Raw genomic sequence first — 66,703 nt, 5'->3', positions numbered from 1 at the left:
AGGTGGGAGGATTGCTTAAGCCTGGGAGTTCAAGACCAGCTTGGGCAACATAGGAAGACCTTGTCTACACACACAGACACAAACACACACACACGAATTTTTTAATTAGCTAGGTGTGGTAGTGTGCACCTTTAGTCCCAACTATGCTGGAGGAGAATTGCTTGAGCCAGCCTGGGCAACAGAGCAAAAGACAAAGAGAAAGAGAGTGTCCCTAAAAAGAGAAAGAGAGTGGGGGAGAGAGAGAGAGAGGGAGAGAGAGAGAGCACAAACAGTATAGGAGGCTTTGCAATAATTCAGGAGAGACATGATGTTGGCAATAATCCAGGAAAGAGAAGCAGTGAAGATAGTGAGAAGTGGTCTAGATATATTTTGAAGTCAGAATCTACAAGATTTTTTTAATGATTGGATATAAAGTATGAGAGAAAAATAGTAGTCGAAGCCAGGCATGGTGGTGCACACCTACAGCCTCAAGTGCTTGGGAGGCTGAGGTGAGAGAACCCCTTGAGCCCAAGAATTTGAGGCCAGCCTGGGCAAGGCAGCAAGACACCATCTCTTAAAAAAAACAGAGGCGTCAAAGACTGGTCTGAGTATCTGTAAAGATGGAGATGACATTAACTGAAACAGAGAAAACTGGGGCATGAGCAGTATTTGAACATCTCCCATTTAGCATTTTAAATCCTCCTAGCCTCACTCCTTATTCTAGGTGTTGCTGCAGTGATGAATGCTGTGCAGGCATTAACTGCCCTCTGTCAAAGGCCATGTAACAGCACCTTGCCTCTCTCACCCCCATCCATGACATAGGATACTGCATCTCATGCCATAGTATGGAATACCTGCAGAAGTCAACCCTACATGTATATATGCAACTAGAAGAAGTATGTGGTGAAAACTTTGACCAATGACAGACAGGAGCCAATGGATAAATGTTTTCCTCTTTCTTCACTGCAGTGCAGAGTTCTGAGACACATTTCATAAGGCACACATTTCAGTAGGCACTACAGGATTTATCAACTAATTGCCCTTGGTGGGAGTCAATTCAATAATGTACCCTTGACTTGGCTTTTCCTTCTTTTCTGTTTTATTTCCTCTGAATTCCAATCCTAGTCAATGAATTCATATTCTCAAGCAAACTACCAGCACATTAGCCTGTGTCTTAGGCTCTGCTTTCAGGTGAATCCAGGCACCAAAATCTGCAGTGTGGAATTTTGGAATCTGACCCTACAAAACTGATCACAAGACAATAAGGAACCCTGCTGGTGGTAAGTGGTGAGTGGTAAACTGTAAGTGATGGCAACCTCTGGCATGCAATAGAGTCACAATTACTCAGACACTCAACAGTAGTAGAATGGAATGAGATACAAGCAGAAGATGAGGCATTCGATTATATGGTGGATATGGTACTTGACCATTATGGAAGCAAATATAACTATAAAGCAAGCTGACTTCTGTTGACCGCTTTGGAGATCTTAACAAAAGAAAATGACAGGCTCAGTCCACCCAACTATCTAATCAGGAAACACCATGAAAGCCTTGAAGGCAATGTAGCCACTGAGCAGATTATACTGAAAATCATCTCCAGGATCTAATCATAAGGGTTATGCTTATACTCCATTCCAACCATAGCTGCAAATGCACAGCCTGTAAACATCATTCATGCTAAATCAGGTCCCTAATAGAAAAATAATAGACCTTTGAGATCTGGCATGGGGGCATTTGTGTGGGCCTTTAATCTTAAATTCCCAGATTTTCTTTTTTCCACTATACCAAGTCTTCTTAGAAAAAAACAAAACAAAACAAAACAACAACAACAACAAAAAATCAGCTTGCCTTCTCTGGAAATGCTGCAATATGGCCTTATTTTCCACAATACCCCTTTTACCACCCCCTTGCCACATACACAGATTGTCTCAAGCCTATAACTGGTGTCAGATTTCAATACAACCTATGTGGGGAATTGCAATCTCTGATCAGGGAGAGCTAGAAAAGGGTTTCCAAACCCTGGTACTAGAGACATTTGGGCCAAATAACCCTTTGTGGTGGAAGGATGTCTTATGTATTACAGATTGTTTTGAAGTATCTCTGGCATCTACCCACTAGATAATAGTAGAACTCTCTCAGTAATGACAACCAAGAATGTCTCCATACATTGCCAAACACCCCCTGGGGGTAAAAAATCATCCCCATTTGAAATTTGCTGAATTAGGTGAACTCAAAAGGAACTTCAAAATGGGCTAGCATATATTAGTAGGAACAAGGGGGACATGAGTGAGAATTAATATTTAGAGTGTTAGAGCACAAGAATCAGATTGTAAGGCTGGACAGGGGACATTTTAGATGTGGCGCCATGCACCTATGATTATGGATTTAGTGTTTTAGTCCTAGCAGATAACTTTGGGGTCTCCTTAAATATTGGGCATAATGATGGCCTGTGCTAAATGAGGTTGAGATGCTAGAACAATCTTGAATGAGTATTGAGAAGGAATTCAGAAGACTCAAAGAATCAGGAATGTTAGAATGCATTTATTATGTATGAGTGAAGAATCACCACTATACAGTTTCCCAGGAGTAAAAATATTAGAATAAACTTAACTGTGAAACTAAAATACCCACCACTTGGATATATTGCCCAGAAGGGTTGAGCTGCAAAGTTGTCCTAATGTTCAGGCCATTTGTTGCAGCAGATCTGATGGTGCTAGAAGGACCTGTTATGAATAAGAGTACTTTACGAAATTCCTGGAAAGCTCTAGCAAGAGCATTGCAGCACAGTTCCCTAGAGGTCTACAGGACCATGCCTTCCAAGGCAGAGAACTATTCTCCATTGGGAAAACTAGGGCTGGATGTTAACAGTCAAACCAAATCATAAGTACAGAAACAGTCTACTGAAGTATGGAAATCATATAGATTCTAGTCTAAGTAGGTCCAGAAGACACAAGTAAATTACATGAATGTGTGACTCAGAATCCCCTGGCACGTACTTTTATAGCATTGACATCTCTTCCTCAATTCATGCCTATGGCCTCTCAGGAGTTCTTTATGAAAACCTCACACAGAATTAAACATTTGAGCCTGGTTCACAGACGGGTTGGCACATTATCTTGGTGGGTAGGTAAAAGTGAACTGCTACACTTTAGACCTACTCAGGAATGACTCTAAGAATGGTAGCCTGTGGCTATGTGCAGTGGCTCAAGCCTGTAATCCCAGCACTTCGGGAGGCCAAAGTGGGTGGATCAGGAGGTCAGGAGATTGAGACCATCCTGGCTAACATGGTGAAACCCTGACTCTACTAAAAATACAAAAAATTAGCCGGGCGTGATGGTGGGTGCCTGTAGTCCCAGCTACACCAGAGGCTGAGGCAGGAGAATGGTGTGAACCCAGGAGGTGAAGCTTGCAGTGAGCTGAGATGGCGCCACTGCATTCCAGCCTGGGCGACAGAGCAAGACGCCATCTCAAAAAAAAAAAAAAGAAGAAAAAAAGGAATGGTAGCCTGTAGGAATACTTTTCCAGTTGGCAAAGCTTAGAGCAGCACACTTTGTTGTTCACTTTACATAGAAGGATAAGTGGCCTGAAGCAAAAATATTTACAGACTTCTAGATTTTCCTTTCTTGCCTACAGTGATTCTGCCAACATCTATAATCACCAGAGCTACTTCATTCTTCATCAACATTACCTCAACCAAGGAATCCACTTTATAGTCCCCCAAAAGTAACAATGTACACATTGAATATACCATAGAATCCACGGATATTCACGTATCTTGCCATATCCCTCATCACTCAGACTCAGCTAGCTTTATGAAATGGTGGAATGGCCTGTTACAGGCTCAGCTAATATGTCTTCTTGGGATTGGGGTGTTGTCCTACAGGAGGTGGTAAATGCACTGAATTGACTAATAAAGTGTGCCCCTAACAGGTAAAGACATGGCTCCAGAAACCCAGGAATGGGAGAAGGATTAGTCCTTATTATCATTCCCAGTGACCCACTTACAGAATTTGTGTTTCTTGCCTCTCAAATTTAGGATTTGGGCTGGGCAAGGTGGCTCACGTCTGTAATCCCAGCACTTTGAGAGGCCAAGGAAGTGGGCGAATCACCTGATGTCGGGAGTTCGAGACCAACCTGGCCAACATGATGAAACCACATCTCTACTAAAAAAATACAAAAGTTAGCTGGGTGTGGTGGCACACGCCTGTAATTCTAGCTACTTGGGAGACTGAGGCACGAGAATTGCTTAAACCCAGGAGGTAGGAGGTTGCAGTGAGCTGAGACCATTTAAGTGTACTCCAGCCTGGGTGACAGAGCGAGACTCTGTCTCAAAAAAAAAAAAAAAAAAAAAAAAAAAAAATTAGAGTTTGCTGGATTGCAATAATTGATTCTTCAGGAGTTGAGTGGGGAATGCTGCCACCAGGATAAACACTATGGAATTCATTGCACTTAAAACTTTTACTTGATTACTTTGTGCTTCTTATGGAAGTGGACAAGCTGACAAAGAAAGGAATTACTATGCTTGTGGGAGTAATCAACTGTGATTAGCAAAAGGATCTGGGATTGTTGCTCCACGATAGCACTAGGGAGGAATTTGGAATCCAAAGAATTCGCTGGGGCTTATTTGGTGTTTCTGTACCCAGGGATAATTTGAACAGGCAATTACAGCAATCATGGCTTAACCAGAGAAAGGAAAATAAAGGCTGAAGTGGGGGTCATCTCACCAGAAAAACAACCTAGACCAGCTGATGTGCTGGCCAATGGTGAGGGAAAATTAGAATGGGTAGTGGAAGAGGGAGTTAATATAAGTATGGTCCTGACATCGGTGCAGCAGTAAAAACTGAAGCTTATTCTATTAACTCTCTTATATTAAGGCTTTGCTGAGATTGTGGCTGGCCATCACCTTGAAGAGACCTCTGTGAACATAACAGAGGGCACAAGCAGATCAGAGCGCTGCAAGGTATGGACACCTTCTACATCCTTCTGTGCAACTTAGGCCACGACTTCAAATCCCTTCAGCCTATTATTCTAACCACTACTGCAGCAACCTGCTCGGAGCAGGTTTGATGAGCTTTGAACAAATGCGAAATAACAGCACCTTTCCTCTCACTTCCTGCCCCAGCGTGTCTCTGATGTGGGAGTCAGCTTGGCATTCACAGCTGTGCGATTTGGAAGTGTGGAGTAGTTAATGCCCAAGGGCATTAACCTTCGATCAAAGAGGACAGGAGCCGACACAAAAATGCTTCCTCCATTCTTTCCTTTAATGAACAGTTCCGAGACTCATTTCATAAAGCTTCTTAGAAGGTCCTAAGGGACTGAGAAAACATTCAAATATGGTGATGACCAATTCAGTAACACATTCTTATACTGCATCTCCCTCTTCTGTTTTGTCTTCTTCCTCTTCCCTCATTTTGCTCCCTGGGATCAAATTTCCAAATAAACTATTGCACATAAGTGTCACTTTGCAGGGAATCCAAGAGGAGAGAGGATAATTTAATTTTTGGACACACAAGTTTGAGGTGTCTATAAGACATCCAAGTGGAAATGTCAGGCGATGGGCAGTATATACACAAATCTTGAGGTTCAAGAAAGACATCTAGGCTTCTGAAAGGCTATAAACATACAGGTAAATAAAAGAAAGATAATAGGACCAAAAAACACATGCAATTGTCATAGAAAGAGTGTCCACAGTAAGCATTCTGGTGCCAAGCAGGAAAGGGTCTTTGTAAAGATGTAACCAGATCCTGCTCATAGAAGGGAAGTCATGTGATGAAAGTGAAAAGTATTCTAACTACTGTTTGCTCCTTTACATTTCTAGCACACTTATCTTATCTGCGCCTTTCTTTGGTCACTTATTTTGTGTCCTATTTTATATACATTTGTATTTACACCTTGTCTAGTCCTACCACACTGTGAACTCCTTTAGGGTAAGATTCATGCCTGAATCACCTCTGTAGCTGGATCAAAGTGCCTAGCATTAAAAAAAGGTGCCAGGATTATGGAATAAATAAAACACCTACCTCACAAAAAGCAACACTGGCATCATTTATTGATGTTTGGCATGGCCAAACTTAAACATGCATAAGCATCATCTTGCTAAGATGCAGATTCAGTAGATCTGAAGTGAGCCAGAGAGACTGCATTTCCTAAACAGCCCCCAGAAGATGCCCAAGCAGCTGATTCACGGACCACACTTTTGAGTATCAAGGTCATGAGGACAATGGTTCTTGACGTTAGCTGCATATGAGAATCATCTGGGAAGATATTAAAAGTACTGATGTCTGGGTCCCACCCGCAGAGATTCTGATTTAACTCATTTAAGCTCTCCAAAGTTTAAGTAGCTAGAGTTAATAGAGCTTTACATATGAAAAAAGAAAACATTTAATCAAATTTCTTCTTAAATGAATTGCTGCAAACATCTGAATAAATAACTATTTTGGAGAAAGTAAATACCACACAGCATCTAACCCCCAACTCGCAAATCAGCATCTGTGCCACAGAAGCCCCGCCCCTTCCCTTCCCTGACACGCCCCTCCAGTGAGGCCTAGCTCCGCCCGATCACGCCCGTCGGCTGGCGCCCAGTCCCCCGTGTCTATTGGCCACGCCCTTTTTTCCTCATAGCTTCTTCTTCCTTTTCTACAGGGTCAACTTCCGGCGCGGAGTTTATCACGTGCCCGGATATAGGAAGTGTTGGGGGAACGGCGCTTCCCGTTCAACGCTTTATTGAGGTGCGCATCCAAGTGACCCCATCCGGTCTCCGTTTTGGAAGACCCGCCTCGGCACAGCCGGGCCCAGTCCTTGCGGTAAGCCATCGGCCGCGGCTGCCTGGTAATCCCGGCGGGGGCGGACAGAAGAGCTGACAGACAGGCACCAGGGTCTAAGGCGGTTCCTCAGTCCGGCTGCTGTCTCCACGCCTGGGGTCGGGCACCGCTCCCTCTGACCTTCCTTTCCCCGTTTGTCCTGGTAAGACGCAAAGGCTGGTCAGAACATTCTCCAACCCCTCGTCCTCGGATCTAGGAGAATGCGGAGCTGGGAGGGCAGTCCCCACGCGCCCCGTTACGGTTCCGCCCATCAGAACCAGATTTTATTTGTGCAAAATGACCCTGATCGTAAGCTCTTTGGCGTGGACCAAGAGAGGAGAGCGTGACAGTGCCTTCCTTCTTCTCCAAGTTCACATCCCGGCCCCCCACCCCCCGCCAAATCTCTTAAGTGTTTTTCTCTATTTCCGTGCACAGTTTTATCTTCTGGATGACAATGCTTCATGCACTAATATGTCTCAGCAGCATACAGGGCCCATCGCACACGGGCACTCACACTGACCAGCTATTTGTCACACAGTGTAGTGGTCCAACTGAGCTTAAGGAAATTCAACCAGTACAGAGTAAGCAGTGGCTGGCAGCCTTTGGTCAGACATGGGTTCTCAGACCTGGAAAATAATTTTAGAGGACCTCTAGGGATTTATTTACTGACTTTCAGAAAAGTACCGTAAAGACTGAAGAGTTAATCACTCGACTCTCAGGGTGTAAATGCCATAGAAGCACGCGGCTTCAGGTCTTCATAAACATATCTGTCATGTTGACTGCTATAACCTAGAATAGCGTCTGGCACCTAATAAGCATCAGTATTTGCTGAATGAGTGAAGAGTCACATAGTGCTTTTCATTATGCCTAACTCCTTTATGATGTATGCCCAATCCTGTCTTGTTTGCCAACAACACTCAGTTGTTGCTTGTAGCCAGAGAGGGAGTATGTGGTTAACGTTGGTCCCTATTATTCATTTGACCAGTGTTTACTATTCAGTTCTAATTACCTTAAGAGATATTTAAGTATCCACTAAACACAAAACTATGATGAACATCCCTCCCTTCTTTCTCTTTAAGAGAATTCTTGAGATACAGAAGCTTATGATTTAATGAGCCCATTAGACGGCAAATGCTTGATTTGTTTAGCTAATGCGGTAAGAGCTGTAGAAATTTAGAGGAGAGATCACTTTGGATTAAGATCTTCATTGAATCAACTTCATGTAAATCATGAAGTGTAATTAGGGTTTGGATAGGGCGGAGATGATCTTCCTTACATGGAAAGTACCAAAGTAAAGATTTGACGTCAAAAATGAACAAGAGTGCTTGGAGTGCAATGTTTTGAGACCATTAGGAAAACGTTGAGTAAGAGTGTGATGTGATACAAACTGTCTTTTAAAATTGTCTTGTTGTTCAGGGTTGTGGGACCTTGCGAAGAGATAACCAGATTTTGTAGGGTTAAGTAAAGTTGATATGAACCTGGGTTAGTATATTTGCAGTGGGAAAAGAAAGGAATAAATTACATGTGGATGGGGGGAAAATCGCAGAATGTGGTAGCAGATTTTGTGTTGACAAGGGAATAGGGAAGCAAATATGGTGGATTTTGAACCTGGACATTTGCTTATAGATATGAAAATTAGAAAAGGGGAATCTTGGAGGAGCTATACTGTCATGTTAGTTAATTTAGACATTTATTAAATGCCTAGTTTGCCAAGTTCTAGAAATACAAAGATGATTAAGACATGGTCCTACTTTTAATAGGAGATAAAATACAGGTAGCTAGAAAATACAGTTCATAAATGCCATATTATCAGATTAGAAGGGAAATATTAGAGAGGCAGAAATTACTCTTTGCGTGGGGTGGCGGCAGGGAGGGGGCTGCTTTACAGAAGACATGACATTTTAGCACAATCTTGAGGGATGAATTATAATTTCCTAGGGAGAAGAGAATTCTAGGAAAAGAAAATTGCTTAAACAAAAGCCCAGAGATGGAACAGTAAACTGGCCAGTACCAATGTGGCTTGGGTTTAGGAAGAAATATAACGTAGTGTCTGGGCCCTACAACATATTAAGGGATTAGCAGCATGGGCACTCTATAATAGGCAAAAAGGAGGATAGTTTGAGTGAAGGTGTGGAGAGATGGAGAAGCGAGCAATTGGGGAAAATTGCATTTCACGGCTTTTATATTCTCTGCAAGGTAGGTTGTTAAGTCATTTGCAGAAAGGGAGGAGGCTAACCTCTAGAGCTGGGAACTGAAGGAGAGTAATAAGGATTTGCAACAATAGTCATGGGGAATGGGAAAAGGAATCATCAAATGAGGGATTAATTGCTGAGCAGCATTGAAAGTCTAGCTTTCACTGGTTGTAGATATTTGTAATGCATGCAATGAGCATGGATATGTGGCTTTTGAAAGCGGCATCTGGTAGTCCAAGAGAAGTGAAGAAAAGAATACAGTTTATGGAGATTGATAAAAACAAGATCAACTGGTCTACAAACAGGGTGAAATAATTGTAGGGGATAGTTTAGGTATAGGGAAATGAGCACTGTCTCCAGGCTAGGTTGGAAAAGAAGTAAACTTGGAGAGGCCAGATTAAGAGAACAGAAAGGAGGGCAGTATCAGAAGACTAGAGGCTGAGATGAAGTGGAAGTGGGAAGATGTGAATTTTATGAGAAAAGCAATTTTTGAAATTGGAGCAGAGATAGAAGTTTTACAGATTGTGTAAAATATTGGAAAGACCTGGTTTACAAAGTAGTCATTGTGCTATAAAAATGCACTGTAAATCATTTATTTAAAAATCATAATTTCTTCATATTCCAATAGAAAGAAATAGTGTTTTAGAAGTTAGTGTCCTAGGCAAGCTCACATGTATGAAATACTACACATTTGCATTGAAAAAATAGTAATATATATCTACACAAATATGTATATGAAAAATAAAATAGAGATTAAAAATTATTTTAACTTAAGTTGATGTTTGAAAAGATGCTGAGTTAGGTAAGAAAAAGGAGATAAGTGGAAACCTATTTTTATTTATTTATTTATTTATTTATTTAAATTTATTTATTATTATTGTACTTTAAGTTGTAGGGTACATGTGCATAACGTGCAGGTTTGTTACATATGTATACTTGTGCCATGTTGGTGTGCTGCACCCATCAACTCGTCATTTACATCAGGTTTAACTCCCAATGCAATCCCTCCCCCGTCCCCCCTCCCCATGATAGGCCCCGGTGTGTGATGTTCCCCTTCCCAAGTCCAAGTGATCTCATTGTTCAGTTCCCACCTGTGAGTGAGAACATGCGGTGTTTGGTTTTCTGTTCTTGTGATAGTTTGCTAAGAATGATGGTTTCCAGCTGCATCCATGTCCCTACAAAGGACACAAACTCATCCTTTTTTATGGCTGCATAGTATTCCATGGTGTATATGTGCCACATTTTCTTAATCCAATCTGTCACTGATGGACATTTGGGTTGATTCCAAGTCTTTGCTATTGTGAATAGTGCTGCAATAAACATACGTGTGCATGTGTCTTTATAGCAGCATAATTTATAATCCTTTGGGTATATACCCAGTAATGGGATGGCTGGGTCATATGGTACATCTAGTTCTAGATCCTTGAGGAATCGCCATACTGTTTTCCATAATGGTTGAACTAGTTTACAATCCCACCAACAGTGTAAAAGTGTTCCTATTTCTCCAGGAAACCTATTTTTATAACAATTTTATTGAGATTACATATGATAAAATTCACCCTTTTCAATTATATAATGTAGCGATTTTTGGCATATTCATAAGGTTGTACAACCATCATTACTATCTAGTTGAAAAGCATTGTCATCACCCCAAAAAAGAAACTCCATACCCATTAGCAGTCAATCCTCCTTTCCACCTTCCTCTCGAGCTCCTGAAAACCACTTATATTTCTGTATCTATGGATTTTCCTATTCTGGATATTTCATATAAATGGAATCATACAATACGTGGTCTTTTGTGTCTGGCTCCTTTCGCTTAGCATAATCTTATCAAGATTCATCAATACTGTAGCATGTTTCATTACTTCATTTCCTTTTTTTTTTTTTTTTTTGTAGCCGAATAATCCATTGTGTGGCTTTTCCACATTTTACTTATATATCATTTGATGGACATTTCTGTTATTTCCATTTTTTGGCCATTGCAAATAGTGCTACCATGAATATTCATGTACAAATTTTTGTGTGGACTTATGTTTTCAGTTCTCCTGGGAGTGGAATTGTTGGATTGTAGGGTAGCCCATGTTTAACTTTATGAGGAGCCACTAAGCTGTTTTCCAAAGTGGCTGCACCATTTTACAATCCCGCCAGCAACGTACAAGAGTTCTGTTTCCTCTCATCTTCACCAACACTTGTTATTTTCTATGATTTTTATTTTAACCACCCTTGTGGGTATAAAGTGGTTGATACCTCATTGTGGTTTTGATTTGCATTTCCTAGTGGCCAGTGATGTTAAGCATGTTTTCATGTGCTTATTGTCCATTTGTATATCTTTGGAAAAATGTCTATTCAGGTATTTTATTCAATTTTTAATTGGGTTATTTGTCTTTTTATTGTTGAGCTGTAAGGGTTCTTTACGTAGAAAACTGTATTTAAAGATTGAGCAGGGAGTTGAAGATTTTTTTTCTTAAATCGTGTGTGTGTGGGTGTGTGTGTGTATACTCGGTGAGCATTTCCAAACATTTTAGAGTTTGATAACACTGGTTCTCTAATTTTATTTCCAAACTTCCAGCTTTATATTTTTGTGATACAGGTGTATTCATACAGTAAATCGTTTTTCCTAGGCTTGTTAACCAAAAATCATTTTCAAATCGTAAATTCAGAAGTATAAGGTGGAATGATGTTGAGAGTGAGCTTAATATGTATACTCCAAATTTTTCAGCTGAGAAAAGATGACAGCGATCAAGCATGCGTTACAAAGAGACATTTTTACACCAAATGATGAACGCCTGCTGAGCATTGTGAATGTCTGCAAAGCAGGAAAAAAGAAAAAGAACTGTTTTTTATGTGCCACAGGTGGGTATTTAGTAAGAAAGAGTACTTGTTTTGTATCCTTTTGTTATTCCTTTTGTTTTGAATATCCCAGTTGTCTCTATAATTGAACAAACTGTTGGGTCAACAAATTCCCGCTTGGCTTTGACAGGCTGTTAATTGTTGCCAATCTGGTGGCAGTGAAATAGTATCTCATTGTGGTTTTAAATTGTATTTCCCTGTAATGATGAGATTGAGCATATTTTCATGAATTTCTTAGTCATTTCATTATCTTGTCTATGAAGTTTACCTGTTTAAGCCTTTTACTCTTCTATTGTGTTGCTTGTCCTTTTACTGGTTTGTACAAGTTCTTTCTATTATCTTTCTACAGTCTTTTGTTGGTTGTATGCATCCCAGGTAGTGGCTTGTCTTTTCACTTTTTATGATGCCTTTTAATGAAATTTATAATTTAAACTAAATGAAATTAATTAATCCTTTATGGCTTTCCCTTTTGGTGTCTTAAAGATCCTTCCCGGATATCTTTTGTACAGTCATAAAAATATTTTCCTAAATTCTAAAAGTTTTATAATTTTGCCTTTTACATTTTAGTCTTAGTTCACCTGTGTCGACATCTGTCGTGGTGTGTGTGAGCATTTCTGGTTATCATCTTATATCTTATTTTTATTTTGTTTTTGTTCTTTATTCCACCTAAATTTTAGAAACAACTTGTCAAGTTTCAGACTTTGTTGGGATTTTGATTGGAATTGTTTTGAACCTATAGTTCAATTTGGAGAGAACTTACATTTTTATTATATTGAATCTTTTGTGTTGATGAACATGGTACAGTTCTCTGTTTAGGTGTTTTATAACTTTTATGAGTTTCATCATTTTCTCTAAAGGTTTGGCATGTATATTGTTGGATTTATTCCTGGGTATTGATTTATTCTTAGATTTTATTTGATAGTCATGAAAGCTCTTTTTAACATTAATACATTTTAAAATCATATATTAGAATTCTACAATGAATTGTTGGTGTTTTATATGGATATCTATCAATCTTGCCAAACTTTCTTATTAATTCCAATTATTTATAGACTCTTTGAAGGTAGTGATATTTTTCTTCCTTCCTTTATAGTTTTTATATCTTTTATTTATTTTTGTTGGTTTAGTTTCCTAGTTAGGACTGTCCATCCAGGCTCCATCTCAAAGAGAATAACTTCATTTTTAAGCATGATATTTGGTAGAGGGTTTTTATAGCTATCCTTTACAGTGTTAAGTAAGTTCCCTTCTATTCCTGATTTCTTCCAGTTTTTTTAAAAAATCATGAATGGGTGTTGAATTTTATCAACTGCTTTTTATATCATTGATAGTATCATAAAATTTTCTCCTTTGTTAGTGTAGTGTATAATTGTACTTGGTTTTTCAAATGATAAATTGACTTTTTAGAATGACCTCACTCACTCATAATGTATCTGTATTAGGCCATTCTTGCATTGCTATAAAGAAATTATTAGGCCAGGAGTAGTGGCTCATTCCTATAATTCCAGCACTTAGGGAAGCTGAGGTGGGCAGATGGCTGGAGCCCAGGAGTTTAAGACCAGCCTGGGCAACATAGTAAGACCTTTATATATAAATATATTGTTGCTCTTTGAAATGCTATTTTGCTTTTTCAAGCCTTGCAGACTTTACATATGTCAATCATTCTTTAGATTTTTACCTCATACTTTTCTTTAAAACTGGTCTGAATTAATGTGTTATTAATATATCATTCCTTTATTTCTCAAGGAGTCTACTCTAATCCTCTAGTCTGACTGAGATGCTTCTATTAGGATTCTGTGCTTTCCTCAGTCAAAGCCCTTGTTGCAAAGTATTACACCTCTTTTAGTATCAGCTACTAGGCACCTGAAAGCTATACTTGCAAGGAGCAAATGAAGAATGAGCGACAGGAGTAATATTTCTAATAAAAGTGTGTGTTTTACTCAACAGTGACCACTGAACGCCCTGTGCAGGTTAAGGTGGTCAAAGTCAAGAAATCCGATAAGGGAGATTTCTACAAAAGGCAGATTGCATGGGCCCTTCGAGACCTTGCTGTGGTAGATGCCAAAGATGCTATCAAAGTAGGTTTTTCTCAGTTCTTTGACCTGTGTTCAGAAAGCATCTTTCATTTTATAACATGGTATTACGTATTCTAAGATGATCTAAAAACAAATTAATGTATATGTTTGTTTTCTTATTTTTTTCTTTTTTTAAGCTATAATTATGTTTTTGCACAAGCTACATAAACTAGAGCAAAATAACCTTGACTGTATACATTTCTGTGTTTAGATTAAGTATAATTTGTATAAAATTTATACATAGTATGGATTTTAAAGTGGTGTGTCATGAGTCTTTTTGCTTGTTTGTTTTTTTAGTCAAAATCATGTAACCAAAGTAATCTTTCCTTAGTCTTCATGAGTAAACATAGAATCACCAGCTGGGGCAGCTAGACTAGCCTTTCGAGGCCACCATGGCTTTGATGTTTGTGGATCAGCAGAAAAACAGAAGTGATAGTGGGTTACATGCCTTATTTTAAGGAATGTAAATAATAAGTTCTATAAAGATATAAATCTTACACTTTATACATAAACCACACTCAAACTCCAAGAAAGTTGAATAATCTGATAATCACATTAAAGGACCACCTATATTCCTGACAGTTCAAGGCTTTTCACAGCAATACCCTTTTTTCAAAGCAGTCAAGTAGGCCTCCCTTGATTAAATTAGGTGCTTCCTCCCCCCTCACCCTCTCTCACTCTGCCCTTCATCTTTCTCTGCAGCCCTAACACACCTACAGAGCACTAGGGAATACTTTGTACCACAACTACTTGTACTGTCGGTGGGACTAATATAATAGCAAGGCTTACACTAGTGAAACTACAGGCACTCTTTAGCTCTACAAATCTCATACATTTACTAAAAAGGCATAAAGTAAAAACAACAAAAACAAAAAAATTGCCTGTGTAAAGCAATCTGGTAAAATAAAATTCTGATTTTACCCTTACTTTGGTACAGACCTCCAAGGATCAAAACTCTGGACAAAATGACAGGTAGTTGAGTTGGGTGCAGAAAAATGAAGTAAGAACAATTTGAGGAGAGCCCTCTATATCTGTATAATTCAGATTTCTTCCAAATGTAAATCATGCCTTTTCTTTAAGTATTCTAGGCTTACTGGCCCCTTTGCTTTATCCCTAAGGAGCACTCAATGCTTAGAAAAATGTGAAATGTATAAACAGGATTTGACAGAAATTTAGAAAGATGGAGATTGGAAAGAAAATTATAATGGGATGTTTAAAAAACAATTTAGTCCAGGCGTGGTGGCTCACGCCCGTAATCCTAACACTTTGGGAGGCTGAGACTGGTGGATTGCCTGAGCTCAGGAGTTCAGGACCAGCCTGGGTAACACGGTGAAACCCTGTCTCTACTAAAATACAAAAAATTAGCCGGGCGTGGCAGCATGCGCCTGTAGTCCCAGCTACTTGGGAGGCTGAGGCAGGAGAATTGCTTGGACCTGGGAGGCAGAGGTTGCAGTGAGCCGAGATCATGCCGCTGCACTCCAGCCTGGGCAACAGAGCGAGACTCCGTCTCCACAAAAAAAAAAAAAAAAAAAAAAAAGAGCACACTTTAATAAGTATTTTTTATTACCATGGGGAGGGATCAAGAGTGGAAACTTTTCTGGTTGGTTTCTGTTTAAGACAAAACACCTTAAGGGCTTTTAAAAACTGCACCTTTATTAAGAACCATTTTTCCCTTCAGTAGTTTTGCACTTCATAACCCTGTTGACTTGCATAATTCAGTAACATTGCTGAATGCTTGTTTGAATGCATTCTCACAGCTGACGCCTCTTGCCAACTTGCTTAATGGAATTTTTTTTTTTCATTTTATGTACGCACCTTGGTGTGTGTACGCTATATATGGATATAAAACATAAAATTTTTATACATAACTTAACATTAGCCATTTTGTATCACACATTGATTTGTGTGAGTGTTGCCACTAGCGCACTCAGCTGCTTTTATGGTATTATGGGAAATATTCCCAGGGAAGAGATTATTTCCCATCAAGTTTCATATTAGTTGCCAATATTCCTATTGTATTTTTTTAAGTAATAATGCAATTACCTTTTCATTGTAAATGCAGGTTTTAAATTTTTGACGCTTTAATTCTGTTTATTAAACTATACATTGAACTAATTAATAGTTCCATGCTGCTGTAATATGATTGTTGTACCAAAGGTCAAATCCTGATTCCTAAGATATTCCAATTCTTCACGGTAAAAGTCTGATTTAACTTCCTTTATTTTAATGTATTTGTATTTCCCCCAAATAACACTTTAAATGAATCAAATATATTATTATTCTTTTATCCTGTGGAACATTAAGAATATTTTAGCCTTTTTTTAATTCCTTGGATGTGAAGTATACATCCATAAGTTTGTTTGTTTGTTTGCTTGTTTGTTTTGAGACAGGGTCTCACTCTGACACCCAGGCTGGAGTGCGGTGGCACAATCTTGGCTCACTGCAGCCTCTACCTTCCAGGCTCAAGCCATCCTCCCACCTCAGCCTCCCAAGTAGCTGGGACTACAGGTACATGCCACTACACCTGGCTAATTTTTGTGTTTTTTGTAGAGAAGGGCTTTGCCATGTTGCCCAGGCTGGTCTCAAATTCCTGGGTTCAAGCAGTCTACCCACTTCGGCCTCCCGAAGTGCTAGGATTACAGGTGTGAGCCACCAAGCCCAACCTGGTTTTTTATGTAATAGTCAAGTAGTTCTGTTCATTCAAGGGAGAAATATTAGCCTGGTGTGGATTATTGCTGTAACGTGGCTTAAGAGACTTGTAGAAAGTATAGTGTAATTCTCTCAGATTGGTTGAGCTTCTTTGTCACATGAAAGAACTTTCAGCCAGGAACAGGGCTCATGCCTGTAATGCCAGCACTTTGGGAGGCCGAAGCAGGAGGATCAACTGGGTAACATGGGGAGATCTTGTCTCTACACAAAAATTTTGAAAATTAGGCATGCTGGTATGTGTCTATGGGCCCAGCTACTCAGGTGGCTGAGGCAGGAGGTTTGCCTGAGCCCAGGAGGTCGAGGCTGCAGTGAACTATGACTGCACCACTGCATTGTAGCCTTGGCAACAAAGTGAGACCCTGTCTCAAAAAAATAAACTTTAAGACCAGCAGCACTTTTAGCTTTTGAGATATCTTTGATCATTCCTTATTTTCTAAATAGTAAATAATTAGGAGCAATCTCTGCTTTTCACCTCACTTGTTCTTAGAAAGTACACCAGGATATACACTGCATTTTTCTCAAGTTTTATGCTTAGAAAATATAGTCCTTATTAGGGAGTTAATGTCCAATTACGGTTTTGAATGGTAGTACATTATTAAAGAAAATTTATAACTAAAACTCGGTAGGCAATTTAAAAAGAAAAATTAGATCCATGTCAAAGCTAAAGGCCATTGTCGTCTTACTGATGAGGAAGCTAAGCCGCAAAGCCATTAATACATCCTATACTTCTACTCATAGACCTAAAGGGCATAGGAAGAAAATGACCACAACCGTATGTTGTTTTTTCATCCAGCTTCTATGGGGTAGTAAACTTTTTGCTGTAAATTGAATTCTGCAAACCCTTTTCTTCCAGTTGCGTAGCTGATTTTTAATACCCTTTATTTTCCAAAAACAGCAGAAATTCCTTTTTTTAATGTAGATTTTACATTAACAATGTAAAAGGATGTGATCAAAAATAATATCTTTTGTGTATTTTTATTTTAGGAAAATCCTGAATTTGATTTACACTTCGAAAAAATATATAAATGGGTTGCCAGCAGCACTGCTGAAAAGAATGCATTTATTTCATGCATTTGGAAATTGAATCAGCGATATCTCCGGAAGAAAATTGATTTTGTCAATGTTAGCTCACAGCTTTTGGAAGGTAAAGTTAAATAAAAATGTATATGTAAAAATCACTTATATCTTTAAGTGAATATATAATTTGACATCATTCAAGTTAATTAAAATACTGAATTATCTTATTGTAAAAGAACTTTAAAATAATTTCTCTTATTGCAGAAATTACGCTTTATTGTAGAATATTAATACATTATGATAAATAAATAAAAACCACTTATTCTTCAGCGATAACTACTATTAGCACTTTGTTAGATATTCGTCTAGTCTTTTTCCTGTGCGTAAACACCTTTTTAAGATAAAGAAATTTACATTACATTTTTTAACGTCTTTTCCATGTATGCATCATGAACATTTTTCATGTTACTGAATACTTACCCCAACATTATTTTCAGTAGCACCACAGTATTTCATTATATGGATATACCATGTTATTTAACTAATCATTTATTTTTAATTTTCCAATCGTTGCTTCTTTTAAACAGCTCTGGGACAAATATCCTTGTAGCAGTATTTTTGTACAGAGGGTAGATGTAGAGGTTAAGAACATAGCTCTGGAGTCAGACTTCTTGGGTTCAAATCCTGGCTTTGCCATTTACTAGCTATATGACTTTGCATTGATACTTACTCTCTATGTTTCGGTTTCCCTTATCTCAGAACTAGAGATAATAATAGTATCTACCTCATAGGCTTGTTATGAGGATTAAATTACTTAATATATGAACAGAGTAAGAACAGTGCCAGGTACATAGTAAGTGCTCAGTAAATATTAGCTATTATTATGTTACCAGTATAAAATCCTTAGACATGAAGTTTATTAGAATATTTTTGATCAGTATATCTTCAGGAATGTTACTGTGCATCGTTTTGTGTTACAAGACAAAAACTCTGCCGTTAATTAGTGAAAATATACAATGAGATTTTCTCTACTTTTAAACTTTCTTTCCTAAAGATATAAACATTGTAAGATAGCACTTAGTAATTAGTGAGCCTGCTGCTGATTTTAGGCTTGATGTTTGGCACTGGCAGAGACAAGTCACATCTGTCAGGCACCAGTAGTGCTGGTCTTATGTAGGAATCCCCAGGGTTGCCATCTCACCTGCACTAGTCCCCAACATCTTGGTAATTGAGTGTGTTGAGGGAATGACCTTCAAGAAATTTATGGTAACTTTTCATGCCTTGAATTGTGGTTTAATTTGCTTTGAATGGCTTTTATTTTTTTTACCATTTCAGGGTTGAACATTCTCATGAGTCAGTGATTCAGTGATTCACAAGCTTGCTGTTCTGTCTTCAAATATTATTCATTTCCAGATGTTATTTATTGTGTAAGATGTTTTGAAACCAGTATATTTTAGGACAATCATATAGAAAAATACATAACCTACCTGGATCTGTCTCATTAAGAAATATTACCAAAATCAGTGAGAAGAGTAGTACTGTTTTTGAAAATGAAGTGTCTAACATAAAAAAAAAAAAAAGGTATTTAATTTTTTAGGCCATAAAACAAGAGTATAGACGTGTTCGTGTTTGCAAACATTAACCGTAATTGAGATTGATTTTAAGAATACTGAGAAGATCCTTAAGGATCTCATTTTGAAAATCACTTGCTATACATCAATAACTCTTACTTTGGTTTAGTGGAGTTCAGGGAGTAGCTTTATTAATGTCTATAAACTTGTTTTATGGGCCTTGAAATCACAGCCTTTAATTCCCATTAAAAAAAAGAAAATGTCTCTAAGTTTTGGGTAATGTTAGAAAAGAAATAAAAAATTATTACCACCCCCATTTAAGAGCTCAATAGTTAAGTAAGACTGTTTTGATTATAAATGCTAGCAGTGGCAACTTGGTAGTTTTTATTGTTGACAATTGAATATGTAAGTTAAATAATGGGGCTCCTCAGCAGAATAAGGTTTGTAAAAGAGGACTTTTCAGCAGTTGAAGTAGAGTGAAGCTTTTATTTGGCCGCCTTTTTCATTCTTTTACTTGCAACCAGCTTTAAAAAAAAAAAAAAAAAAAAAGAAATCTTTGACTTGAATCCTTAAATGCCAGCTTGAACTGTTACTTTGTGTGATTTTTTACTTGCCTCAATCTTGTCCTTTCTTACTGTGTTTTGTGACTAATCCTTTGTGAGGGAGTGTCTGGGTGAAGGTTTCAGGCCTTGAGTAATATAACTAGACTAAATGCATGAGTCACAACTGACCTAAATATAATCCCCAAGAAATGATTAGTTTCCCAGGCTTCTCCTCTAAGGATTAGTTAGTACTGTTTCTTAAAAGACTAAGAGAAAATAGAAAGATAAATATATTTGTAGTCACTATCAGAAAGTGAGTAAGAAGAATGAACACTGCAAATTTAGCTTCTTATGAATCTTTCCACTTTGTAGTTGATTTGGCTGTCTTTTGAACTTTAATTTAACATGAAGTTCAAATGAGATATGGGTAGTATTTTAAAATTTAAGCCTGTTTACTTTTCTACCCAGCTAATATTCTTTGCTTACTTTCCTCTGCTTTTTTCATACCTTTTTACTCTCCAGAACTGCCTAAAGTTACAGAAGGTGCGTAACACCTTTTCTTCTTCTATTCCATATGTTTTTATTAGTTGTCATTGTTGTATACCGTTGGTTGTATATTTTATGAAATTATGTACTGGGACAAATTTATTTTAAAAATCTACTTAGTAATAAAATTAATGATAGTGTTTATTATTGGCTTTCAAAGGACATATCATTAGAAAATACTTCTGAAGCAGTTAATTATAATCATGTAAAGTATTTGTTTAAGTCTACTTGTTTAAGGACCTGTACAGAATGATTTGGGCAGTCCCTGCCCCCTAGTGGCTAATAAGCGGTCACACGTGACAGTGGAACTTTTTCCGCAATGAACTAAATGGACTCATTGAAAGTCCAAGGAGTTCGGTAATACCTCTCTAAGAAATTTATATACTGAAATCTGTAATTGCCTGTACCAAAAGTTTTAGTCTTCTTTTTTTTATGGAATGTTATCTAAATCTGCCTAATTTATTATCATTCTTAAGAGTAAATCTTGTGTTACTTCAAATTAGCTGGTTTTTGTTCTGGGACAAATTAACGTATTTCAGGTCATGCTGAATGTAAATACTCATTTTCCTATAAAATAATGAATACTAAAAGCGTCCAGAGTTTGTAATTTAAATCATGCCCCATTAAGTCTGTGAAATTGCCAACTTTATTTAGAGTGGTAAAATAACATCTTAGGAGTTAAAAATTATTTCTTTCATTTTACCTCTCCTAACCTCAAGCTTTATATACAGGGTTCACACGCTAGTGTATTTCCGTCAAAAAAAAATGAACTGAAACATCTAGAAAGCATTTCAAATTTGACCTCTTGGTCTTTTGTTATAAAGCTTGAAGCCTGTTTAACTTTTTATAATTTCAAACAGCCATGTTGTTGTTGCTCTTACATTAGAGTTATTGAGAAAGCTTCTGTAACTTATCTTTAGAAATGTTATCAATGCCTGTGAAATTTTTTTAAGCAAAGAAATGGAAAATTCAGTTAATATTCTAGTGACCAAAATAAATTATGGATTATAGATGCATTTTTCATTTTAATTAAAAATTATTTGGCAAAAATATACATACCGAAGATGAAAGTAACAAAAGTAACAAAAGAAAAATTTCATCTGGGAATAAAAGGAAAGAAAATTGTTTTTGTGTGTACTGAATTCATAGTCATTGTTTTGTTAGAGCAACAGCCACATGAGGTACGAAAAAATGTTTAGGTTTGTTTCCACCAGTTTTTGTGTTTTGTTTTTACATTTTAACTTAATTGTATTTTGGGAAATTGTGGTGAAAGCCTGTTTTAACACTTGTAAGTTAGTGCATTACACTGCATGCTTTTTATTTATTTTTTAAGACTTTATTTCATTAACATATGAAATTTATAAAAATAAAGTTTGATTTTTTCATATGGTTTGAATCATTCTTTCCTCTTTTTCAGCTGCTAAATGTGACCTGTGTTTATAACTATACCTAGCTATATGTATTATGTTATAGTCTTTTCTACTTTTTTGACTATTTTACTTTGAATTTTTACGCTCTTTAAGAATCTGTTCCAAGTGGAGAAAATCAGAGTGTGACAGGAGGTGATGAAGAAGTAGTAGATGAATACCAAGAGTTAAATGCAAGAGAAGAACAGGATATTGAAATAATGATGGAAGGCTGTGAATATGCAATCTCGAATGCAGAAGCCTTTGCAGAAAAATTGTCCAGAGAGCTGCAGGTGCTAGATGGGGTAAGACTTTCTTGAAATCTATGAATAAGTGTTGTATAGTGGATTGAGAAGGCTAATGATGTTCATACTGTGCTACCTCAGCATTTAAGCCTTTATAGTGTGCTATTGCCATCTTTATCTATAAGCACATTACCAGCTACCATCAGTCTTTTACTGTTCTTGTTCAAAAGATGAACTATTCCTATTAAGCCAATGAAGACAGTTGGCTGAGATTATGGATTTGGGGAGATTCTTGATATGAGGTGATGAAGTAAAACGTAGGCCAGAGAACATCTTGGGAGTTGATTCACTCAGCCTCTGAAACATGTTGGAATAGTTCAGTGCCAAAGAATAGCATTTGTGTGTGTGTGTGTGGTTTGAAAAAAATAGGGATGAAGTATGAAGAGAGAAATGTGGCTGAAATATGTGAATCATTTACCAAAGAAGAGTGGAGTAAGTGTGGTGAAAACAGGAGAGCCAGAGAAAGAGATCTGTGACTTCTCTGCTAAAATGTTTTAGAATAGAGCTTTTTGTTTTATATGCAGTTTTTGAGTATAATTCAAATGCACAGCACCTGCTGGGTGCAGTGACTCACAGCTGTAATCTCAACACTTTGGGAGTCTGAGGTGAGCAGATCACCTGAGGTCAGCAATTCGAGACGAGCCTGGCCAACATGGCAAAACCCCATCTCTACTTAAAAAAAAAAAAAAAAAATTAGCCAGACATGGTGGCATGCTCCTGTGGTCCCAGCTACTCGGGAGGCTGAGGCACAAGAATCGCTTGAACCTGGAAGACAGAGGTTGCTGTGAACTGAGATCGTGCCACTGCACTCCAGCCTGGGTGACAGAGTGACACTGTCTCAAAACAAAACAAAACAGAACAAAACAAAAAAATCAAATGCACAGCATCTCTTATGCTAGAATAGTGTAAAATCATTTGGGTTTGTTCTGGTTTTAAGAAAAGGTAAGCATTTAAGAAATCCCTCAGAGGATAAGGAACATTTTAAAGACCTAAATTTTAGTGTTATATACACGAAAGGTACAGAAGTTATGGGGTCTGACTCAGGCCCAGAGAGATTATATAAATAGTCCAAGCTTACAAGTTTACAGAGCTCACTGAAGGCAAAGCCTAGAAATGATTTTAAGATGTTAAGAAAGAAATTATCCTGGGCAGATTCAAACACCAGCTCTGTTACTTAAGAGATGTCAGTGGCTTCTGAGCCCTGCTGACTCTTAAAGTTGTATTGCACTTATATTTTATTTACTGTGAATAGTGTATAAATAATGTGTGAAACCACAGCATCAGCTGTACAATGATATTCTTTAAATTTCTGGTCCAGGTTTTTCATCATACCATGTTACTTGCCTTTTTAATATGGCTTAGTGATTTATATTTTTTGTTCTAATTAATATTGTATATATGTTCCAAGTCAGCATATTGCTTTGCAGTTTAATTTTGGATTTGGCAGTTTCCTTATTTCAGGGAATTCAGAATCAATAGTTAGAATCATTTAGAAAATAGTGATAAGGGGATGATGGTTTGTTACTGCTTTGCCTGGGAAAGAAGAAAAACAGAGTTGCAAATGAAAGAGAAAAGAAAAAAGATGATAGAAGGAGCTATCTATCAGCCATATGCTCTTCTACATCCTCTTACTAGTTCCCTTTATACTACAGTTATAAATTAGTTTCATGTATCCTTCGGAGTCTGGTATACCACTGCTGCTTTCTCAACTAAGATATCACATAGGTGATTATGCTTTTATTTAGTGTTTCACATAGATGTTAAGAAAATTTCTAGCTGGTCGAATTGGAGGAAATGTTAGAGATAACATGGCCTAATGCCTCCTAAATGTATAGAAATGAGAATGTGCCATTACTGATGATACATTCTGGCACTGTACTTGTGCATTCTGGAACCTTACTTGTGCAGTCTGTGGAAATATAAAATCCTAAGGCATGTGTATCAATTTAACATTGATAAAGAGGCAAGTGTACCTGCATGAAATACTATGTAAAACATGGAAGAACGTAAAGTGATAAACTAAAGTAGATGTGTAGGTATTTATCAATTTTTGTTACTCTAAAGGAAATTTAGCAACATTTCACCTTTATTCTTTTACACACTTAAGTAACATGAAATGTTGTGTTTTTTGTTTGCTTGTTTTGGTCTTTAACTTTGTAGGCTAACATCCAGTCAATCATGGCATCTGAAAAACAAGTCAACATCTTGATGAAGTTGCTAGATGAGGCTCTAAAGGAGGTAGATCAGATTGAATTGAAACTGAGCAGTTATGAGGAAATGCTCCAAAGTGTAAAAGAACAAATGGATCAGATCTCTGAAAGCAACCACCTAATTCATCTTAGTAACACTAATAATGTAAAACTCCTATCTGAGATAGAGTTCCTTGTGGTAAGTATGATCATAAATTACCAACAATAACAACAAAAAAAACTAGTGATGATATATAAAACCCATTTGTAAACATTTTCTAATTTCCTTATGAGAACAGGATTTAAATTAATTCCAAAGACCTAATGATAGGATTGAGTAGCATCTTGCCTGTAAATTTCCCAGAATTACACATGCAAATGGTATGTTTGCATATATTCTAGAACCACATGGACTTGGCCAAAGGTCATATAAAGGCCCTTCAGGAAGGAGATCTTGCTTCTTCCAGAGGCATTGAGGCCTGCACCAATGCTGCTGATGCCCTTCTGCAGTGCATGAATGTAGCTCTTCGACCAGGTACGTTCATTAGAAATGACAAAAATGTGACCAAGAATCTGAGACTAAGCCTGTAACTTGTTATAAAGATTTTGACAAGAAATACATGAGACAAGTGGTTTGGGGTTACGTTATTAGCTATTCAAGTTTCACTGATTTCCCACTTATTTCTATTGATACTATGAACTTTTTTACTTCAGTTCCTCCTTCTAGTTGACCTCAATGACTATAGTCAACACCAGGATCTTTATTTAGTACTATCCACAGAACCCAGCCGAAAGTAGGTGCTTTGGTTAGACCAGAGAGCGTAAGGTTTTTCTAGGCAGTGATTTCAAAACTTGAGTGTCCGTCAGAATCTCTAGAGGTCTTGTTAAAAACATAGATTGCCTGGCCCCAGCCCCAGATTCAGCAGATCTGGGCTGAGGCTTTAGAATCTACATTTCTAACAGTTCCCAGGCGATGGTGAGGCAAGACCACACTTTGAGAATCACTGTGCAGTCCCATTTTTCTCCTGCTTAACTTTTATCAGGTAAATGAATACACCCATACAACTTAGGGGTTATTCAAAACTTTCGATATATTTAATGTTCCATTAAACATCAAGGAAATCTTTTTACCCATTAAACTGGTCACAAAATGTCATTCTGTATCAGGCCATGACATGCTTCTGGCAGTCAAACAGCAACAGCAGCGATTCAGTGAACTGCGAGAGCTTTTTGCCCGGAGACTGGCAAGTCACCTCAACAATGTTTTTGTTCAACAGGTAATTTTATTTTATTATTAAGACGAGCATGTTCCTATAGCTTATTTATGTATTATCTTAACCTTACATTTCCACAAAAAGGTTAATATGTTTAATTGGGGTTGCAGTCAATTCCTTCACATATTTGATTTTAATATTTTGAAATAGGTGCCTCTTTGCTCATAGATGTATTTTGGGCCTCAGCTGCCTCTTTCAGTAGACAGTCTAGTTCCCTTCAGCTGATGCCCTCTGATTCTAGAAATCAAATAACTGTGCATATTAATTGCATATACTACTTAGATATTTTTACTTATAAAAGTAAGTCCAAACTTGTTAGATGTTTACTATTGGACCTGTTTTATTTTTCAATATTTTGAGGTGAGACTTAGGACTTGATTCAGTGTCTTAAATGTTTTGTAAGTTCTATGTACTTAGAACATAGTATGCTTGTTAAGAAAATGACTATAGCTCAACCATAAATTTCAGTTGATCTAATCTTCATATAAATGCTTTGCCTATATTTTTATATGGAGAAGGATGTTATAATTAAGAGTGTGGTAATAATATTGTTATTAATAATATTAAGAGTACCTTTGGGGGATTTGAATAAAAGCCATTTTAATATCTAATGTAATAAATTAGGTTTCTTATTTTTTCGTCTCTTTTAAAAGTCCCTTTTATTTTATTAGAGTTACTGAATGAAAAAAAATTGGGGGGATATCTTGTTCATCAAGAAATACTGCCTGAAAACAGTGGATTTTTACTTTATTTTCACTTTGCAATATTCTAAAACAATTGTATTTACTATATTTTATTTCCAATTAGTTTACTCAGGCCCTCCTTCAACTCTATAACAGGTCCTACTTTCTTTCGGTTCCTGTGAGTACATCAAATTTGGCTCAAGCTTCTCTGATTCTGTTTTGTTTTGTTTTTTTTCATTAGAGTTTGCTAAACTTAACAGCAGCAGAATCTTTACAGATTATAACTTATTGATTTAAGCTACTTGTTAACCACATTCGTAGCCGGTTTTTAATGTCCCATAGTAGAGACTATTTGGGCCAAAAAGGCATTTAATCTCATTCTGCTTGCTTTTCTTTCTGTCATTTTTTCAACTCACTTCATTTATTTAGTAATAAATAGTAGTATTACTCTTCATTTAGTAATAATAGTAATATTACTCCCTCATTTATTTAGTATTGCCAGGTGGTTGAGGTACATACCAGACGTTGACTTGGGATAAATGAGAGACCAGTCCTGTCCTCGGGTAGTTCACAGTCTAGGGAAGGGAGACAAACAGATAATATACTCAAGAGGGGTAAATGTTACGGTGGTGAGACTGTGGGAGCATAAAGGAAGACCACCTAACTAAAAGCACAGTAAGGGGAAATCAGAGAAATTCCCTTAACATTCCACTTGACCTGAAAAGTGTCAAGAAAAAAGTAGGCTTAGATGTCACATAGGAACTACTAATTCGTGTTTTTCTTAGGTAATTACTACAATAACATCTATTTCTATACAGTTCCTTAGTTTGTAAAAATGACGCTGTTGACAATTATGTTATCCACATTTGTAGATAGTATTGAAAATACCAGCCAATAAACAATAGTCTTTTCTGTACCCTTAACTGTTTGTTGTAACCTGCAGTTATTTATGATTTTGCTTCTTGCCTTGTAAACTAATGGCTTCGTTTAAAATGAATGCTTCCCGTTTCTGAAAAGCTAATATGTGTTATTACATGTGAATGATGCATGTTAAAAACCAGAATGCTGTGACAACCTAGGATGTGCCAAAAAAGGTGGAAGAAGATATCCCACGCATAAGAAAGAGATTTTCTTAGTGTTGCATTCAGTGCATCAGATCACCTAGCAAAATTGTTGAGAAACATGGGTATGTCTATTCCTGGTAGAGTTGATTAAAATAATATGGTACACCTCTTTGGCAATCACAAAATTTTCATTGTATGCTTATTATGTACTCACTGTCTACCATATGTGAGAATAAGAAATAGTTCGTACCCTCAAGATGCTTGTAAGAAGGAGTTAAAACTAATGTACTTACTCTTTATAAGGAGTTAAGACTAATATACGTTAGCAATGTGTGTAATATACTGCTAATTGTAGAACTGTGGACTGTAAGTGCTAAAAAGGTATAATCAAAAGTGAGTTTATTGAGAATTTAAGGAGTCAGATATGGAAGGAATCGCAGATAAGGTAGGACTTGAACTGAGTCCATGCAATACAGTTTATAGCAAATGTATAGTTATAATATTTACAAATATTATACTGAAGAATCCAGTGAAAAAATCTGTTCACAATATAACAGTAATTTCAAAGCACTGATTCTCAGTCTTTTTAAAATTCACAAATTAGTAAAACTAAAAGAAATAAAATTTGGAGACTGACCAAATCACCAATTTTTTTACTTTACCAAATAAAGACCTTGAAAAAGAAATACTATTATCCACTTTCATTATCTTTTCGTTTTAAAATGACATTTTGGCACTAAAAGAATAAGAATTTCTTTTCAGATTTTAAAAATTAATACGTTTACCTTTATGAAGGACACACTTCTTTCATTGTACTTTTTCTTATTGCTATAGGCCAGGAAAAACATCTTGCATTTGGGAATCACTGATTCAGAGCATGCTATCTGTGATGCAGCTTTCCTATTAATACTTCTGTGTTATCTATACTTTAGTGAAACTTGAAGTGTATTTTAATATAACACTCACTGTAATATAGTATGAGAGTAATGTTATATAAAGATTAGTTAGCTTCTTTTAGATCTTTCAGATCTTACACACTCAACTTCCACTGAAATTATAGGCTCTTGCCCATAATTTTTACATTTACTGGGAATTTGTGTATCTAGAAAGATCAGGTATGAAAATTTGGCCAGTTACACTAATTAGGATTATGATATTGAAAACAGACAGTCAAATTAAGGTTAATGAAATTCAGGAAATATTTGCATAAAGAATATGTCATTTAAAAAATGGTTTTGGTTGTTTCTTGAAAGATTTATTTTGATAACTACTCTCTTTGCCTTTTGTTTCCCCCTTTGGTTCTGCAGAGACCTCATGATTTTATCTACTTTTGCCTTTAGCAACATGATGAGACTGATTATGCACATAAATTAGAGAAAATGAAAATGAACTGAAATGCACTGAACTAAAAGTACAACCAGGAAAAAAACCGAAGTTGTGGAACTTTTTACCATATGCTTAAGTTTAGAAATTTTTCTTTCAACATACATATACAGAAACAAACTATAATAAAATAAAACTTGTAGACCACCAATATTCAATTTCTTTTACAAAATTGTTTCCTTAAGCATATGTCACATTTTTGTAAACATGGATTGATGATCTCTGGTTAAAAGCTTAGAAAGATTTGTGATTAAGATTCATTTTTGTGAGGTTTGTTCTAACTTTGCTCAGATTTTTAAGAAAACAAGAATAAGTATGTCATAACGGAAAGAAAGAATTCCAAATCTTGAAAATTTATTCAAACTTTGACCCCAATGTATCATTTCTTTTAAAAAGTCACTATAGCAAAGTGCTTGAGAGTGCAGACACTAGAGCCAAACTTCCTGGGTTCCAAATCCTGACTCTCCTACCTCCTAGCTGGGTTACCTTGAACAAGTTAATTGACATTTGTGCCTGAGTAAACAGCAGTAGAAGAACATAGACAATAATTTTGAGTCTTGAATCATTGAGAAAAAATAATGAGGAAGATTGTTTTGGATAATGATATATTGTTACTAATAAAAACTATTTGGTAAACATTTTTATGATACAAGTCTGTCAAATATTCTTCCCTTTAATCAGCGTGACCAATTAAGGCACACAGTTTAGACCAGGCGCAGTGGCTCACACCTGGAATTCCAGCACTTCGGGGGGCTGAGGTGGGCGGATAACTTGAACTCAAGAGTTTGAGGGCAACCTGGGCAACATAGTGAGACCCCATCTCTATTAATAAAAATAAAAATAAATTTTTTAAAAATAAAACGATTTGGAGACATTTGTAGACCTAAAACTATAATATCTCTATCCGCCTAGTATCTAATACATGTGATGCTGTAGAATCCTGATTATCCTTCTGACATGTTGGTTAAAAAACATTAATAGAATGTTTATATTGACCTTTGGCAACATAGAAATAGATAATAGTCCAGTGGTAATACCTGTGTATTTTACTTAATATTGTTAATTTTGTTCATCTTTATTGTTAGCCTTTGCAGAAAAGATGTGGTGGCCCAGGCATTCTAAATATATAGAATTATTCCATTCTTCAACACTTTAGCTCTTAGTCCTCCTTGATTCTTTTGAAAGATGTGATTGTTTTATATTCAGGTAGCCACCCATAAAAGAACATCCACATAGGTTCACGCTCTGTTATCCAGAATTCTTGGGGTCAGGTGGGTTTTTAGAATTTTTCAGATTTTAGAAAAGCAATACAGTATATATACTATATATTATATAATCACTCTAAGCACATGTTTTTGCAACAAAAAATATGAATAGTCACTCTAAACACTATAAATAGGCCCATGTCAGTTCAGGTCACGTTTTACCATCAAAATTGTTTTGGTGCCAAGCTTAGTCTGAGTTTTCAGAGCTTTTTGGATGTCAGAATTACAGAAAGGGATTATGGACCTATTAATACACCTCGTGTATAACATCTGTGGTAGCTGTGAACTTCTGTTGCCCCGTGTTCTAGTTCTTGTTATTTTGAACTGGTCAGTCTCATTTTGTGATATTTTTCTGCCATCTCTAGTTCAGTTTCCCAAGTTAACCTAAGTAGATATCAGTAAGATGAATCTGAGAAGTATATTGGTTGTTTTCTACCATTTTATATGTAATTTCTGTTTAATAGGTCCTTCCTTTTTTCTTTTTAATTTCCATTTTAAATTGGGGATGTATTCTCACATGAAGAAAATTTTCCAACAGACTGATTTGAAAACGTTTATGAAGAAGGAACATGGATAATGATGTGGGTTTTTGTACTTGGCATGTCTTACACTTCTGTCTTTCTTTCTCAGTTACCAGGGAACTCCTCATTCCTCTAGGCCAGAAATGTTTCTTTCTGAATACTCTGTATTTAAAAGAAATTTTTTAAAAATTCATAACCACTAGGTTATTTTGTGTATGTAGTAAAGTATATAAATTAGGTGAAAGAAATTCCTTTCAACTTAAAAGAATTTAAATTCTTTAAATTCAGGATGCTTATTAAGCTAATGTATACCAACGAGTATAATACACATTCATAATTTGCTTTAGGTAACCTTACCAGGAAATGAGTTAACTAGTTCCAAAACTCCAGCAGTCTGTGTAATTTTAATAAAATTTTCACAAAATGCTGACAAATAACTTCTGACTATTTAGGCAAATTAGATTGAGTGAAAATTACATCAAATAAATCTGTCTTGTTTTGCCTTTTGCTTATTGTAGGGAAATTGTATTTTCAATTTGAATCTGCTCCAAGACAGAAGTAAGACTCAGATGACCAAGGTTCCAATTCCAAGCTCTAAGACTTTATAGTCTACGTTTTTTTATCTGTTGTTTTAAATATTATAAACTCTAATGGGAATACCATAAGTGTAGACTGTTTTGAATGATTTCTCTATTTGTGTTTCTTAATTCAAGCTATATCAAGAAGGTCATTTGCTTGGCAAATTGTGAAATATGGTATGAGAGAGAGAAGCTTCATTAAAACGTTCCATCTTCATTCCTTTAGAAGACGGAATGAGTAGTTGATTTATCAGAGTGCCATTCTTGCGTGTTTATGATTATCTTGTGGTAATGTTCATTTGATAGACACAGGATATAAAAGTTGTCTAAGTATTTGGTTTTTATTTTTCTGTATTCTATTCTTAATTTTTATTTTTCTATGTCTTATTGGTTTGGCTTGGCCACATTTTGGTCATGTTTAGACTTTTTATTGTAACAATATGTCTTTGTACTGTGGATTATATTTATTTACTTATTTACTCACTTTAGGGTCATGATCAGAGTTCGACTCTTGCTCAACACTCTGTTGAACTGACTTTACCCAACCATCATCCGTTTCATAGAGATTTGCTCCGATATGCCAAGCTGATGGAGTGGCTAAAGAGTACAGATTATGGAAAATATGAAGGACTAACAAAGGTATGGATTTGCCGTCATTTACTCACTGAGAATAGAGCATTATCTTTTAGAATCAAGAGGTCATATGTTCAGTTCCCCAAATTTAAAATACTATAGTACATTCTTAGCAGAGCAGAAAAAATTAGTCAGTGCTGTCTACCAGTGATAACATTCATTTTATTTACTTGGATAAAGGAGAGCTAAATTTTAAACTTCAGTATGGAAAAATACTAAGCCATACTGTAGCCTGAAGCATCAGTCAATTTAGTTAAATATTATGCTTATTTCCTGAGTTTCTTTATGTACAGTATAGAAACAAGGAAGTATGAGGATTATAAGTGAGATATTTGCCCTCTGGATTTATAATCTGTTCTGTTAAGGAAATACAAAGTGCCTCTTTATTAAGCAAGCATTCCACTATTTCAGGCACCTGGGGCCTACCTAATAAGCATCTACCGTAATGAGCTTTAAATCTGACTGGGAAGAATCATGCATAAAACAATCAGCAAAAAATTAAACACTAAACTGGAAATGAATTTTCAGTGTGTGGCAGTATAGACAAGGAAAATCCCTGTCTTGAGGCCGTGGGGGAAACTTCATGGACGATATTGAACTTCAGTTGAGTTTAAATAATGAGTGCAATTAAATAAACCAGAAATAAGAGAAAGGGCATTCCAGGGATGGGGAGAGAGATGTGCAGACAAAGGTGGGAAAAATATACGCTTGTCCTAGGACAATGAGGTTAAGTGTGACCGAAGCAGAAATTTCCTATTCTAGGGCAGTGAGAAGTTACGTTGAAAAAGATGACCTATAGGGACCTCCAGCATTCCTCAAGCATGGGAAAAGATTAGATGAGGGAAATTTAATTAAGAACCTAAAGTAATAATTCAGATGAAATGAAGTGTTAAGCCAGGAAGATAGTGTTGGAAATAGATAATATAAACCGAAAGAGAGACTCCAACAACAGAAGGAACAGACTGATGCCAAACTTGCTGGGCTTGGAGTTTAGAACAATACTACTGACTAAAATTCTGCACTTGGGGAAGAGCGAAGTCATTTATTCATATATTCAATCGGTAAATGAATTGAGCACCTATTACGTGCTAACACTTGTAAGCACTGAGAGATACAGCATTGAAGGAAACGGGCAAATACTTGCCTTCTCAGAAGTACGTATTCTAGAGGAGACAGACAGACAAAAATGTTAATTACATAGTATGTTAAAAGGTACTGCTGAGTGCTCTAGAGAAAATAAAGCAGGGAATGCCAGGACTGGGAGAAGGGTATGGGATAAGGATTTCCAGAGGAGAGCTTTCCAGGCACAGTGCAAGTACCCTAAGGCACAGCATTCCTGGTGTGCTTGCAGAGCAGGGAGGCCAGTGTGGTAGGAGCACTGTGAGCCAGGAACAGACCCTGGTGGGGGCGGGGTGGATCTGGAAGGGGTTGTGGGCCGTGTAAGGATTTGTCTTTTACTGTGCATGACAGTGCACGGTAGGCAGGGGAGATGGTGGACTTTGAGCCATGGAATGACACGGCCTGACTTAGATTTAATAGCCATTGTAGCAGGAAGCCATAGGGACAGTACTTTTCTGGCATTTATGCTGTTGACCTTTAGTTTAGAAATTGGACATCATGTCCCTTTTTAAAAAAAACAGAGCTAAAGAATTCCCACCTATCTAGTCAACTACATAAATAGCTAATAGTATTCTAGATAGTCCTGGCTGAAGATCCATTTTATTAAAATTCTGAAATACTCTGAGAAACATCTAAAATCTTTTATCTATAAATTTTTGTGAATTTGAAGTTTAAAAATAAGAAATCTAATGCATAAGCTGTGTTAATAATTAATAATAATTATATGGACAATGTGGCCTTAAAAGATGTTCTAGAATTGGAAGGAATGATATGTTTTGTCTCTGTGGAATGAGAATATTGGAATTGCTAGTGTAAAAGCAACTTCTATCTGGTCTCTTAGATTCATGCTTCAGAAGAAAGCAGAAGGGTTAGGTAGAGATTTATGAGAAGTGTGATAGTAAGAAGGAGGCAAATTATATATTCCTATCCATGCATTTGTGTTGACATATTTGACAGTAGGACATTTTTATGTATCAGTTTTCATGTATTTTCTCTTGAAGTGCCTTTGCCCATTTAAAGTAAAGTCTGGCTCTTGCACTTCTAAACAGAGATCATAAGAAAAGGGATATAAACCTTAGTAAAATAAATAATATCTTTAAATTATAATTTTTAAAATGCTTTTCAAAAAAAAAGTCTCCTGAGGTGCTTATATACTTAATATCTGGCTAGCTATTTTAAGTGAGATTATTTTGGTTCCTCAGAATTAGTATATTAGGCATTATACATCTCCACTGTTGTGTTACATTTTATTTTGTCTTGTTTTCATTCAACAGAATTCTGATTTGGAGATATCTTAAGGAAAAAATTTACATTACTGGAATTCTTTGCCTTTTGAAGTTTTAGGAGGATTAATATTCTGAATAATTAAACATAAATTATATTTCCTTAAGAGTTTTGTGCCAACAAGTGCTTTGTCCCCTAGTGAATATTCAAATAAGTAATCAATAAGCTTTTTGCCTAATTGTGTTCCCAGTGAGTATTATTGCCCTATCTTTATATATAATGCAGTATTCATGAATGTAATTTAAAGTGAAGAAACAAGATTATAGCCAACCTAGTAATGATTTGTGGAATCATTCTCTGCTCAGAGTTTATATTTGATTGACAGTATTAATGAGCTTTTTAAATGAAATTGACTTTTTCTCAGGAATGTTGTATCATCCTGTGATTTGAGCTTTTGACAGATTATGTATTTTTACCTCATCATCTAATTTGGTTGCTGAAGAGTTGTCAAAAACAGGAGTTTTACTTAAAAAGGAAGAAGGAAGGAAGGAATGAAAGAAAAAAGAAGGAAACAGACAAATCAGTGTTTCTTTAGTAAGAAATCATAATTAAATTCAGAAAGCTATTTGCACTTGGTTAGGTTTACACAGCTCACACTTTTTGGCAGGAACAGAAAAAACTTGTTCAAAATTCTTTGGGAATAAGAATCATTAGCCACTGCCTCTAGCTGTACTGAGGCTGAATCTAAGCAAAGCCCCATTTTTTGGTATACAGAAAATAGATGTAGCTTGGACTACCCAGATTTCCTCCTCCTGGGACTGCTACCCCTATCTGCAACTCTGGGTCATACATGTAGGGCAGTTAGTAGAGATGGTCCATCCATGCTTGGGTAGGAAAGGAGTTTTCCTCTGCTAATAGCCTCCTGAGATTGGCAGTCGTACTTGAAGATGACTCACATGTCTTCTCTCCCCTTCAGTTTTACATTTGTAGAATTTGTCTTATTATTGTGAACCCCGGTCTGAGACAGATCTCAGTCAATTTAGGAAGTTTATTTTGCCAAAGTTAAGGACGCGCGCCCGTGACACAGCCTCAGGAGGTCCTGACGACATGTGCCCAAGGTGGTCCGAGCACAGCTTGGTTTTATACATTTTAGGGAGACGTGAGACGTCGATCAGTATATGTAAGATGAACATTGGTTTGGTCTGGAAAGGCCAAACAACCCAAAGCAAAGGTGGGATGACAAAGTGCGGAGGGGGCTTCTAGGTCATAGGTAGATAAGCAACAAATGGTTACATTCCTTTGAGTTTCTGATTAGCCTCTCCAAAGGAGCCAATCAGATATGCATTTATCTCAGTGTGAGCAGAAGAATGACTTTGAATAGAAAGGGAGGCAGGTTTGCCCAAGCAGTTCCCAGCTTGACTTTTCCCTTTAGCTTAGTGATTTTGGGGCCCCAAGATTTATTTTCCTTTCACATTGTATAAAGAAAAAGTAAACCATGGAGGTCTCTGAAAGACCCTACAGTGGGCCCAGGTTCCACTGCTTACTACTCAAAAGCCAAACACTAGAGGCAAGTGTTGCTGGGAGGAAAGGCAGATTTAATCAGACAGCCAGAGAAGCTGAGGCGAGTGAAAGGAAAAAAAAATCAGAGCCGGTAGTGAAGATGGCGAGCTAACATTCCAAAGTACCATCTTAAAATTTAAAACTTACTTTAGGATTTTGTTTTGTTTGTTGTGTTGTGTTTTGTTTTTGTTTTCGCTTTTGTTTTTTTAGACAGGGTCTCCCTCTGTCACCCAGGCTGGAATGCAGTGATGTCATCACAGCTCACTGCAGTCTCAACTTCCTGGGCTCAAGCAATCCTCCTACCTCAGCCTCCTGAGTAGCTGGGACTACAGGCATGTGCACCACTCCCGGCTAATTTTGTACTTTCTGTAGATACAGGGTTTCGCCATGTTGCCCAGGCTAACATCGTAGAGTTTTCAGGAGACACTGATATAGTAAAACCTTCCTGTGGTCTTTCCCATTAGTGAGTTCTGTTGAGTGCTAGGAAAAAAGGTATCTAAGTCATTTGAGTCCCACTGAAAAAGTAATACATCCTAGTAAAATAGGAATTCTAATTTATATTTGCTTTTAAAGTTATACAAAGATCATGGGAAAGAATTGCCCAGTTGACTAAGTGTTCTTACAGAGATTATATGAAAAATGTGTATGGCCTACAAATTGAAAAAGGATAGGATCTATATTATGTTTGGTCCAAATGCTATTTTATAAGGATACATCTATGAAATATTTTAAGGCAATCAATGGTAAACTATGAATCAATATACAAATATTTACACAATATGTACCTTTTGGAAGGTACACCTGATCTTTAAAGCAGGTAAACATGTTCTAAAAATGGACATATTAATTTGAAATAATGTAGGAAGTTGAAGCTTAGATTTTATGATAAACTTAAAAGAATAGCTAGGTACAACTTTTCTGCTATGGGTTTATTTAAATTTAGTCAAATTCTATGTGTGGCATTTAACTTCATACTTGGAAAAATATACAGTCTCCCACTGTTGAGGAACTCTTCTTGAGAGTATATTTTTATGTGATAATAAGTAGAAATGATGAAGGAATGATTTTTGTATGCCAAAGGATAGATATTTTTATTTAAGCGAGAATTAAATCTGTTTTAAGAAAATTGATTACTTAATTTTGAAAACTGTAAGATATACTAATTAAATTCTTATGGAAAATACCTATTTTGGAGTAATACCCCAAGCTGACAGAGGATCAGTGAAACTAAATATTCTTAAGTGCCATTGACACCCTTTATTATTGGTCTGTTTTTAAAACAACATGGCAATACGGAAGAAGAACAATTAAGATTCCCATACTTTTTGATCCTGTAATTCCATCCTTAAGAAATTATTTCAAAGAAATAGTTCATTAGAGGTGAAAAGCTTATCATAACATTGTCTATCATAGCAAAACAAGGAAACCACTTCATTGTCCTGTGTCAGGGCAGTCACTGATGTGACAAGATTTTTGCCTTGAAGCTTGGTAGGGATAATGTCAGTTGACACATCTTTTTGCTGTTTTAAAGATATTTTTAAGTTTTAGTTTTATTTAATTTAAGTTTTAGTTTTACTTAATAGCGCTATGCCAACAAAACTGAATACTATGCTGTCATTAAAATGTGAGACTGGAGAAACGTGATTGTTCTAATTTAGATATTCTGTATAGTATGATTGCAGTGATATTTAAAATATGCAAAATGTAATATAGAAAAATGAAAATATAAATACAGTTATGTTTGACTTCACATTTTTGTAAATTGTTAATGTTATAATGCCTATTCAATTGTTTTTTAAGACAGAAAATAACCTATTTTTATATCCTGTGAAATACATCAAAGTTTTGGAGCATGAAATTTAAAACAAGCATAAAGGACTTGGGGAATTGAAAAACTGAAATTGTTATATGTATTTTATTAATAAGAAGTACATATTACTTTTATTTTAAGAATTACATGGATTATTTATCCCGACTATATGAAAGAGAAATCAAAGATTTCTTTGAAGTTGCAAAGATCAAGATGACTGGCACAACTAAAGAAAGCAAGAAGTTTGGTAAGCTTAGGCATGTCAGTTCATTATCTTCCTATTAAAAATGGTTTTATTTATAACAAATAATTCTAGGACTTCTTAAGTGAGGTGGAGGTAGATCCAGTAGAATTTATGAAAAAAGAGGTCTAAAACACTGGCTTGATTTATAGCTGTTTAATAGAACAAAAATGTATATCTGTAAATTTTCTTTACTAATTAAAATTCTGCAGTATGTGATCTGACAGCAATTGTGTATTCATGCTATAATCAAATATATATATTCATAGGAACATGAGTTGGTGAGAAAATGAAGTGCAGTCAAGTAGAGAAAGTACTAGACCGAGAGATAGATGTTGGGAGTTCAATTTAACTGATTCCCTAAAAGACTTTTTATAACAGTTGGGGGCAAGTCGCTAATCTCTTAAGTCATTACTCTCCACATAGAAATGAAACCGGTTCCTGGCTTCTTACTTCTCACTGGCTATTTTGAATCAAAAAGAAAGTTTAAATATTTTCTCCCCTGCCAAAGAGCTATAAAACTGTCACCAAACATTCTCATGTTATTTTACCTTATTTTTCTAAAGAGATGCTTTGAAGCATGTTAATTTTTGTTGTTTCTAAGTATTTTAAATGGACAGAAACATTATTTGAAAGAATAGCCAGTGACAGTATCAAGTTATGAGGAAGGTGATTTGCCGAGGCCACATTCTGCTCTTGCATGTATCCATCTCTGGAGTTCCTTTTGGATGGAGTTTTGTGCCTATTCAAGTCAAAACCTGGCCTTAAATGGCCACATTGTGTACTCCTCAGTGTGTCTGCATAGCTCCCCTTTAGAATAATGAGTTTAGCATTTGCCTGTTGAAAGGAGCCTATGCCCTAAGCAACTTCAGTAATCAAGAAACAGGATTGAAAACTGATAGTACATGTTTCCATTCTTTACTGTAGGACAGAGAAGACTGTCATTAGTGGGTAATTATTCTGTAACTCACTGTTTTTAAAAAATGCAACACTAATATATTGATTATACTAGTCCAGACATTTCAAATGGTTTGAATTTGTCTGTAAATATGCTACACTTTACAGATACTGATAAGAATCTTGGGACAGTAGGCTTTCGGAAACAGAAATGCTAACTCATCCTAAAGGTTAATTGTTCTTAAACAGCAGTGTGTTTATATCCTTGTTAATGTTTCACTGTGGATATGTTATGCTTTTTTTTTTTTTAGTAAACAGCATATTATTAATGCAGTTACATGTTTAATGTTTTCATTAAGTATATTTGTCACCACTTGTTAGTGAACCATTTTATTTTGAGAGAACTCCTTCAGTATATGAAAACTGGAGTAAAAAAGAAATATTTCTAAAATTATCTCCTGAGTAGGTCATTAATCCCAGTATCGTAATAGTTTATCAAGCCTAAGATTCACATTAAGATAAATGAAATAATAAAAATATAACTTAAATCAAGTATAATAGTATCTTACTGTTATCATTGCATTAACCTGAAACCTAAATTGTTTCCTCCTTGAGAAATTCTTGTTAAAAACATTTTTAACTAACAATACAGGTTAAAAGGTACTTTTGTAGTTTTATAAGTGTTAAAATCACATATCTTCTATTAAATGTGTCTATTAAATAGCAAGGAATAGGAGAGTTATTTGTGACAATTGAGGGCATAGAAAATTGCACTTACTTTAGCAGCACATGTACTAAAATTGGAACAATACAGAGAAGATGAGCATTGCCCCTGCGCAAGGATGACCCACTAATTTGTGAAACGTTCTATAAAACAAATGAAAATTACAGTATCAGTTATTTTGATAACAGCTACAGGAGAAGAAAAACTAAATAAACAATTCAGAGAATAAAAATAGTTTGGTTGATGTTTGAAAATCCAACTTTTAGCCAGTATTTTAAAAATTAATTTCAAGTTAAATGCAAATGACTTGAAAAGTTCTAAATAAGGTATAGTGTACATTTTTTTCAAAGATGTCTTTTCAGTGATTCAAATTGTGTTTAAATGAATTTTTAATACTATAGACTGTCCTGGCTTATAATTGTTCGACTTAGGATTTTTTTATTTTACAGTGGTTTGAAAGCACTCTGCAGTCAGTACAAACCATACTTCAAGTACCCATACAGCCATTCTGTTTTTTACTTTCAGTATGGTATTCAGTAAATTACATGAAATATTCTTTATTATAAAATAGACATTGTGTTAGATGATTTTGCCCAACTCTAGGATAATGTGTTTTCACCATGTTTAAGGTAGGCTAGGCCTCTGGTGTTCAGTAAGTTGGGTGTATTAAATGCATTTTCTCTTTACAATATTTTCAACTTGTAATGGGTTTATCAAAATGTAACTCCAGCCTGGTGCAGTTTATAGGCTCACGCCTATAAACCTAGCACCTGGGGAGGCTGAACCCGGAGGATGACTTGAGCCCGGGAGTTCGAGACAAGCCTTGGTAACATGGCAAAAACCCATATATAGAAAAAAATCAAAAGTTAGCCAGGCATGGTGGCATGCACCTGTGGTCCCAGCTACTCAGGAGGCTGAGGGGCATGGATCGCTTGAGCCTTGAGAGGTCGAGGCTGCAGTGAGCCATGATTGTGCCACTGTACTCCAGCTTGGACAACAGAGCAAGACCCTGTCTCAAAAAAAAAAAAAAAAAAAAAGAAGTGTAACCCCTTTGTAAGTCAAGGAACATCTGTAATTATAATTAAAATAGAAATCTCACATTTTGGAAAGATGACTTTTCAGTGAATCAAAATTAAGTAATTATAAATGAAATTTAAATTAAGTTTGCTTTTTGCTTGCTTGTTTGCTCTGAAAATTCTGGATCACAAATGGTAGTAAGAATACATGCTGGTAAGAATAGTCAGAATGAATGTGTCTTACAAAAAGAAACTGTATAGTCAATATAGTGATAGAGAATCAGGGAAATAGAGAATCCTTTCTTTTTCAGCCACTCTTGAGTCAAGTCTTTAACATCTACTTAGCTGAAATAATTCAAATATACATTAAAGTACCAGGGAAGTAGCTTTTCTTTGTGATAAGGCCTTTGTGTAGGTTTTTTTGATTAATAGATTTATTTTGATATTTTCAAAGGCATGGAATTTTTTTCCCACAGGATTGATATTTCAGTGTATTTTTTTTCTTTGTATGCTACAAATTTAATGAAATGACAGGGAAAGGAAATTTAGTAATTTTTTTTAGTCACCATTTTTACTTTTGGCAGTTGAGATGTATGTATATCACTTCTCATTTGTATGAAATTTTAGTCCCTTAATGCATACATTTACATAATTATTGCCCTCCTTCCAATTTAAGATTCCAAATCTTTAAAATAGCCAAAATTATTCTATTATTGTTTCTCCACTAAACTAAGAAATCTTGTTGATTCCAAAGAGTCTTGAATACAATGCTGAATTCAGGGATGGCTGGAAGATTAACTCAATAAATATTTACAAATTACCTATTATCTAATAACTCACTGTTATAAGTACTGGGAATGCAGCAGTAAACAAAGACCCTACCTTTATGAAGTTTACATTCTAGTGGGGATTATTTAAAGATATTTAACATTTTACCTGAGTATTATCACTTGCTGATAACTGATATGTTTTATGAACCCTAAATTATAATTAATAGGCACTACTAGTAAGTCTGTATTCCTTATTGACTACTAAAGAAAAAAAACTAGCCAGGCATGGTGGTCCACGTCTATAATCTCAGCTATATGGGAGGCTGAGGTAGGAGGATCACCTGAGCCCAGGAGTTCAGGTCCAGCTTTGGCAGCCTAATGAGATCCTGTCTCAAAAAATAAAAAAAGAGATAAACCATATAAAAAATTAGATTTTGCTCTGGCACTGCTGAACATAGTATAGTGACACCTTAAGGCACCAGAAAGTACTGTTCAAATTGACTAGCTAGTAGCTCCAGCATGATCCCTGTTTGCCGCTTTAATGTCCAGCCTTGTTTTTTCATATTCCCTTGAGCTTCAGGTAGCCAGGGCTAGAAAGATATACCTGTCGTTGATGAAGATATACCAGTCACTGATAGAAAGATATACCTGTCACTGATAAAGATATACCAGTCACTGATGTGACAAGATTTTTGCCTTGAAGCTTGGTAGGGATAATGTCAGTTGACACACCTTTTTGCTGTTTTAAAGATATTTTTAAGTTTTAGTTTTATTCTTTAATACTGTTTCATCCTATGATCTTTCTTCACCTTTCACATCAACTTCTAATTTGAGTGTAGACTGTTTCACAAAATTAGCTCTAATATTGATCTAATAGGTATTATAGAGAGAGAAGTTTTGGATAAAAGAAATGCCTAATGACCCTAAAAAGAGTTCAGATTCTTATATTAATCTATTCCCTAAACTTTACCCTTTTATTCATACATCTGATTGTTAGTATTATGATATATACCTTTCATTCTGGGCACTCACAAAGCCAGTGACTAAGTAATTCAGCTTGATAATTAGTTTTAACTTTTCAATGGTTTTAAAGCCCCACTCATATAATTTTTTGTTAGATATAGTATAAAATTATTTAGTACAGTGGAGAATCCTTTCAGGAGCTTTCAGGGAACCCAAGATTGTTGACATCTAAATCTACAGCTGCATTCTAATAAATTGCAACTTTATTTACTTGAATTATATTTTCTCAGGAAATCAAAACTTGCAAATTTAGTCTTTTAAATTTAAGTGTACCAGCTTCATAAACTTAAAAAAATAGAACATTTTAAAGTGTGGGGTGTTACGCATAGATATTTCTACCTGAATATTTGAGTAAAAACAATACATTAAAAGTAAAGTTTTTTTCTCTCATATAATTTCTCAAACAGTAGGTGACCAACTAAACATGTGTTTGCACTTCTTGTTACTTGATGCTCATGGTTCTTTGCATGTGTCTTTTAAACTAGAGCTTTAACTTCCTCTTGTGCATGGTTTGTGCAAATTGCAGTTTATTAACTTGTCTTTGTCTTTGATGCTTGCAACCTAATCCATCACAGCTACACTGCCTCGAAAAGAAAGTGCTGTCAAACAGGAAACAGAGAGTGAGTATGCCTAGTGTATTAGTAGGTATTCTCAATGCATGTTTGTTTAATGTCTAGAAATTAGTTGTCTGGGAAAAAGGTAACACCAAAAATTTTGATTGCTCTGAATTACCAGGTATTAGTGAAAGAAAGCCCACATGATAGTAGTGATATCTAAGAAATATATGATATAGTTAAAATTACTTGACGAGTAGTAGAACCTTGTGACAGAAATTTATGAAAAGACTTAACCATTATACTTCTGTTTTCAGGCTGTTTAGAAACTATAAAAATTCTTATATAGATATGGTCAGATTTTACATAATGAAGCCAGAGTTTATCTTTAATTATTCCTATTATGTCTTCCTTTGTCTTTTCTGACCATTAGCAAATAGTACAAGTTAACTGAAGGATATTCAGGAAGGATGTTTTTAAAATATATTAGTTATTGTTTATGTTTAATTCTGAATAAAAATATCACATTTTCTTCTAAAAATCAAATCCTTTCATTCCTTGGTGTATGTGAGTTATTGCTAGCTGTACGTTCTCAGTTTTCCTCATGGCTATGATGGATACCAAAATTTTACCTAAACACAGATGTCCTATATTAATATGGTTAGTGATGTATGTATTACATGTCAGTTGTATTTTAAATATAACAAGTTTTCAGGGTGTTTTTTCTGTTCATTTTATTTCATTTTTAAAGGACTATAATCAGTTCACTTACTGGAAAAGCAGTTTCAGAGTTTGGAATATACTCAGTTGAATCATACGCAATTGACTTTTTTTGATAGGGCAAAATGATCAAGTATGGGCAGTTTCATGTGGTTCAACCTAATATATTGATTTATTGTGGAGGTAACATTGAGATGCAGCAATTTTCTTCTAAAGTATAACAAGGTCATACTGGCTAATATGCTAACATGGTCCTCAGTGACCTTCATCCTTATTGCTGTCTTTTTGAATGGAAAAGAAACCCTCATCTACTTTAGTCTAGTGATTTCACCAGGCAACTTTATGAAATGGGCAGGTTATAAACAATATGCTCTTTGAGGTCCCTTTCAGTCCTGTTCTATGGATCTGTGTAGTTTCGCTTCTCTTTTCAATATGCTCAGGATTAGGACACAAATGTTAATGGAAGATAAGGAAACTATACCACCTATCCCGTATAGAAGCTTTGTGCACTAATACGAGCCCTGGAAGACCAAGCCAGTAGAAGATAGAAGATCTATCCCTGCTTTATACTTTGGATCATTTATTTGTGAAGGTCACAACTTTCAAAGTTTTATTATTTCTTAGGTCTTCATGGAAGTTCAGGAAAATTGACTGGATCTACTTCTAGTCTAAATAAGCTCAGTGTTCAGAGTTCAGGGAATCGCAGATCTCAGTCATCTTCCCTGCTGGATATGGGAAACATGTCTGCCTCTGATCTCGATGTTGCCGACAGGACCAAATTTGATAAGGTAAACTAAAATAACAACTACTTCTTAAACATTAACATTAGTTTTCTTTTCTAACAGCAGTTTGTGGTTACTGTAAGTGTGTTCAAAGGTTTGGGTTCTTCTGGCTGTCTTAAGCATTAACCATGTCTTACTTTCCAACTGAATCGAATCTGGAAAAAAAAAAAGAAAAACTAGTCAAAGGACAAGTAAAAAGTGAATTATCAATGAAATGACATAAAAGTTTTATTAAAATTTGTTATAAATCATAAAATGCTTGTACCTCAAATCTAAGTTGTTTGAGCACCTGGAAAGTAAGAGGAAATAAAAGCTTTTGTGATGCTAACCTTTCTCTGTACTACGTTAAATAAGTTTTTTTGTTTGTTTGTTTTTGAGATGGAGTCTTGCTCTGTCACCCAGGCTGGAGTGCAGTGGCACAATCTCAGCTCACTGCAACCTCCACCTTCTGGGTTCAAGCAATTCTCCCGCCTCAGCCTCCCGAGTAGCTGGGATTACAGGTGCCTGCCACCACACCTGGCTAATTTTTGTATTTTTAGTGGAGAAGGGGTTTCACCATGTTGGCCAGGCTGGTTTCAAACTCCTGAGCTCAAGTGATCTGCCCACTTTGGCCTCCCAAAGTTCTGGGATTACAGGCGTGTAATCCCATGCCTGGCCATAAATAAGTTTTAAAAGTTGATCTTTGTGCTCCTCTTTCCAGATGTGAAGTGAATAATTGTGAGTTTTATTTTAGGTATGTTGTGTGGCCTTGTTATACCTGCTAATACCATTGTCCTGTTGATCTTGGAAGAGTTTGTTTTTGGGATTCCATTGAGGTTATAAATTCCTAGAGATTAGTGAGATTATGGATCCATGGTCTGTGCAGAAAAGAAAATTAAATGTGGTGCGTTATTTTATTTGGTGTAGTTCTTTCATTATGGGATCACTTTGGTTTTCTTCAGATCTTTGAACAGGTACTAAGTGAACTGGAGCCTCTATGTCTGGCAGAACAGGACTTCATAAGTAAATTTTTCAAACTACAGCAACATCAAAGTATACCTGGAACTATGGTATGGCTCATAGTGTATTTTGGCTAGTATTTATGATCTGTAACATAATTAACTTAATTAATATGTGGTCACAATTTTATTATCGGAAGAGAAAAGGAAAGAATTTATGATGTAAGGATTTTTTTTATGATGTAAGAATTTAGGATGTAAGGAATTTTTGTAATACCACAAGATAATAAAAACAGTGACAGATGAAGTTTGGTTATCTAATTTAATATTTCAGAATATCATAAGCCTAAATAGTCTCTAAATTAGTGGGGGGATGAATTTCTGAGTTTACTTTGCAAAGAACGTTATTTAAGAGGCTATTTTAACCTTTCAGTAGTCATCAAGACAAATATAATTTTTAAAAAATGATGTTTGAGTATATACACTATGGTATAACAAATAATAATAATGATAAATAGGCCGGGCACGGTGGCTCATGCCTGTAATCCCAGCACTTTGGGAGGCCGAGGTGGGTGGATCATGAGGTCAGGAGATCAAGACCATCCTGGCTAACAGAGTGAAACCCCGTATCTACTAAAAATACAAAAAAAAAAAAAAAAAAAAAAGCCGGGCGTGCTGGCGTGCGCCTATAGTCCCAGCTACTTGGGAGGCTGAGGCAGGAGAATGGCGTGAACCCGGGAGGCAGAGCTTGCAGTGAGCAGAGACTGCGCCACTGCACTCCAGCCTGGGCAACAGAGCGAGACTCCGTCTCAAAAAAAATGATAATAATAATAATGATAAATAAAAGAAAATGAGGCCTCAGATCTGTCTTCCCTATGGCTTTGTTACTAACTAGCCATGAGATCTTAAGCCAGTTATTCGATCCCCAGCTTTCCCCTTCTGTAAAGTGGATATCATAGTGCCTATTCAGCATGCCTTTCTGGTAGCATACATGTAAGAGAGTAAGATGAGAGAGTTTCTTGAATATTATGAAGAACTTAAAAATAGTGCAAATAAAGTGTTTTTTAAATTATCATCTCAAAATTGTATGCCTCAGACAACCAACTTATAAAAGCAGTCATAAAATAAACGAGAAATTATTATAAATGGTTTAGAGCGTTCATTGCTATGGTAGTAATGGTGGCAAATTTATTTGTTGGCTTCTGTGAGAATTTTTTCTAGCATTTTTTTAATGCTGAAGTTTTATTAGAATAATTGATGAGATTTCCTTAATTTTTTAAATTCTCTTTTGAAAGTTGTGTTTGGACATTTTCTATTTTTGTGGTTGTCGTTGTCGAGCTGCCCCCTTCCCACACCTTGCGTTCAGCTTCCTGCACCTCCCTACTTCCCCTCAGGTGCACACACAAATACAACTTCTCACCCCGCAAAAGTTCTTGGATAAAACCTAAGAACAGAGTATTTCATGAACATTCTTAAATAGCATGCTAAATTATATAGCTAGCTTTATCATAATGTTACCTTTAAAAATCACTATTTTTCATAATGTATTCTTTCCTAGGAATTTTAAGACTGAGCAGGCTTTCGCTATATAAATACTAGTTAAATTGTTGGTCTTCTGTTTTGTAAAGTGCCTGAATAATTTTTGCAGGCTGAAGCAGAGGACCTGGATGGAGGAACATTATCACGGCAACATAATTGTGGCACACCACTGCCTGTTTCATCTGAGTATGTCTTTGTTACTATCATTTATTTTGGAAAAAATAAACTTTAAAACGTGGAATGCTGCTCATGGCGGGGTCTAGATGTTTCTCAGTAGCCCTGATGGTACTCAGAGCACCAGCGTGTGTGTGCATTGTCTTATCAGACATTTTACTGATTTAAAATTCATCCTATTTTATGGCTCTTCAGCTCTTCCTTGCTCCAGGACTCACAGAAGATGAAGTCAATCTGTTGTTTGCTGGTATGGGGAAGCCTTTGAATTGTAGTATATTTCTTAGAAATCACAAAGCATATTTCATGACCCAGCTTTACAAATTAAAGCTAATTCAAACGATAAAGCTCAACGTTAGTAAAATATTTTTATATCAAAAACTGCTATAATCATATTTAGACATTTTTATTTGTTTTTTGTTGTTGTTGTTGTTATTGTTGTTGCTGTTTTCTGAAACCGAGTCTCCCTCTGTTGCCCAGGCTGGAATGCAATGGCACCATCTCAGCTCACTGCAACTTCCACCTCCCGGGTTCAAGCGATTCTCCTGACTCAGCCTCCCAAGTAGCTGGGATTACAGACATGCACCACCACGTCTGGCTAATTTTTGTAATTTTGGTAGAGACAGGGTTTCACCATGTTGGCCAGGCTAGTTTCGAACTCCTGACCTCAGGTGACCTGCGCACCTTGGCCTCCCAAAGTGCTGGGATTACAGGCGTGAGCCACCGTGCCCGGCTATCTAGACATTTTTAATTGAAATTTAATTATGGTATTTTCGTCCTTTTGTATATACCCAGTGGATTAAAGTTAAAAGTGAATTCACCTGAAGCTTGTTATAACTTTATATATCTTGTCTGTTTTCTGAACAGGAAAGATATGATCCGCCAAATGATGATTAAAATATTTCGCTGCATTGAGCCAGAGCTGAACAACCTAATTGCATTAGGAGACAAAATTGACAGCTTTAACTCTCTTTATATGCTAGTCAAAATGAGTCATCATGTGTGGACTGCACAAAATGTGGACCCTGCTTCTTTCCTAAGCACTACATTGGGAAATGTTTTGGTGACTGTCAAAAGGAACTTTGACAAATGCATTGTGAGTTTGCTTTTTTTAAAAAATACCTTAGCATCCTAGTCATTGCAAAATATAGGTAAATGTATTTAAATCGAGGGATTTCCAGCTTTCTGTTGGGGAATCTGTTGTTCATGTCCCTCAAAGCGGGGCATGGCAACAGGCTGCATGAACAGAGTTAGTTGGGTGGCACTATGCCAGCTAGTTTCCCTTCCACACTGTGAATCTTGGCAAGTTCTGGAGGACGTGGCACAGCGGCGGCAGTTGCTTAAGAGATCCACTCGAGGCCAGACGTAGTGGCTCACACCTGTAATGCCAGCACTTTGGGAGGCTGAGGTGGGCAGATCACCTGAGGTCAGGAGTTCGAGACCAGCCTGGTCAACATGGCGAAACCCCGTCTCTACTAAAAATACAAAAATTAGCCAGGCGTGGTAGCACACACCTATAATCCCAGCTACTCGGGAGGCTGAGGCAGGAGAATTGCTTGAACCTGTGAGGCGGAGGTTGCAGTGAGCCAAGATTGCAACAGTGCTCTCCAGCCTGGGTGACAAGAGTGAAGACTGTCTCAAAAAAAAAAAAAATTCACTGAATAACTGACATCTCAGTTTATTAGTCAGTGACCATTGATTTAATGAAACAATTGAAACTATCACTTGGGTTTATTGTTATTGTTCTTTTAATACTTTCTAATAAGAAAACTAATTTGATTATTTTAATTGTTTATTTTAATTAATAGTTTAGTAGCTTTAATAATTGTATTTTATTTTAAGAATAAATTGTTATAACTGAGCAATTATCATTTTCTTCCTAATAGAAAAAAATTTAACAACTTTCTTACTATCTGTTACTTTTTTTTTTGAGATAGAGTCTCATTCTCATTGCCCAGGCTGGAGTGCAACAGTGCAATCTCGGCTCACCTCAACCTCCGCCTCCTGGGTTCAAGCGATTCTCCAGCCTCAGCCTCCTGAGTAACTGGGATTACAGGCATGAGCCACCATGCCCGGCTAGTTTTATATTTTTAGTAGAGATGGGGTTTCTCCATGTTGGTCAGGCTGGTCTCAAACTCCCAACCTCAGGTGATCCGCCCACCTTGGCCTCCCAAAGTGCTGGGATTACAGGCATGAGACACTGGACCCAGCTGTCTGTCTGTTACATTTTTTACACTTGTATGTATGAATTGGGCTGGGCCAGGTTAAAAAATGCTTCATGAACACTTCTCAAGGTGTGGCATTAGAGAGAGTAATTGAGACAAAGATATAAATTCACATATTCTCATAAGTTGCATATATATATATAAAGGACATAGGTTTGCCACTAAAGGGTGGTTTCTTCTACCTGTCATCCTTCTCTATATCTTAATTCTTATTTTAATAATATTTTTGATAAGATCTTATCTCTCATTTATGAATGCTAGTCAATAAGATCAGTAGACCAGCATTTATAAATGAGTGCTTACTGTGTACCAGGCACAAGTCTGAGCACTTTGCACATACTATGTCGTCTAATCTTAAACCCAGCCCCTCAATAGGGTAGATGGTTTGAAAGGTGAAGTTACTTTCCCCAGGTCCACAGTTTAAAAATATGGGTCTTGTATTCAAACCCAGACAGTCTGGTTCTAGTACCTGCGATCTTACCACTACCTTTTCTACTGCATCCATTTTTCACCTCACAGTTGCCAATACTGATGAAGTGGAACATGAGTACAGATAATATGAAATAATTGACTATGCTCGTAGGGTTTTTTTATACTGATGTCAGAAGCCTAGAGATAATTATTTTGCTAATCCATATGTCGTATGGTTTTCGAGTTATACTCCCCAAATCTCAATACAATGAAATTTGAGGTAGAAACTGAAATAATACAAAAGTATTTGGCAGTGTAATCGTTCCTACTGAGTAGATTTAGATCCCTTCAGAACCATAGAACCACAATTGAATCCGTGGATCGTTTTGAACCTAGGATTCTGTCTGCATGAAACATTTCTTTCACATTTTGTCATATCATGCACAAGCAGTTTGTGGAACTAAGAATAAGTGACTAATAAATATATGGAAAACTAAATAATGCAAATCCATATGGAAATGCCTATACTCCTTCTTTGTTTCTATACTCTGAAAATAGAGCATTTGTCTATCCAGACAGAAATTTTAGACTGATGAAAATTGGAAATGACTGTGGTTCTCAAACTTGACCACGTGGCCACCAACCAGAAGTTACCTGGAGGGATCCTATAGGTGTTCTGGAATCTGCTCTCCTGTAACCTAAAATCATTAATTGCCTTGTACTCATCTTTCATAAATGGTAGAAATGTGTGTTGACTGTTTTTACTTTGTACAGAGACTTGAAGTTCACAGCCTTGATTGTATTTTGTTTTGTTTCATTTTATTTTATTTTTTGAGACAGAGTCTTGCTCTATCGCCCAGGCTGGAGTGTAGTGGCGCAATCCTGGCTCACTTTAACCTCTGCCTCCCAGGTTCAAGAAATTCTCATTCCTCAGCCTCCCAAGTAGCTGGGATTACAGGCATGCGCCACCCCGCCCAGCTAATTTTTTTGTGTGTTTTTTGTAGAGACGAGGTTTCACTGTATTGGCCAGGCTGGTCTTGAACTCTTGGCCTCAAGCGATCCACCCACCTTGGCCACCCAAAGTGCTGGGATTATAGGCATGAGCCACCGTCCCCAGCTTATAGTTGATTTTAAATAATCTGTATTACTTTGATTTTCTTAAACTTACTGTAAAATGGTTTTATTATCTATAGAATTAGTTTTTCTTAGGTTTCCTTGTTGTGATTCATCTTCAATTAGTAAGCATCCAAAGTGTTCTAGCTACCACGTGATATCCTGCCTCTATGATATCTGTGTATATATCTATATCTCCATCTATATATTTTGTTGTGATTATATGTAGTTTTAAAGTTGCTTGGTTATTTATCTCCCTTGCTCTCTGCCTAACTATAGAGTAACCAAATAAGGCAAATGGAAGAAGTAAAGATCTCAAAGAAGAGTAAAGTTGGAATTCTTCCATTTGTTGCTGAATTTGAAGAATTTGCTGGACTTGCAGAATCAATCTTTAAAAATGCTGAGCGTCGTGGAGACCTAGATAAAGCATACACCAAACTTATCAGAGGAGTGTTTGTTAATGGTAAGCTTTTGTTATGTTCTAAAGAATTGTAGCTATTGTTTTTATTTCTGGTAACTAAGAAGTCGGGAACAGATAGGTTCATTATCTTGTATATCTTATAGTCTTTTTTAGGTTTTTTAACATTAAAGATTTCTTGAATTTGAAAAATAAAACCTATTCATAATCATTAGGAACCACTTACATTTTAGGGTTCATATGGGCTTATGACTATGCAAAATTGAAAATCTTTTTTTTTTTTTTTTTTTTAAGATGGGCCTCACTCTGTCACCCAGGCTGGAGTGCAGTGGCATTATATTGGCTCACTGCAACCTCCACCTCCCAGGCTCGAATGATCCTCCCACCTCACTCTCCCAAGTAGCTGGGACTACAGGTGCACCCCACCACACCCTGCTAATTTTTTGTAGAAAATCATTTTTTAAACACAAAAACATGGCCTTCCAGATTACATTTGCATTTCAACAAGTGCTCTTCTAGAGATGATGGGCTGTGATATGTGTGTAACCTTAAGCAAATCAATTCACTTATTTAGGCCTCAGTTTTTCATATCTATTATACAAGGAAATTAGTACTAAAATACAGGAGAAATTAGTGCTGAAATACTATAACTCGCTTTCTTCCTGTGTCAGATCCCACAATTAAGTTACAGAAAAGTCTGGACATGTCATTTCATGTGAAATAAATGATCTGATTGCATATATTGAGGAATTGTAGAAGCTAAAGAATTGACAGGAAATGGAATCATTTCACCAGTTATTGCCCAGGCTGGAGTACAGTGGCATAATCTCGGCTCACTGCAACCTTCACCTCCCGAGTTCGAGCAATTCTCCTGCCTCAGCCTCCTAAGTAGCTGGAATTATAGGCAGGTGTCATCACACCCAGCTAATTTTTGTATCTTTAGTAGAGACGGGGTTTCACCATGTTGGCCAGACTTGTCTCAAACTCTTGACCTCAAGTGATCTGCCCGCCTTGGCCTCCCAAAGTGCTGGGATTACAGGCATGAACCACTGTGCCCGGCCTTGATTTTTCCTTTTAAAATTCAAAGTAGCTTTGCTTTATCTGATTCGAAAGTAATGTGGCTAGGCACACTGGCCCACACTTGTAATCGCCATACTTTGGAAGGACCAGTTTGGGGATTGCTTGAGCCCAGGAGTTGAAGACCAGCCTTGGCATCATAGTGAGGCCTTGTCTCTATAAAAAAAATCAAAAAAATTAGCCAGGTGTGGTGGTGTGTCCCTGAGTTTCAGCTACACAGGGGACTGAGGCAGGAGAATCATTTGAGCTCAGGAGGTCAAGGCTGCAGTGAGCCTTGGTCGTGCCACTGCACTCTAGCCTGGAGGACAACGCCAGACCATGTGTTAAAAATAAATAATAAATGAATTAATTAATTCATTATTCTTTGTAAATGGATTAATTTATTTATAAAGAAACTAAAACTTTTAAAACTTAAGAACAGACAGATATTCCTTTAATTGGATAAAAGATCTATCTCAGGCCTAAAGCTTACATGATACTTAACTGCAACAGTAGAGACATTCCCTCTGAAATCAATTTAAAATAGAAATATTGTTAGATCATTTATTATTTAGCATTGTTATTGAAGTGCTAGCCAGTACAAGACCTGAAACATAACTATTTATCCCCAAAAATCAGCAAATAGAATTTTCAAATCAGGAAGAAAGATCATTTTTAATCTTATTGTACAGAGATAATGTTAAATTTTTATTCTTCCAAACTTTTCAATTCCCTGTCCCTCTCTTCGATATATGTGCATATTGTGTGTGTGTGTTTTCTTTAATATAAAAATGTTATATCTGATACACTATTTTTGAAGCTGCTGGACTCTATATAATCTTAGTACCTTTCCTTGTTAGTTAATATAGATAAACATAATCATTTTTAATGATTACGTAGTCATCCATATGTCATTATCCATTTACCAAATCTTCTATTAATAAACATTTAGAGTTTTTTAAGTTTATATATCTTTGTATACTTGTCAAATAATTTCTTTAGGGTAAATTACTAGAAATGGAATTACTGGGTCAAAGGGTTTATGTATCTCAAGTCTTTTCCCAAATTGTGATACAGAAAGCTTATGTCAGTTGAGTGCTATGAGCAGCTGCATTACAACTGTACAAATGCTGGATATTACTAGGTATTACCAATCTTTTTATTCTTTGTCAACCTGATAGGCTATCAATTATCTCACTATTTTATTTTGCATTTCATTGATTTTGTGTATGGTGTGTTTACGTGAATTTTCAAATTTTATGTCCAATTTATTCATCTTTCCCCTTAATAGTCTTCTAAATTTTGGGCCATTCTCAGCAAGGTCACACCATCACAAAATTATTTTTCAATTAGCTATATTTTCTTTAGTACTTATGATTGTATTAATTTATTTGTTTGCTTTTTATATTTTAAATAATTTAGCAATTCAGAATTTGGCTGCAAGATGTAAAGTAGGGACCTAAATTTCATATATTAAAATGGTCCAGCTGATTGTCCTAACGCATTTTGAATAATTCATCATTTCTCCATTGATTTGAAATGCTACTTTTATTATATACTGAATTTCCATGTACACATGGGACTCTTTTAGGATGACTTTTTATGATGATTAGGTAGATCTGAAAACTCCCATTACAATATATTTTATTAAGTCCAGAAATGTGCTTAATTCTTAAACTTACAAATGAAAAAAAAATTAATCATATAAAAGTTTGTGGCTAAATATGGTCATACTCAGAGATGTTATTTTATTTTTTCTGTTTTGGTTTTAGTGGAAAAAGTAGCAAATGAAAGCCAGAAGACCCCCAGGGATGTGGTTATGATGGAAAACTTTCACCATATTTTTGCAACTCTTTCTCGATTGAAAATCTCATGTCTAGAAGCAGAAAAAAAAGACGCCAAACAAAAATACACAGATCACCTTCAGTCTTATGTTATTTACTCTTTAGGACAACCTCTTGAAAAACTAAATGTAAATATATTTTCATTCAGTATTTTTCCTACTTTTGAACCTATACACATAAGTTTGCATATGAATAACCTGCAGACATTTATCTTAAATTTTCTCATGTGTTGGTGCAAAGGGGACTCAGTTATTGAAGCTGCCAGTGAGCCAGACACTGCTAGATGCTATATATTTTATTTCTTCTTTCTGTACATTATTTTTATACATTATTTATCTATTATATTTTAATGATAATTTTGCTAATATTATTCTATTACTTATGCATTATTTCTTTTAATTCTTATAAACAATGATGTGTACACTAAGATAATATTATCCCCATTTCACAAATGAAGAAACTGAAAGTAAAAAAAACTTGCCCGACATTATAATAGCTTATAAATTACAAGCTGGGGAATGAACCTAGATTAGGCTTTGCCATTATTCTTTCCCATTTCTTACTTTATAAATGACCAAGTTAGCAATGTCTAGGTGGAAATTTCAGAAATATTATCAAGATAAAAGAAAAACCAAAAATTGCTTTCTACATTGCCTTTTACTTTTCTTTCCCTTCTTTTTCTTTCCTTACTTGAGTCATTTCCCAGAGCAAGTCTGTTAATTAAAATTAAGAAATGATGATTTTAGGGAACTTTACGACATAGTGAAAGCTTAAATGAACCTTTTTAACTAACTTTGTCTACAATATAATTAGTTATCTTTTATAAGTTCTTAACTTGAAGTTAGAGTAAAATTGCACGGTGACTCACACCTGTAATCCCAGCACTTTGGGAGGCCAAGGCAGGTAGATCACGAGGTCAGAAGATCGAGACCATCCTGGCTAACACGGTGAAACCCCGTCTCTACTAAAAATAATTTTAAAAAATTTACCGGCCGTGGTGGCGTGCGCCTGTAGTCCCAGCTACTCAGGAGGCTAAGGCAGGAGAATCACTTGAACCCAGGAGGCAGTGATTATAGTAAGCCGAGATCACGCCACTGCACCCCAGCCTGGGCTACAGAGCAAGACTCAGTCTCAAAAAAAAAAGAATATGTATCTACTGTCAACAATTCAGAGAAATACTTGAAAGGCATTTAATCAAATGCAGAACTAATTCCTTATAAAACTTAAGAACAGACAAATATTCCTTTAATTGGATAAAAGATCTGTCTCAGGCGTAAAGCTTACATGATACTTAACTGCAACATTAGAGACATTCCCTCTGAAATCAATTTAAAGCAGAAATATTGTTAGATCATTTATTATTTAGCATTGTTGTTGAAGTGCTAGCCAGTTCAACAAGACCTGAAACATAAATAGGAGATATGGAGAAGAGAGACAAGATTATCACTGCCTGTATATGATATGTCAAAATTACTGGTGTTGATTAAGTGACAGGATTCAAGGCAAATATACTGAAAAACAATGTATTTCCTGTCTACCAATTAAGAGCTTATGTAACAACAAAAGTTTTAAAGCACTAAGAATAACTTGTCAAAGAATGATAATTTAATGAATAAATAATCACTAAGAAAATTTTAGAAAAAAGTAATGAGAGGGAATGGGGTTTGTCAGTATTAATTCTTTGTATCGTGCTCAAATACAGGCATGCCAGTCAATAAAAGTATATATATATATATAAAAGACCTGGGAATAATATTTATAATAATATAACAGAGTCAGTATATTTAATATAAAAGATTTATTAAAATCAATTAGAAAAGCACTAAGACCTCAATTTATAAATGGGGCAAGGGGCCTGAATCACTACTAAATATATGAAAGCAGGTTAGCCTTATTTATAGGCAAAGAATTATAAAATAAAATGACAAACTTTTTTCACTCTGACAACCATTGTTTTAAATTGTCATAGTGCTTATGGTAGTATAGTGAAGTAGCAACCTCATACATTGTTGGCAGAAATATAAATTGATTGAGCTTTCCTGGCAAGCAGTTTGTATATATACTGAAGAATCTTTCAAATACTTAAAGTTACACTCTTCAATAGAGTAATTATAGTCCTAGAAATGTAATCAGTAAGGTGGGTAAATACTTATATACAAAAAAAATTCATGACAAATATAGTAAATTTTCTAAAGTCTCACTACATCTGGCAAGCCCAAAAAAAGACGGGGGAGTGGGATGTTAAATATCTAGTACTAGAGGAATGAATAATAATTGTGGTTTAGTCATAGTATGAAATATTATGCAGCCATTAAAATTTATATTCAGCAAAAAACAATATTATAAAATGTGACATATGAAATATAATCTCATGTATGTATTCACACATCAAAGGATTAGAAGGAACTCTACAGTGTTACCAATGCTCATCTCAGAAGTATGTGAATAAGGTGATTGTTATTTTATTGTTTATACTTTCACACACTGATTTTTGCATGGTGATTATATACTACTTTGTAAACAGATTTTTTTAAATGTAAGTAATAATAAAAGCAGGTCTTAGCCATTGTTTCTTTTCATTTCCTTGAAGCATTTCTTTGAAGGTGTTGAAGCTCGTGTGGCACAGGGCATAAGGGAGGAGGAAGTAAGTTACCAACTTGCATTTAACAAACAAGAACTTCGTAAAGTCATTAAGGAGTACCCTGGAAAGGAAGTAAAAAAAGGTCTAGATAACCTCTACAAGAAGGTTGATAAACATTTATGTGAAGAAGAGAACTTACTTCAGGTATGCTGAGTTCTTTTGACCATCTGGCTTGAGGATCCTTATATATATTGCTTTTCTTTAAATATTTTTCTAGAAATGCTATAGATCTAGAGCAGGACGAGAGTTCCATTAAAGTACAGACCAGATTAATGAATTGTGAGGAAGAAAGGAATACTACTTATATAAGAATATATGGCTATTTCTGCTTATTTCGTATTTCTACTTTATTTTTTTTTTTTTTTAATTTATTTATTATTATTAAACTTCAAGTTGTAGGGTACATGTGCACAACGTGCAGGTTTGCTACATATGTATACTTGTGCCATGTTGGTGTGCTGCACCCATCAACTCGTCATTTACATCAGGTATAACTCCCAATGCAATCCCTCCCCCCTCCCCCCTCCCCATGATAGGCCCCGGTGTGTGATGTTCCCCTTCCCGAGTCCAAGTGATCTCATTGTTCAGTTCCCACCTACGAGTGAGAACATGCGGTGTTTGGTTTTCTGTTCTTGTGATAGTTTGCTAAGAATGATGGTTTCCAGCTGCATCCATCTCCCTACAAAGGACACAAACTCATCCTTTTTTATGGCTGCATAGTATTCCATGGTGTATATGTGCCACATTTTCTTAATCCAATCTGTCACTGATGGACATTTGGGTTGATTCCAAGTCTTTGCTATTGTGAATAGTGCTGCAATAAACATACGTGTGCATGTGTCCTTATAGCAGCATAATTTATAATCCTTTGGGTATATACCCAGTAATGGGATGGCTGGGTCATATGGTACATCTAGTTCTAGATCCTTGAGGAATCGCCATACTGTTTTCCATAATGGTTGAACTAGTTTACACTCCCACCAACAGTGTAAAATTGTTCCTATTTCTCCACATCCTCTCCAGCACCTGTTGTTTCCTGACTTTTGAATGATCGCCATTCTAACTGGTGTGAGATGGTATCTCATTGTGGTTTTGATTTGCATTTCTCTGATGGCCAGTGATGATGAGCATTTTTTCATGTGTCTGTTGGCTGTATGAATGTCTTCTTTTGAGAAATGTCTGTTCATATCCTTTGCCCACTTTTGGATGGGGTTGTTTGTTTTTTTCTTGTAAATTTGTTTGAGTTCTTTGTAGGTTCTGGATATTAGCCCTTTGTCAGATGAGTAGATTGCAAAAATTTTCTCCCATTCTGTAGGTTGCCTGCTCACTCTGATGGTAGTTTCTTTTGCTGTGCAGAAGCTCTTTAGTTTGATGAGATCCCATTTGTCAATTTTGGCTTTTGCTGCCGTTGCTTTTGGTGTTTTAGACATGAAGTCTTTGCCCATGCCTATGTCCTGAATGGTACTACCTAGGTTTTCCTCTAGGATTTTTATGGTATTAGGTCTAACATTTAAGTCTCTAATCCATCTTGAATTAATTTTCGTATAAGGAGTAAGGAAAGGATCCAGTTTCAGCTTTCTACTTATGGCTAGCCAGTTTTCCCAGCACCATTTATTAAATAGGGAATCCTTTCCCCATTTCTTGTTTCTCTCAGGTTTGTCAAAGATCAGATGGCTGTAGATGTGTGGTATTATTTCTGAGGACTCTGTTCTGTTCCATTGGTCTATATCTCTGTTTTGGTACCAGTACCATGCTGTTTTGGTTACTGTAGCCTTGTAGTATAGTTTGAAGTCAGGTAGCGTGATGCCTCCAGCTTTGTTCTTTTGACTTAGGATTGTCTTGGAGATGTGGGCTCTTTTTTGGTTCCATATGAACTTTAAAGCAGTTTTTTCCAATTCTGTGAAGAAGCTCATTGGTAGCTTGATGGGGATGGCATTGAATCTATAAATTACCTTGGGCAGTATGGCCATTTTCACGATATTGATTCTTCCTATCCATGAGCATGGTATGTTCTTCCATTTGTTTGTGTCCTCTTTGATTTCACTGAGCAGTGGTTTGTAGTTCTCCTTGAAGAGGTCCTTTACATCCCTTGTAAGTTGGATTCCTAGGTATTTTATTCTCTTTGAAGCAATTGTGAATGGAAGTTCATTCCTGATTTGGCTCTCTGTTTGACTGTCACTGGTGTATAAGAATGCTTGTGATTTTTGCACATTAATTTTGTATCCTGAGACTTTGCTGAAGTTGCTGATCAGCTTAAGGAGATTTTGGGCTGAGACAATGGGGTTTTCTAAATATACAATCATGTCGTCTGCAAACAGGGACAATTTGACTTCTTCTTTTCCTAACTGAATCCCCTTGATTTCTTTCTCTTGCCTGATGGCCCTAGCCAGAACTTCCAACACTATGTTGAATAGGAGTGGTGAGAGAGGGCATCCCTGTCTTGTGCCAGTTTTCAAAGGGAATTTTTCCAGTTTTTGCCCATTCAGTATGATATTGGCTGTGGGTTTGTCATAAATAGCTCTTATGATTTTGAGGTACGTTCCATCAATACCGAATTTATTGAGCGTTTTTAGCATGAAGGGCTGTTGAATTTTGTCAAAAGCCTTTTCTGCATCTATTGAGATAATGATGTGGTTCTTGTCTTTGGTTCTGTTTATATGCTGGATTATGTTTATTGATTTGCGAATGTTGAACCAGCCTTGCATCCCAGGGATGAAGCCCACTTGATCATGGTGGATAAGCTTTTTGATGTGCTGCTGAATCCGGTTTGCCAGTATTTTATTGAGGATTTTTGCATCGATGTTCATCAGGGATATTGGTCTAAAATTCTCTTTTTTTGTTGTGTCTCTGCCAGGCTTTGGTATCAGGATGATGTTGGCCTCATAAAATGAGTTAGGGAGGATTCCCTCTTTTTCTATTGATTGGAATAGTTTCAGAAGGAATGGTACCAGCTCCTCCTTGTACCTCTGGTAGAATTCAGCTGTGAATCCATCTGGTCCTGGACTTTTTTTGGTTGGTAGGCTATTAATTATTGCCTCAATTTCAGAGCCTACTATTGGTCTATTCAGGGATTCAACTTCTTCCTGGTTTAGTCTTGGAAGAGTGTAAGTGTCCAGGAAATTATACATTTCTTCTAGATTTTCCAGTTTATTTGCGTAGAGGTGTTTATAGTATTCTCTGATGGTAGTTTGTATTTCTGTGGGGTCGGTGGTGATATCCCCTTTATCATTTTTAATTGCGTCGATTTGATTCTTCTCTCTTTTCTTCTTTATTAGTCTTGCTAGTGGTCTGTCAATTTTGTTGATCTTTTCAAAAAACCAACTCCTGGATTCATTGATTTTTTGGAGGGTTTTTTGTGTCTCTATCTCCTTCAGTTCTGCTCTGATCTTAGTTATTTCTTGCCTTCTGCTAGCTTTCGAATGTGTTTGCTCTTGCTTCTCTAGTTCTTTTAATTGCGATGTTAGAGTGTCAATTTTAGATCTTTCCTGCTTTCTCTTATGGGCATTTAGTGCTATAAATTTCCCTCTACACACTGCTTTAAATGTGTCCCAGAGATTCTGGTATGTTGTATCTTTGTTCTCATTGGTTTCAAAGAACATGTTTATTTCTGCCTTCATTTCGTTATGTACCCAGTAGTCATTCAGGAGCAGGTTGTTCAGTTTCCATGTAGTTGAGCGGTTTTGATTGAGTTTCTTAGTCCTGAGTTCTAATTTGATTGCACTGTGGTCTGAGAGACAGTTTGTTATAATTTCTGTTCTTGTACATTTGCTGAGGAGTGCTTTACTTCCAATTACGTGGTCAATTTTGGAGTAAGTACGATGTGGTGCTGAGAAGAATGTATATTCTGTTGATTTGGGGTGGAGAGTTCTATAGATGTCTATTAGGTCTGCTTGCTGCAGAGATGAGTTCAATTCCTGGATATCCTTGTTAACTTTCTGTCTCGTTGATCTGTCTAATGTTGACAGTGGAGTGTTGAAGTCTCCCATTATTATTGTATGGGAGTCTAAGTCTCTTTGTAAGTCTCTAAGGACTTGCTTTATGAATCTGGGTGCTCCTGTATTGGGTGCATATATATTTAGGATAGTTAGCTCTTCCTGTTGAATTGATCCCTTTACCATTATGTAATGGCCTTCTTTGTCTCTTTTGATCTTTGATGGTTTAAAGTCTGTTTTATCAGAGACTAGTATTGCAACCCCCGCTTTTTTGTGTTCTCCATTTGCTTGGTAAATCTTCCTCCATCCCTTTATTTTGAGCCTATGTATGTCTCTGCGTGTGAGATGGGTCTCCTGAATACAGCAGACTGATGGGTCTTGACTCTTTATCCAGTTTGCCAGTCTGTGTCTTTTAATTGGAGCATTTAGTCCATTTACATTTAAGGTTAAGATTGTTATGTGTGAACTTGATCCTGCCATTATGATATTAACTGGTTATTTTGCTCATTAGTTGATGCAGTTTCTTCCTAGCCTTGATGGTCTTTACATTTTGGCATGTTTTTGCAATGGCTGGTACCGGTTGTTCCTTTCCATGTTTAGTGCTTCCTTCAGGGTCTCTTGTAAGGCAGGCCTAGTGGTGACAAAATCTCTAAGCATTTGCTTATCTGTAAAGGATTTTATTTCTCCTTCACTTACGAAACTTAGTTTGGCTGGATATAAAATTCTGGGTTTAAAATTCTTTTCTTTAAGAATGTTGAATATTGGCCCCCACTCTCTTCTGGCTTGAAGAGTTTCTGCCGAGAGATCTGCTGTTAGTCTGATGGGCTTCCCTTTGTGGGTAACCCGACCTTTCTCTCTGGCTGCCCTTAAGATTTTTTCCTTCATTTCAACTTTGGTGAATCTGGCAATTATGTGTCTTGGAGTTGCTCTTCTCGAGGAGTATCTTTGTGGCGTTCTCTGTATTTCCTGGATTTGAATGTTGGCCTGCCCTACTAGGTTGGGGAAGTTCTTCTGGATGATATCCTGAAGAGTGTTTTCCAACTTGGTTCCGTTTTCCCCCTCACTTTCAGGCACCCCAATCAGGCGTAGATTTGGTCTTTTTACATAATCCCATACTTCTTGCAGGCTTTGTTCATTTCTTTTTCTTCTTTTTTCTTTTGGTTTCTCTTCTCGCTTCATTTCATTCATTTGATCCTCCATCGCTGACATTCTTTCTTCCAGTTGATCGAGACGGTTACTGAAGCTTGTGCATTTGTCACGTATTTCTCGTGCCATGGTTTTCGTCTCTTTCATTTCGTTTGTGAGCTTCTCTGCATTAATTACTCTAGCCATCAATTCTTCCACTTTTTTTTCAAGATTTTTAGTTTCTTTGCGCTGGGTACGTAATTCCTCCTTTAACTCTGAGAAATTTGATAGACTGAAGCCTTCTTCTCTCATCTCGTCGAAGTCATTCTCCGTCCAGCTTTGATCTGTTGCTGGCGATGAGCTGCGCTCCTTTGCCGGGGGAGATGCGCTCTTATTTTTTGAATTTCCAGCTTTTCTGCCCTGCTTTTTCCCCATCTTTGTGGTTTTATCTGCCTCTGGTCTTTGATGATGGTGATGTACTGATGGGGTTTTGGTGTAGGTGTCCTTCCTGTTTGATAGCTTTCCTTCTAACAGTCAGGATCCTCAGCTGTAGGTTGTAGATGTAGGAGATTGCTTGAGGTCCACTCCAGACCCTGTTTGCCTGGGTATCAGCAGCAGAGGCTGCAGAAGATAGAATATTTCTGAACAGCGAGTGTACCTGTCTGATTCTTGCTTTGGAATCTTCCTCTCAGGGGTGTACTCCACCCTGTGAGGTGTGGGGTGTCAGACTGCCCCTAGTGGGGGATGTCTCCCAGTTAGGCTACTCAGGGGTCAGGGACCCACTTGAGCAGGGAGTCTGTCCCTTCTCAGATCTCAACCTCCGTGTTGGGAGATCCACTGCTCTCTTCAAAGCTGTCAGACAGAGTCGTTTGCGTCTGCAGAGCTGCTGCGTTTGTTATTATTTACTGTGCCCTGTCCCCAGAGGTGAAGTCTACAGAGACAGGCAGGTTTCCTTGAGCTGCTGTGAGCTCCACCCAGTTCGAGCTTCCCAGCAGCTTTGTTTACCTACTTAAGCCTCAGCAATGGCGGGCGCCCCTCCCCCAGCCTCGCTGCTGCCTTGCCGGTAGATCACAGACTGCTGTGCTAGCAATGAGGGAGGCTCCGTGGGTGTGGGACACTCCCGGCCAGGTGTGGGATATGATCTCCTGGTGTGCCTATCTGCTTAAAGCGCAGTATTGGGGTGGGAGTTACCCGATTTTCCAGGTGTTGTGTGTCTCAGTTCCCCTGGCTAGGAAAAGGGATTCCCTTCCCCCTTGCGCTTTCCAGGTGAGGCAATGCCTCGCCCTGCTTCAGCTCTCGCTGGTCGGCCTGCAGCAGCTGACCAGCACCGATCGTCTGGCACTCCCCAGTGAGATGAACCCAGTACCTCAGTTGAAAATGCAGAAATCGCCGGTCTTCTGTGTCGCTCGCGCTGGGAGTTGGAGACTGGACCGTATTTCTACTTTATTATGGTGAAGCATTAAGTTTGTTTTTCTTTGGTTGGTTGGTTGGTTGGTTGGTTGAGTGGTTGGAATTAGAAATGGGTTCATAATCTGGCTCCAGATTAAGCTGCGTGACTTTGGGAAGTTACTTAACCTCTGTGAGCCTTAGTTCCCTTATTTCGAAAAGTGGAAATGATACCTCTCTTGTATAGTAGCCACTGTATTGGGCAACATAGCAAGACCTTGTCTCTACTAAAAATTAAAAAAATTAGCTGGGCATGGTGTCATGTGCCTGTAGTCCCAACTACTTGGGAAGCTGAGGCAGGAGGATCACTTGAGCCCAGGAGATTGAGTCTCCAGTGAACTATGATCATATCACTGCACTCCAGCCTAGGCAACAGAGTGAGGCCATGTCTCAAAAAAAAAAAAGAGAAAGAAAATGAGCTTAGAGGCTTAGAGAGTTGGAGTAATAGGACCAAGCTCCCATAACTAATGGGTAGTAGAGCTAAATTTAAAGACCAAATTAGGCCATTATTCTTTGTAAACCATATTGAAAGGCCCAGATATGAGTGAGAGTAATTCTGATTTCACCATCATGGAAGACTTCCTAAGGGATATTGCATTGTTTGTTTTAACCTCTGAAAGTCAGATGTATTTTAACAGGCAAAATGGGGATGGAGGGAGTAGCATTCTAGAAAGAAATCATATGAGCTAAACGACGAAAAATAAAAAGCATAATACTGCTTAGGGAATAGTGATTGGCCTCAAGTTGACAGGAATTTAGGATTGATGAGATTTAGGGTTTACATGAGAAAACCTTGGAAGAATACATTCCCTCAGCTGTCAAATAGGGAAGATGATCATAATACCCACCCTCACCAGGTCATCGTGAGACTTAGTACTCTAATATATTCATAAAGTGCTTTGTACTCTGCTGATAAAGAGTGAGCTTCAATTAATGTAATCTATTTAAGCCATTATGTCAATGTGTGTATCACATCGTGTCTTGATAGTTGTCTACATATTAGTCTCCACTGTTACACTGTAAATCACATGATTGCAGACAATGGGTCTGACTCATTTTGCTGTCCTCCAAGGCATCAAGCAGTGTTTTGCATCAACAATTTTAGATAAAGAAAATTTTAAATTTTATAGGAAATGAAATTAAAGCATTACATTGTATATAATCACTAGTCTTAGTTCTATACATAATTGTGCATATCCATATCTGTGTTGCATATTGGAGTATATGAGATAATAGCTAAAATGTCATGAGTGCTTACTTGTGTCAAACACAGTTCTAAGCACTTTATGTACATTTCTTATTTAATTCTCACAGCATTATGAGGAAGGTCTTAGTATTATCTTGGTTTATAGATGAGGAACTTGAGGCGTAGAGCAGTGATGTCATATACTGAAGGTCACAAATCTTGTCGGTAAAAGTGACTAGGATTCTGGTTGCAGAATGCATGTTCTTAGCTACTATACTACCCAGATTCTTAGAATATGCCTTGGCATTATTTCTGCATACTAGATTACATATTATTTCCATTCATAGCCTAATGACTTTTTTTTTTAATAATAGGTGGTGTGGCACTCCATGCAAGATGAATTTATACGCCAGTATAAGCACTTTGAAGGTTTGATAGCTCGCTGTTATCCTGGATCTGGTGTTACAATGGAATTCACTATTCAGGACATTCTGGATTATTGTTCCAGCATTGCACAGTCCCACTAAACCTTGGGAAAGAAGAAAAGATAAATGAATGAAGCATTTGAGTATACCAGACACTATACCAAAATACCAAGCAACTGTTTTGAGAACCCAGACTTAAAATTTTATGTATTATTAAATGTTAGATAAATGGGTAGTACCATACTACAAATGTTTAAATGTAAAATTACCAACCTATATAGCAGTTTTATTTGCCCTATAGGTTGCATACTAACTTAAGCATTTATGTCATCATAAAATGCCTTTAGCATTTCTCAATGACTGGATGGGAAATTTTCCTTTATTGCCTAGCTGCTTGTGTTTCAGTGGTTGTCGTGTGAGCAGCGCATTTGGAGTTCTTCAGCTTTCACTACTTCTCTGTTGCTTGCTAATCATGTAACTACTAAAATACTGTACAAAATTGTTTTTTCACACTAACAAATGTGTATATGGAGAAGAGGGCTCATGTGATCATTTGTAAAGTTAGATTTTTGAGGATTATGTGACTGTAGTAATAAATGTGAAATAAATTTTCAAAATTGACATTTGATAATATTTTTAGGTCTATTATATGCTATCTTCTGTATTAAAGCAAGTTCTTACAAAATCCACATACAAAGATTAATTGCAAGTTTATATACCACAAAACACTTAAAAGTTTAATAATAAGTAAAGTAAGCTGGGTGCAGTGGCTCATGCCTGTAATTCCAGCACTCTAGGAGGCCAAGGAGGGAGGACTGATTGAAGCCAGGAATTTGAGACTAGCTTGGGCAACACAGTGAGACCCTGACTCCATAGAAAAACAATTTTTTGTGGTGGGACATGTGTATAATCGAAGCCACTTGAGAAGCTGAGGCAGGAGGATTGCTGCAGCCCAAGAGTTTGAGTGAGTTGTGATTGTGCCACTGTACTCCATCCTGGGCAACATAGCAAGACACTGTCACTTAAAAAAATAATAATAAGAAAAATAATAATATTGAACCTGTTTAGTATTTGGGACTATAACAAAAGATGTGTTATGTCCTGAATTGTGTCCCCACTAAAATTTTATATTGATGCCCTAACCCCCCATGTGGCTATATTGGAGATAGGGTCTTTAAGGAGACCATTAAGTTTAAATGAGGTCAGAAGGGTAGAAACCTTGATCCAATAGACTCAAAGACCTTGTAAGAAGAGGAAGAGACACCAGACCTCACTCTCCCTTTGCCATGAGAGGGCACAATGAGAAGGCAACTGTCTGCAAACCAGGAAGAGAGCCCTCACCAGAACCTGACCATGCTGGCACTATGATCTCAGACTTCTAGCCTCCAAAACAGAAAATCAATTGTTTGGCAGCCCAAGCTAATACAAGATGTATAAGACCTTTACGGAGAAGTTGTAACTACTGAAAGATATTAAAGAAGACCAAAATAAGTGAAGTATTTAATGTTTCCAGATGAGGACACACATACTGAAGTAGAAATGGCAGTTCTTTTTGTTTTGTTTTTGTTTCTGTTTTTGTTTTTAATTGAGAGAGGATCTCTCAGCTCGGTTACCCAGGCTGGAGTGCAGTGGTGTGATGATAGCGTACGGCAGCCTCTATCTCCTGGGCTCAAGTGATCCTCCCACCTCAGCCTCCCAAGTAGCTGAGACTACAGATGCGCACCACCACATCTGGCTAATTTTTGTAGAAATGGTGTCTCACTATGTTGTTCAGGCTGATCTCAAACTCCTGGGTTCAAGTGATCCTTCTGCCTCAGCCTCCTAAGTAGCTGAGACTACAGATGTGCACCACCACATCTGGCTAATTTTATTTTTTGTAGACATGGGGTCTCACTGTGTTGCTCAGGCTGATCTCAAACTCCTGGGTTAAAGTGATCCTTCTGCCTCAGCCTCCCAAAGCTCTAGTATTAAAGGTGTGAGACACTGTGCCAGCTGGCAGTTATTTTCAAGTTTAAAGATTCAGCACAGTTCCGGTCAAAATCACAACTGTCTTGGTTTGGTTTTGTTTCTGTAGGACTTGACAAGCTGATTCTAACATTTATATGAAAGATCAAAAGACCAATAGCCAATACTCCCCTTGGAAGGTGGAAGGAGTTTCCTTATCAAGAATTATAATTAAAGCAGCATTTTATTGGTACGAAGATAAATAAATAG

General features: G+C 36.6%; 1 protein-coding gene and 1 non-coding gene across 8 annotated transcripts; both read left to right on the top strand.

Annotated features, from left to right (window-relative positions):
• Positions 1 to 6,638: 6,638 nt before the first annotated feature.
• Positions 6,639 to 65,110, top strand: EXOC1 (exocyst complex component 1). 7 transcript variants are annotated; one of them, XM_037989418.2, is made up of 20 exons: positions 6,656 to 6,782; positions 11,691 to 11,824; positions 13,766 to 13,896; positions 17,587 to 17,746; positions 21,802 to 21,989; positions 24,150 to 24,377; positions 24,581 to 24,713; positions 25,346 to 25,455; positions 26,260 to 26,313; positions 31,436 to 31,585; positions 37,434 to 37,539; positions 42,539 to 42,583; positions 43,862 to 44,025; positions 44,961 to 45,068; positions 46,606 to 46,682; positions 47,535 to 47,763; positions 50,696 to 50,879; positions 53,663 to 53,862; positions 56,325 to 56,519; positions 64,439 to 65,110. In XM_037989418.2, exons 2-20 carry the CDS (start codon positions 11,701 to 11,703, stop codon positions 64,589 to 64,591), a joined length of 2,739 nt encoding a protein of 912 aa, XP_037845346.1. In that variant the 5' UTR covers positions 6,656 to 6,782; positions 11,691 to 11,700; the 3' UTR covers positions 64,592 to 65,110. The 7 variants fall into 7 exon arrangements, with proteins under 7 accessions (XP_007996851.1, XP_007996850.1, XP_007996854.1 ...); XM_007998656.3 differs by having other exon boundaries at positions 6,666 to 6,942; XM_007998660.3 differs by lacking the exon at positions 26,260 to 26,313 and having other exon boundaries at positions 6,639 to 6,782.
• Positions 39,205 to 39,307, top strand: LOC119621088 (U6 spliceosomal RNA). Its single transcript, XR_005237611.1, has one exon. It is a non-coding gene; the product is annotated as a U6 spliceosomal RNA (small nuclear RNA).
• Positions 65,111 to 66,703: the final 1,593 nt, after the last annotated feature.

This window comes from Chlorocebus sabaeus, chromosome 7 (genome assembly GCF_047675955.1).
Source record: "Chlorocebus sabaeus isolate Y175 chromosome 7, mChlSab1.0.hap1, whole genome shotgun sequence".
NCBI classification, from domain to species: domain Eukaryota; kingdom Metazoa; phylum Chordata; class Mammalia; order Primates; family Cercopithecidae; genus Chlorocebus; species Chlorocebus sabaeus.
The sequence above is the reverse complement of the archived record's forward strand: the minus strand, read 5'-3'. Positions and strand labels throughout refer to the sequence as shown.

Coding starts and splice junctions, on each gene's coding strand:
- EXOC1 (XM_037989418.2), top strand. CDS start 11,701: ATGACAGCGATCAAGCATGCGTTACAAAGAGACATTTTTACACCAAAT. Junction 44,026..44,960: donor ACAGGACCAAATTTGATAAG/GTAAACTAAAAT, acceptor GGTTTTCTTCAG/ATCTTTGAACAGGTACTAAG. Junction 53,863..56,324: donor AACCTCTTGAAAAACTAAAT/GTAAATATATTT, acceptor ATTTCCTTGAAG/CATTTCTTTGAAGGTGTTGA.